The sequence below is a fragment of the Onychostruthus taczanowskii genome, unplaced genomic scaffold, assembly GCF_017590055.1.
Source record: "Onychostruthus taczanowskii isolate IOZ18803 unplaced genomic scaffold, ASM1759005v1 scaffold36, whole genome shotgun sequence".
NCBI classification, from domain to species: domain Eukaryota; kingdom Metazoa; phylum Chordata; class Aves; order Passeriformes; family Passeridae; genus Onychostruthus; species Onychostruthus taczanowskii.
Window position 1 is genome coordinate 1,912,816 of NW_024501015.1, and position 63,698 is coordinate 1,976,513.

Consider the following 63,698-nt stretch of genomic DNA (forward strand, 5'->3'; position numbering starts at 1 on the left):
GCGCCCCCGCCGCGGCACCGCCCCCACGCGGGAAAATCACCCAGTAATAATAACAACAACAGGAACAGCGATAATTCCCGGCAGCGCGGGCGGTGCGAGAGCGGGCAGCGGGGACACCCCCCGGCCGCCGGAGGTGTGGGTAGGGGGGCGCCCTTAAAAGTTGGAGGCCCCACGGCCAGGGAGTCGCGCAACCCCGTGGGAAGGGTGGGCGAACCGCCCCCGGCTCTCCGGAGGAGGGAAGGAGGAGGGAGGGAAGGAGACGGCGGCGGAGGATGCTGCGAAGGGAAACTTTGGAGCGGAGGGAGCACGTGAAACGGGGAGAGAAGCGCCGCGCAGCGTGGGGGGCGAAGGGGAGGGCTCGGCCTCTCTCCATTTTGCCGTCGCGATGCCACAACTGCATCCAAGAATTTTTAAGCTATTCTAAAACGTATTTATTTATCCATTCAGTCGAAAATTGTCCCTCCACTAAGGTTTCCCTCGGAGCTCAGGGAGCCCGCCCCAGCGCCGAATCCAGCTTTTATGAGAGAGGCTAACGCGTCCTGCAATGGAAGAGGTCTCGTATCTTAATGAACATCCCCCATAATTAGGAGGTTGGGGCGGTGGCCTTCTGGGGAGTGGGATTTTTGATTTGCACCAAGTGTCCGAGGAGGCCTCGGGAAGCGCCGCGTGGGCTCCCGGCGCCCCCCGGCAACCCAGATGAAGTTCCATGTGTCTCTTCTCCCCAAGTCCACCCTCCTCCCGCCAGAGTAGAGCCGAGGATATCAAACATTCAAATTCAAAAACGAGCCAGTAGGAATATTCCTAATTAATACGACCCCACTAATGAGTCAGCAGAAGCCAATCGGTTTCATTGTTGCTCCGAATAATTTGATTAAACGTGGATTTGTGTCTTTAAGAGGGGAAGAACAATACCCGAAACAAACATTTCCACCTTCATTTTTCAATATGGCAGTTACCCCATAGCGGAAATATAATTCTTGGCCCAGGGCTCGGACAGTAACTGTTCTGATGAAATTCGCTGATGCGGGTTTAATTCAGCCGCAACCCTGCAGTTCCTGCAGATAACATGAGGTTGCTCATTCCAATATGTGTTTACTCATAATTCGTGCCCATTACAACAGATTGAATAGACTAATTTTAAACGCGCTCTGTCACGTAAAGTGACATTCGTACGAGCAGCGTTTCCTAAAGCAGCTTTCAAAGGAGAGTTTTGTTGTTGTTGGGAGACTATTTGTCTCATTTCCGGGGGCAGATTACGATACCTATAAAACAGTAGTGAGTTAAAACTTCGCTCCACAATAGTTTGTATTGTTTGCAGTCTCAGCTGGACTTTCACATTCAGATGTTGATTGCCTTCGGGTTTTTTTTCAACTTCCTTAACCTCTTCAGCCCAGCTAATCAACAAACACACCTGGCAGAATTACAGCTCACTAGCTGCATGCTTTTAGAGGTCATTTCAGAAACATGTATTTCCTGAAAAGCAGATTTCTCCGGAAAAATAAGGGGTTTTTTACTCTGTGAGAATAGAGTTTTAAAAGGAGGAAACACCAGCAAGCAAACACTCATACACAGCATGCTAAACGCGAAAAGTCTTTTAAAAGAGCGTAATTTTTTGCCAGTTTAAGTCAAAACGAAAACGCACCATGAAAAAAAGAATACTCGGGACAAACAAACCCCACCGGCCTTACTTCCAAAAAGTTGTGGGCAGACGATCTTTTGTTTGAATCCATCACACAAAGACCAAAACAAAATTTAAAATAAAATTCGCTTCAGGCTTAGTCATATTTACATTTTGTAGCATGGGTTACAGGCTGATTTTTCCCCCCTCCATTTCTTTTTGTTTCTTTCCCGTTTTTCAAGTGACTGTTTGCGTCCAAACCAAGTTGTGAAAGCCCGACGGCAGGCAGCGAAAATATTTATTCGCCGATCCCATAACACGAAAAGGAATGAAATCTGCACGTTTGCCTGACTGGGTCGTGTTCGAGTAGTTACAGTGACAGCCAAGCAATCTGCATCGCAATCTCTGCTTCAGTCACATTCAGGCGTCCTTTCCGCTCCTCCCCCTACCCCAGAAAAACCCGAATCACAATAATCTGCTGCCCCCCAAGTCTGCCGAAGAAATGTCCGGCCTGAACACATTTCACAGCAATTTTCCTTTACCATTCCCGCCCCCACTCTGGAAAGCAGAAAGAAAGCCAGTCGCTGCATTTTGCCACCGCAACAAAGTCACACTTCGCGATACCTGTGTATTTCATACCCTGTTTATTTGTTTTCGTAATTTCACGCACCCCCAGCACCTCCTCCACAGAACAATTCTCCTTCCTCCTCCCGCCGCAAACGCGTCCGCGACCCCAGCCACTTTCGGATACAGGTGCGGGAGTAGTTACCCTCTTAAGCTTAAAAGCCTCCTTCTCTTCGTATATAAAACCACTTTCAAATCATTCTCGTGCTCGCCAGCGTCATCAAAACCAACCTGTAACTAATAGCTCCTAATCCAAACAGTTTGGGCAAGGCGGACCGTTGTTTAGACTGGCGGGGTACAGAGAGCCTGGCCGGGGGGACGCGGGCGGCTCCTCCCCAGCCGGCTCCCACCGCGGTAACTTGCAGTTGACACACACCGAGGTAGAATCGGAGGGCAAGGGGAGTGGGCAGAGCCGGTCCTGCCGGAATATTTTGCCCGGGGGCGAGCTCCGATACTCCCACAGAAAAAGATAGGCTGCTTTTTTTTTTTTTTTTTTTCCTCTTGGTCTTTTATTTGGGCTCCCCCGAGCAGCGCAGGCTGCCAGCGCTGCTGTTCCAGGGACTGCGGGGGCCGCTCCACTCCGCGCCCGCCTCCGCCATCCCGCCACGCCGTGGCAGCACTGAGCACCCGCGACCCGCAATAAATAATCGGCGCTCACTGCAGCTCCAGTCCGGCGGATACCGCAATGCAATGCAAATGCAGCGCTTTATCAGCCCGGCGGCACAGCCGAGGCCGCCGTTTAAAGCCTTCCGAGCCGTTCTTTCGCCGTGAGGAGGCGGGAGCGGAGCCGGGCGGCGGCGGCGGGGGGTCCCGGGGGCGCCGTCCGCGGGTCCTCGCTGCCCCCCGCCGGCGCACACCGCGGGGCACCGGCCCGCCGGCCGCCGCTCCCCCGCCCCAGCGCCGCACCGTAACAGTCACAACAAGGAGAGAAGGGGGGGGGAAGCTCCGTCTCCGGCGCTGAAATGGGTTCAGCAGCCGCGAAGCCCGCTCCGCGCACCCGAGGCGCGCAAGCCGCGAACCGCCGGCAACGGACCCACGGCGGGGCAAGGGATTTATGCAGGCAGCGCTTGATCTGATAGAGAAAACCTAAGACACATTCAGCCGTTTCCCCCGTCTAGAAATAACCTCCCGGACACGGCAGAAAAGCTAGGAGACATTGTGCTGTTTGGTTGTTGTTTGGTTTGGTTTTTTTTTTTTTTTTTTTTTTTTTAGTGAAATAGTAAAAAAATAAATCACATCTAAATTTCATCAACCGCAAATGAAATTTAAGCTAATGAGCTAATGCTGCGAATCAGTATTAAAAAAATGTTTGGGGATATCACTTTTTTTTTTTCCCCTGGTGCTGGGGAAAAAAAAAAAAAATCCCCTCCACTGATGCTGTAAAACTGAATTATTAGAAAATAACCTGAACGTCACAACATACCCCTGCCAAATGCAAAAAGAAATCAACTTCGAGAAAAAAAAAATCCACCGTTTCTTTGCTAAATCACAGAAAATAAACATTTTATTTAGGCATATTTTTGCATGCACTGCCTAAGTTAAAATCAACTGAGCTGCAGCCATCTCTATTTTTGGCCGGTAACATTTCCATTTGGTTTAATTGCACATGTCTAATATTTAAACGTATTAAACCATTTTTCCCTGCTTACAGTAGTGTCATATACATTTCTCACCTTTTAGGTTCTGGCTCACAGGAGCCCCTGCGACTTTGACAGCTGTCGCTTTGGCTGCACAGGAGACGAATCGCCCTCCTTTTGGTGCCAGAAGAAGCAGGAAATTAGCCAGGTTGCAAGTTGAAAATCTGCCACGCCAGTGCTTTGAATCCAATATGCCACACCTTCCAGCGGGGGAACTGGAAATTGCCATCCCGGATCTGTGTTCTAGGCGGCTGCTTATGCCGAACCTCAGCACACTTTGTTCACTATTGCCTTACAAAGAACAAATGAAATGGGGATTGAAAGCCAGAGAGATCCGAAGCAGGACAGAGCTCAGCAAAAGAATGCGGCTCTATTCTCGCAAGGGAAATTATAAAAAAGTTCATGTTCACGGTTACCATCCACATGACCGACAACGACCAATGGAAAAACCGAACAACTCATAAAGTTGTATTGCAAAGTTGTAAATTTTCATAAACAACAACGGATTTATGGCCTTTTCCTCATCACTAAGAAGAGGCAGGTCTTAGAGAGGCGCCATCTTACCACAGAGGCAGCCCTGGAGTTTTTTAAAAGACCTGGACTTTGTACTAATTTTATTAAAATTACAATTAGTGCGTTGAACAGGAATGGAGTGTAATAGAAAAAAGGGAACTTCAGCGCAAATAACGCTCCAGGTCTTAACTGTATTTATGCGGCCGAATAAAAGGACTTTTCAGGTTCGATTTTTTTTTCTTTTAATTATTATTAAAAAGAAAAAAAAAGGGGGGGGGGGGATATTGATATTACGTGGTGCCTGGCAAAAATAAGACGTTTTCTAAAGCGGGGCAGTTTCCCCCCATTTTCGTGCTACCGTGATGCCCCCTGGCCCCCGAAAGCCGCACACACAAACCACACATGTACCCGATCAGATCATTTACACTTGGAAGTTTCGTTTTTCACTTTCTGTTCATTACAAAATATTCTTTCACTGCGTGCGATTTCGACTTAATCGCCGAGCGTCTGGACTGGGGTAATGACTGCAAGAGGACACGGGAACACGGTGGAAGGAAGCTCTCCCAATAAAGAAGGCTTTCCGCTTTATTAATCAACAACGCTAGGGAAAAAATCACGAAGTCGAGATAGAGATATTGACTGATTCCTATCAATTCATCACCTTGGGGTTCCCCCCCCCACCCCTTTCTGATTACCGAAAGAAAAAATGTTTAGATAGTCTAATTTCTTTATTAGTCTACGTAATATATTTTTTGTTGCTTCCCTCGAACTGGTTCCTCAATAAAGAAACACAATTCATTGTCAACAAGCATATTTATTTTCTGTGTAACATAAAACACATTTATCGTGGGAGATAGTTGAACACGGTATCACTTCCAAAGAGAGTTCACAGACATTTTTTTTCCCACTTCCAATACTTACACGGCATATCCAAATGTTCACAACGAACACACCGAAACACATTGTAACATACAATTTGTGAATAAACTTTAGCCAAACCTTCAAGACGGATTTATACAGAGTTCTTAACAATACATCATGCTACAAAGTTTCCAAATTAATTACATACTTCCCAATTTATGATATGATCTTACAAATGAGGTTCAAGACGAATATAAATAAAAAAAAAAAAATACAATATCTGCTATTGTAGGAAAATTCATGGTATTACATATTAACACGTTCAGATAATTAGGACAAACAGTTTGTGGATTTTTTTTAAGGTGGTTACATGATCATTTAAATTCACTTTTCAAAGAACACTTTCCGCTATATTAAGTAAGATCAACGTAGAATAAGAAAACGGCCTTTAGCAGAAGCAGCTGAAGGTAGAAGCCAACGGGAGATATTAAACCGCTTTGTACAATATTGGCGTGTGTTTGCTTCCTCTCTCGAAATAGCAAAGAATCGAGAACAAAGATACATTGCAGCATATGGTTTTCATTTATAATTGCTTTGGAATAAATATATTATTTTAAATTTAAATATATTCAGACTTTTCGGTACCAAATTCTATACCAAAGCTTTTGATGCGTGCTTTTCGAACGACTACACTTACATGTCTAAAAGCATTTTGCGATTCACATTAGTAACCTTGTAACATCCTTTTGACTACTAAAATACAGTATACTTTCGAAGATAGGTAGGCAGAGCAAGATATATAGGTAGGTAGTCTGGAAAATAGGTAGTACAAATAATTGCTGTAGATTGTAGTGGTTTGTGGAACATTTCCCCCCCCCCTTACTTGCTGTTTAACCTTTTGTTAGTGTAGCTGTTACTTAAGATACTTTTCTAACAAAAATTAAAAAAAAAAAAAAAAGAAAACAAAAAGAGAAGTGCAGAGCTACTTATTCAAAATTAGGTAGTTTTTCTTAATGTGAGCCTAATGCACTTTTCCCCTTACACATGATTGGGACTATGGAGTCAGGTAGTTACTTCGGAAGGTCACGGTTTACTATCTGTGCAAGCAGCAGTTCTCCCACTGAAATGTCCCCTGAAGAAGCCCACCCAGGTTTGGGTTAATGAAGATTAAAAAAACCCAAGCTGATTGCAAGATGCTCTTAGGAGATATTACCGAAAGGTTCGGCATAGGGCAGGTTTGGGGAGTATGGGAGAGTGGAGAGAAGGCTGGAAAACCAACCCAAGAAATGTTTTCATGTTTGCAAACGCTTGCTTTCAAGATGATCATTAAAGGGAACTGATTTCATTTTTAATAAAAAGTCTCTTTTTTTTTTTTTTTTCCTTTCTCCTTTAAAGGGAGATTTTCCAACTGTCATGTGCACACACTATTCTAAGAGATCACTTCCTCGAGTGGGACTCCTTAGTCCTCCTCCTCTTCGTCTTCCTCCACTTTCTCGACAGAGGCTGCTGCTGACGTGGGCTCGTTGGGAGCCGGGGTGCTGGAGCTCTCCTCCTTGTGCTCCTTCTTCCACTTCATCCTCCGGTTTTGGAACCAGATTTTGATCTGCCTCTCCGTCAGGCAGAGGGCATGGGCGATCTCTATCCTTCGCCGCCGAGTCAGATAACGATTGAAGTGGAATTCCTTCTCCAGCTCCAGAGTCTGGTAGCGGGTGTAGGTCTGGCGCCCTCGCTTCCTATCTGGACCTGAAAACAGGCACACACACACACACGGTCAGGAGTTAGACAAGAAGAGAAGTGGAAAGTTTTCTATTTTTATTTTTCTTGTTGGTATTTAAATAAAAAAAAAAAAAGTGGCCGAGCCAGAGTGAACGATCCCCTTCTTCGACTTCCACCCGCCCCCCCACTTTGCCCTAACAAAGACATTTCAGCCACACGACCTGCCCTGCTCAGGCAGGGCAAAAATTAAGTTGCTCGAGACCTAGAAAAAGTGAAGAGAAAGCGTTCAGGAGAGGAGGTGGGGGAGGAAATTGCTTTTGGGAGGAGGAACTTTTCCCCCAGGCGATGTATTTCCCTAAAACCTTCCAGACTTTCACGTTTCGCAAGGGGAAATAAAAAGCTGGAAGGCCGGGCTGTATTTATTTTATTTTAATGTCGTGGGCTCCCCCCACCCATCCCGCCTGGATCGTAAACAATACATAGCATTTAGCTCCAGAAGAGAGCTCTCCTTTTTCACACACGCTCTCGTGCCCCCGTGCCCCCCTCCCCCCCTTCGTTTTCCTGTTTAGTACATTTCTATAGATTCTTATCTCCGTGGAAAGGGCAGGGGGGACGAGAGTGGCAACGCGAGCTGGCAAAGTCCTCAACACGCCGTCCCTCGCTCCTAAACGCCTCTGTCCCCTCCGCCTCACCCGGCGAGCGGGATTGGTTTTTTTCCCCCCAACTTCGACAAGAGGGCAGGGGAGACGCTTTATCCGTGGGGGCTCTGGGAGCCCGCAGCCAACTCTCCGCTTTTTCACAGCAAACAGCGCAAATCAACTCAATGCTAAAATTCCATAGCAAATGGAGTTAAATAAATTTACGAGGCTAGAACCCATTAATTGGGCAATAAAAAGTTTTATGATACTCATTTACATACAATGCCACGGGCTTTCTACGCAATGGCGCCTCGGCTATAATTAAAACCATAAAGGCTGTGCTGACAGTAATCCTGGCGACACGCTTTGCCTGGCTGCCACGGCTCCGAGCCCTCTCCGCTCGCCCCTACCTGAAGACCTCATCCAGGGGTATATCCGGAAATTAGGCTCAGCCTGGTTGTGCAGGTTGCTTTCCTCCGCTTTCTCACAGCTGGGTTTGGTTAGCTCATTGCAGAGGACGGGAATGTTCTGATCAAAAGAGGAACAATGCAGGTTGTAGGCATCAGAGCCCAGGCTGTATCCGGAAGAGAACGGGCTTTGATATATGGTACTGTTCACATTGTACAAGCCGGGCATGGAGGAGGCGAAGGCACCCGCGCCTGGTCCATAGCCGCTTCTCTGGGAGTTGCTTGCAAAGGAGCAAGAAGTAGGCTCCGCATTTTGGAAAAGAGAAGCCCCCGCCGTATATTTGCTAAAAAGCGCATTCACATAATACGAAGAGCTCATAATTTTGACCTGTGATTTGTTGTCCGGCAGGCTTCAGTGTCGGTTTTACGAGGTAGCGTGATATATGATAACATTACACCCCCAGATTTACACCAAACCCCATTTTCTTTTGGACCGAGCTGCCCGCAGCACGTGACCGGTCATGTGACGCCGCCCGCCAATCCCCGCCCGCCTCACAGGTGGTGCCGGCCGGGGCCCGACGGTGCCCGGCCATGGACGGGCGGGGCCCGCGGCCGCCGCCGCGCCCGGCAGCGCCCTCCAGCCGCCCTCCAGGCACCGCCACCGCCGCCCGCCCGGCCCCCGGGGACACCGCACCCCGCCTGCTCGCCGCCGGGCCGGGGGGCGCCGGGAGAAATCAAATTTTAACGCTCTAAATGTGTACGTGTGTGGTTGTCCGCACGCGTCAGGTCTGAAGGAGGTGGCTCCTCGCCCCCCCCGCCCCGCGTTGTTTCAGGGTTACAAGAAGCGGGCGGTAACCCTGCAGCAGGGCTTGCCCGGCACCCCGCTCCGCTCCCGAGCCTTGGGAATCAAGGCACTTCCCAGCAGCCAGCCCCCAAGGGGGGGCAAAAATCAAAGTCGCCCTCTCCGGGAAAGGAAAGGAGGAAAAAACCCGAAAACCACCCCAAAAAAACCCCAAACCCCCAAACAAACAACGACATCCAACTAAACAAAAATCTCCCACCCAACAACAGAACGCACAAAAAACCCCTACCACCCACCGCAAATAATGAAAAAAAAAAAAAAAAAAAAACCACCCCCAACCCTAAAGAAACTTATCAGCTTTTTTGCACCCCCCCCCAAAAAAAAAAAAAAAAAAAAAAAAAAAAAAATTGAAGACTCAACTTTCTGAATGTCTCAAAAAATAAAAGCAGAATAAATCGAAAGTCCAGAGTTGAAGAAATCGCCTGCAAATGGCTTCAAATCGCCGCCGCCTGTTTACTGCCCGAGTTACCTTTCCGCCCTACATACCTTGCCGTCCGGAGCGTTAGGCGGCCGCGGCACGCTCGGATGCCGGGGAGAGCTGCTGCTTTTCTAAACACTGGGCTCCCCAACAATGCGAATGGCTCTCCATTGAGGATGCTGCTCCGTGCCCTTCCTTTAAACGGATCGTAAAATGAGTTTCCTTCCCTCAGACAGGGAGTCCTGGTAAAGACAGCTTTTACTGCCTGCCTGTATTGCACATCATAAACTGGAAGAAGCACAATGGAATTGCCCCGGAAATTCTCCTTTCAATTATAGTTTGGTGCCCCGTGTACAAAGACTTTCTCACCAGTTAAAATTGTTCTTGCCGATATTTCGCACGGACCCTAAACTTTGTGTTTTGTAAACGTGGAGCACCCTCTCCCCCCTGCACACCTCAAACACACACCCGCGCACCCTTTGGCACCCTTTATGCGTGGTTATTGCGGCCCCATGAACACAGGTTACTGACAGAAGCAAGTCAATTCTTGAAAGCCAGATCCCTGAGATACTGGTGCTTCAGAGCGTGCAGATGTGGTGGACGTGTGTAAATGTTTGCCAAGTGTTAAGCGCGTGAAAACGCACTTATTATTCGCAGGCATAAGGGAGAAGCCGCCGAAAGAGCCCCTTCGGTTATTTCTTCCAATTCACCAATATTAGACAATATCCCTGCGGTTGCAATCGCGGTGCGGGAACTTGCCGGCAGAAGAGGCTGCTGGAAGGGAATAGAGGCCCAAGAACTTTAACGAATGCGATGCAAACAAAACGACGACCAAGAGGATCAAAGAGGCTGAAGTAGATGGCATTAGACCAATAAATTGCTCCTCTGGTGACAACATACCAAGATGCAAGGAAAAAGAAATAGCAAATATAACCAATGTCTGGACTTAAATATGGATAGCGTAGGACCAAATAGATTGTCTGGGTGGTTGCATTTCGACCTCTCCGATTCTCTACAATTTGCACATTTATGTGTTTTTCTTTGCATATATGTATTTATTGCTGCCACGTTTTTTTTAAATGTATTTTGCTTTCAGCTTATTTTTCCTTGCCAGCCGTTTAGATCAAAAAACCTTCACTGAATAAATGCTAGAAGGACCCCTAGACAAGGGTCCCCGCCACCTTGTTGACTCCCCCCACCCTCTGCGACTTAGGCATAACGCTGCTTCTGAAACGCCCTCTGAAATTTCTCGTTTTGTCGCTTACAGGATCAGGCTAGATTACCGCGCCTGTAAATTTTCATTTAAATTTATTTTTTTTCCAATTGAGACAGGGTGAACAGGCGCAGATTTCAAGGTTTTGGTCATGGTAACATTCTCACACGCTTTTAAAAAGTAATCCTCTAGGACGGATTAATTGTATTTTTTTTCCTTGTAAGCTCTGGACTACTCCTCTTTGGCACTGAGCTTTTCCGGGAAGTAAAATGTAGTGATAAAACGGTGCTCGTAAGTTATAAGCGACCTGGGAGCACTACATGATTATGGCTTGTGTACTAAGCAGTATCTTGATGTGGTTCATAGTAGAGAAGATTTTGTTGGTTTGGAATCTGTTCTCGCCATAATTTATCCACGATTATAATGGAACATGCTGTGCCAAGTTATTACTTAGTATGACGATGCATAAACACTTTTTAATTTCAATATAATTTTACTGCCCAAGGAAAAAAATAATTACTCATAATAAGTTTAGCAATGCCATTGTAGACTAACATTTGATAGGAAGGCTCTTGTTAGAAAGCAGGGAGTGGCTGTTGATCCTTATCCCTAGAAAGTATTAAATCTTTGAATCAGTGCGGGAAAAAACTAGCTCAGTACATTCCCGTTGCTGAATTTCGATAAAAAGAGAATGGCTTTGATTTAAGGAAATGGAAGTAAGATGCAGAGAAAATAGTTCTGTTACAGAGTACTATGCTGGGATTTGTTTAGTTGTCTGGCTTAAACTTACGAAATACAACGTTTATCCTTCAGCCCATATTTTATGCTTCCTTTCCTCCTGCATTTATTTTCCTTCCAATTACTTTTTTCCCCGTCTCTTGGCAATTGCCATCTGAAAATATTCCACAACTCCACACTAAGCCTCATTCTCAAGACGCGGCAGCCAACAAAAGCAAAGCGGCAAAAAGAAAAAAAGAAAAAAAGAAAAAAGAAAAAAAAAAAAAAGGAAAAAAAGGGGGAAAAAAAGACAAAAAGGAAAACGATTCGAGAAAACAAAATAGACGGCGAGAACAAGTTAGGAATGACTTTGAGAGACACGTCAAGTTTGCAGAGCATCAGCCTTCTCACATCTGTGTAATATAACCACAACGGGTCCCACAGAGCTGAAATTGCTTCGGACACAAGCAGGGCTTTTTATTTGTATCAAAGACAGCTGTTGAATAATTTCACCCGCCGGTAAATAATTTTCAAACTAGATTTTTGCAGCACTGCCGGTTCCCCGCACGGCTGTGTCAGCCACGCGGAGCGGACAAGGGCATTGGAAAAATCCATCGGTTGGCCCCAGATCTCCAAGGGTGAAGCTCTTCGGGCGCACTCCTCCCAGGCTGAGCCGGGGACACCCTCTTACATCCTGCCTGGACCCTTCAATTCCCCCTTTATCCCAATATTTCATTTCACAGCAGCCCTTCGGGAGATCAGGATACCCTGTTTTCAGGATCAGAGCTTAAGCAGAGAAGAGCAAAGGTCTGGGGCAAAGGAGAAAAAGAGGAGCTGGCAGTTGGGTGCCAGGGCTCAATCCGTCTCTATCACATAATAGGAAATGTCTCGGTATTTTGAGAATAATAAATGCACGGTGTGTCCTTGGTGCAGATCAAGCTTTACTTTCTCCACGAGTGCACTGAGCGTGGCCAGGCGGTAAACGCCGCCCTGACGGCGCCCGGCCGGCGGGATAAGGCGGGGAAAAAAATCGGGGATAAGCGGGGGGGCAAAAAGAACCCTCAGACCTATGGCCCTTTGTTAAAACCATCTCAGCTCTTCCAAGCCCAGTTATGCTCCCATAAAGTCGACATTTTAGGCGCTGTCGGGGAGGCGGGCGAGCGCTTGATGGCGGAGGGCGGCCGGGCGCTGTTCCGCGGGCTCACAGCGCCACCTGCCGCCGCCCGGCCGCCACTGCGGCGCCGCCGCCGCCCGCCCGAGCCCGCGGCCCGGCCCGCCAGCCCGCGGCAAGATAAATGTGCACCTCCCAGCCTGGATTTAAGCACGGGAAGGCCAATAAAAGGTTGTTATTTCCGCTCTCCCGCTTTATCTAAAACAGCCAGACAAAACAAATGAAAAGGCTTTTGTAGAAAATCTTAATTGTGGCTGGACAGTTGTAAACTCATTAAGAGCCGAATTCCAGACAGTTTGCAGACCCGTCATTTATTACACACTCTTAATGCTGATTCTTTGAAGTTGCCTCTGTCTGCAACAACAGAGGGCGTCCCAGCATCCCCAAATACTGGCTCGGGGATCAATTAGGGGGTTTTTTGTGTGTGTGCACGCCAGAACGAGCTCCCTTTTGCTAATTAGAACTCATCAAATCTTACCTCGGATTTATTTCCTTTTTTTTTTTTTTTTTAAAGATGAAGTCAAAAGCATTTTTTTTTTCCTCCCGCAGTTCTGCACATCTGTAAACTTCTTGCCGGCTCCCTAAGTTTTGTCTTCAGCCCTGCAGCGTTTTACACCCCATAAATGGTTACAGCAGTCATTTTCTTTTATTGCACTGTAGTATGGCTCTGAATTTTCCGAACAACAACTTCTGCCAAGACCATAAGCGTGTTCCGTCCTATTTTGCTTTCAGTAAATATACGTGTATATATATATATATATATATGTATATATGTGTAAAGGTACCTTCATAAAACAAGAAGGATTTTATTGTTATTCGCCATATTTGCAAACAAGGGTCGGTGTGGTGTAGAGCTGTGCTGCGATTCATGTTATGGAGGATATCCACTGTGAGCAGTAAGATGTCCGCCCAAAACAAGGGTAAATTTCAGCAAGCTCATAGACTTTGCTATTTTCTTTTGTTGCTGAGCTTGGTTTGGCTTGGGGCGGCGGGGGAGGGGTAGGTGCAATGGGGAGGGGATGTATGGAAATATTCCACTCCAAAGAAACCGTCCTTCTCTTTTTAAAAATGAATAACAATTTCGTGTTCTCTGCTGTAGACTGTTGCCGGCCCGCCGCTTTCCTTCGGCTAAATCAGCCACTAAAATTGACACCATAAATTCTAGCATAATTGTCAGTAAAATTTTATCTGATTCTATATCTACCTATAAATACATATATGATCTGAGGCGCTAGTAAAACGCGACGGGTTGTATTTATTTTGCCACGGGACATTTAAAAGGGGAAAAAATTGCAAAAGTGAAGGCAAGGGAAGGAAAAAAATGGATGACGTTTGAAATAACATATTTTGCATGGGCAATTATCTCTAGCAGGGAATTTGAAATGAACGCCTTGGTAAGGCGAGCCTTCTCACAGGGGTTGTGGAAGCACACTTAGTGCTGGACATTTTCTGGTGGAGGCTAATTAACAGTCTCAGTTTAAATGTCGCTGTCTGAGCAGATTTACATTATTGTCCGCGCTAAAGAACGTCGGACATTTTGGTTTCGTCCCAGTTCCCCCAGCCCCGGCGGCGAATTTTATTAAAACGGCGTTAGCTCGGCACCGTGCCCCGCTGCCATCCAAGGGGCTCCCTCCGCGCACTGCTAAGCACCAGCTTACCAAATCGCACCAAAGGGGGGAAGAAATCCCTACCCTCAGAGAAGCTATGGCATTTAGGACCTGAATCTGTCCATTTCGTATAAAAATAAGACCAAATTTCCATCACCTGGGGGCTGCGTTTATAAAACTGTGGGTTTGCCTTGGCTTGAAAATAATACCACTCCTCGCCTCGCCTCTGCAGCTGCCCTAGCCCCGCCACATCTGCTGGCGAGATTCGGTGTGCCGGGGAAAAATCTCTCCTCAATAATCTTAAAACATCACAAAATATAAAAGAATCAATATATTTTATTTGGCAAAAAGTTAAATATCATTTCAACACAACGATTTGGTCAGTAGGCCATGAGGTAACTGTTTCAAAATAGACAGTGTATGTTCTGCATCAACATAACTTCCCAGATTTTTTTAATCGATACAAATTTACAATAACCAAATGTAGGTTTTTATAATGTATAATTTATTATCAATAAAATTAACCTTCATTACAGTAACCATCAAATCATTCGATTAAAATTCAAACATAAACCATAGGTAGTTACCCTTTCACATATACGTATAGCTCCGAAATCTGCTAACTGCTCACTGGTGCAAAAACAATATTTAAGCTAGTTTGTTTATTTACTTTTTTTAATATATAGATTATATATACAACCGACAAAGACAGTACTATATATGTATCAACTGTGCATACTAAAATGACTTGCTTCATATTTTGAGAACCGTAATTCCCAGACATCCCGAACGAACGTTTTTTTCTACCTTTTTTTTTTTTTTTAATTTTGCATTGGGATATATATAATATATATATTTTACAATCAAAGGTTAACTGTCTAATTATACAGAAAAGACTTAATACACTACAGAGCTATACTCTATGCAATTTTTATAATAAACAACCTGAGTTCAAATTGAATTCTAGCTTACACCATTACATCCGGTACAGCACCCAAGCACATAAATTGAGTCACAAACATAATTACCACAATAAAACACAGTGTTCAAGTATTAGAGCAGAGATCTCTCTGCCACGCAAAAAGCAAATAAAATTAACTACGTAGACTAAACTATACAGTCCGTAAATAGTTGTGCATTATGAAAAGGTAGTTTTTTCTTTTTTTTTTCTTTCCATAAGTGAAGAAACAGGTAGATTTATACAAGCCAGTTAAACAGCCTTTTCGTGCTAATGCCCCCTTTTTCTTTCCTATTAGAAAATTAAAAGTCTTACTGTACCTCTCCTGGCAATCTGGCCTCTGTGACTATCATTGTACAATCATAATCAGAATTTGCCAAGGGAAAAATGAGGCCTGGACCCAGACGCATTGCATGGCAGGGCTCGAGGGGATGATTTTTTGTTTGTCTGTTTTTACTTTTTTCTTTTTTTCTTTTTTTTTTTTCTTTTACTTTACGCATTTTCATTTTAACCCACGTGTCGCCATCATTCGTCCTTCGCTCGATCTTTGTTGATTTTCTTCATTTTCATCCTCCTGTTCTGAAACCAGATTTTCACTTGTCTCTCTGTTAAATTGAGGAGCCTGGCCACCTCGTATCTACGGTCCCTAGTGAGATACATATTGAACAGAAACTCCTTCTCCAGTTCCAGCGTCTGATGCTTGGTGTAAGGGCACCGCTTTTTCCTGGTGGACCTTGCATGGAGCCAGTTTGCAGCTGGATTATCTACAACGAAAACAACAGAAGTTCAGGCTGAGGGGGAAGGTGGGAGGTGGAGGGAGGGGGCTGGGAGGGAAATCCACGCAGAAACAGCCCATCAGGTGTTCCGGTATTCGTGTTTAGGACGTGGCTCTCATTTCCCCAGGCACAGAGGCTCGTGAGGCACAATGGACTCCAAAATACAGACACATGGGGAGGTCACACGCAATCGCACGCGGCAAAGCCCCGTTGCCCCCGCCTCCCCTTGCCTTTTTTATTGTTTGGGGATAATACAATTTTTAAATACTTTCTCCTCCTCTCTCTTCCTCACTCTCTAACTCACTCCCTCCTTCCTGGCCTCCCCACACCTCAAACTGCCAGCCCGGGGAGTAACCAGCCAGATCAACATGTCATCGAAATTGTTTGTCTTTTTAATCTCTACCTTCTCCTGTGTCATCCCTGGCAAAACCCGGGGAGCTGGCGAGTTAATCTACAGCTGGCATAATTAAACCCTCGCCCTCTTAGGACCCTTATTCGCACGGCGTTAATCGCGATAGTAATCCCGAGGCGCTCTGCCACCAGTCTCGTAGTCCTGGGAGCATCCAGCCCGGGGTTTTCCACCGAGAAGACGAAAGGGGGAGGGGAGGAACCAAGTCAACGGCGAGGTTTCTGTTCTCAGGCCAGCAATAGCCGCCCTGTCCTGAGAGCCGTCTCAAAAAAGATCTGATTCACATCCAGTGCTTTCTAGGCACCCCTCTCCCCGGCGTCTGCCCACGCCTGGGAGCGCGGCGAGGCAGGAGGATGTGACACGTCCTGCTGAGTTTGCTGGGGTGGCAGGAGTGGGGATGGGCGGCTATTGCATTTCTCTCTCTCCTTTTTTTTTTTTTTTAATGTGTTTTTAAGTTGCAGTCGTAGGGTGGGTTTTTGTTTTCCTTTCACCCTGGAAAGCCAGAGCCGTCCTAGATCCCGTTCGAGCCTGAGAAAGGCAGCGCTGGCTCCTGCAGATGGCAGACCCCGGCGGGCTGGCGCAGCGGCGGCGGCAGCGGCCGGTGCTCGGCCGCGTAATTAGCCCCAGCGCCTCGACACCTCCCCGCGGCCGGCGCAGAGCCCTGAAGTCCATTACCCTCGCCGTCCCACTTACTTGGATCGATCTGCGGTTTCTCTCCGTTTGCCTCACTTTCTCCATTGCTTTCAGAGAATGCGCCTTCGTGGCTTTGCTTATCCCTATCAACTGGAGGAGAACCACAAGCATAATCAGAGAGAGACAAAGTGTGAGTGTCAAACGTGGTACAGTCAGCCCTCCTGGCCGCCAGCGGTTCAGGTTTAATGCCGTAATGCCTGCTGGTAGGTAACCCGGGGAAAGACAAGGAGCCCGGCACAGGCTCAAGCCACGAACGCATGTACCTGCCGTCGGGCGGTGCCACGGGCGCCTGGTGGTGCGCGTAGGGGTGGTACACGGCGGGGACGCCGCTGGCGCCGGCGGGGTGCGCGGGGCTCCAGGGGGGGCCGAAGACGGGCGCCTTGGGCTGGAAGCTGCAGGGGGCCAGCTCGGGGTGCTCGGCCAGAGCCGCCGGCCGCGGCGGCGGCCCCAGCGGGGCGGGGGCGTAGCGGGGCGCCGCCAGCTCGTCCCCCTCCGGCACCAGGAAGGAGTCCACGTAGTAATTGCTGAGGGTCCCGGGAGCCGACATGGCGGGCGGGCGGCGGCGGCGGACCCGCCGCGGTTCGGGGCTGCGGGTTTCACGTAACAACTTGGTGCTGGCGGAGAAGTAGAGTCAGTAATAAGTTGAGGGCAGCGCAGGCGCCCATTGGCTGCGCCTGTCACGTGGCGGGGGAGCAGAACAATAAAGTATAAATCAGTCCGCGGGCTATTAATGGGTCAGTGTTTTCCAGCCATAATTTTTATAGCGAGGCCATATGTTTTTATGCAAAGGGATATTTGAGTTATACGGCGGGGTTTGTTTTAATTGCGGCCAACTGAGATTAAAAGATCAGATTCCGTATTACAGCCCCCCTCCCCTCTTTCTCTCTCTCTTCCTCTCTCTCTCCCCCCTCTCTCTTTTTCTTTTTCTTTTTTTTTTTCGTTTAAGCGGACTATTTTATATCAAAATTAATCATCCCATCAGTGGGTCGTGTTCTCCGCGAAAAAAAAAAACCCGCCACCCTTGTGATCGGAGACCTTCACATAAAATGATACAATAACTGAAGCAATAAAAAGAGCAAAATAGTAGTTGCGGTATACTGTATTTAAATATACATTTATTATATTTCATAAGGAGTTATTGTTTCGGGAGCCACGGGGTTGTTATTAAGTCAGTAACTATGAGCGCTCTCATTTGCATCGCTGTGTTTCACAGCAGTAAAAATTTACGAGTGCTTGGAAAGGTTAAATTATACTATTGTGTTTAGTTTGGGAACCCACTGTAAATAATACCGTTCCGTTCGGCTCAGAGCTGGCAGCGGAAAGTCAAATTCAACGTATCCCCTTTCCGAAACCCCGCCGCAGAGCCGGCCCTCCCCGCCCGGCCGGAGAAGGACAGGGGCAGGCGCTGGCTCGGTATTTAGCCTGGCCCGCACCAAACTGCACTTCACCACCCCACCCCGCCGGGCACGGCGCGGCAGTGACCGAAACACCCTCCTCGTCCTCCCCGCTGCCCCTGCCCTTGGACCGGGGGCCCCTTGGCCAGGCCGGGCAGAGGAGCCGGGCTGGGCGGCGGTGCGGCGGCGGCCGGAGGGGAGCCGCCGTCCGGGCCGGGAGGGAAGGAGTGCGGGCAGAGCCGGGCGGCGGTATTTATCACCACAATTAATTCTTCAACTATGCAGGGAAGCAGCGGGGGGAAAGGGGAGAAAATGCCCCGTCTCCCCTCTGCCGAAAGGCACCCTGCTTCTCCAGGCGGCTATCAAAGGGGCGTTCGCAGTCGGCCGTCCGGCATTCTGGTGAATCAAATTTATGTGCAAATATAGTTATTTATTTGCTGGCACCTCCTGTGACTGCAGGACACACGCTAGCGGCATCGGAAGCCGAGCGGAGGGTTACAATCCTCCGCAGAAGGAGGGGAGGGTGCGCGGGGGAAAGTAAGAGGCGGCCAGATCCAAGTCCAGTGTTAGGAATTAAAGTAGTGGCTGAGCTCTTGGCAAACATGCCTGCAACTCCCCGGTTTCTCCCTGGCGGACATTCATGCTGTTTATCCCCGTGGCTGGCGAAAGAGCGCGGTCACTAAGATGCAGGGGGCACCAAAAAAATCGCCGTGAGAGGCTCAATTTACTCGAAATATCTTGTATTGAAAATAGAGCCCAGCAAATGGCAGGGACGACTGAGTAATGATTAAAATCGCGTGTAAATATTGTGCATGCGAAAGTGTGGTTCTAATTAGTTTTACATCGCTATGTGGGCTGTCTCTCTCCCTCTCTCTCTCGCTCTCCTTCTTTCTTTTTCTTTTCATGTCTTCTCAACAGTTTAATCCGAAATCTTACAGAGGGCCTATTTTAACACCGCTCTCTCCCACATTCAAAATTACAAAGGCTCATAATGAAACTATTATCCCCCATTAGAGTTCAAAAATCGTGGAACAGTTGCAAGATCTCAATAAACAAGGGGCCCGTTATTTTCTAACAATTTAAAAAATGCAAATAAAGCTCTCTCCTTTTTTTTTTTTTTTCGCCCATTGTATAGACACTCCGTAATAGAAAAAAAAAAAAAAATTGTATTTCTTTCCTGGAAAGACGGAACTCCACGTCATTTGTATTTATTATTAAGAGTCAGCTGTGGTGAAATGTGATTGTAGAACTTCCTTTTTCCATTCAGAAAAAATAATCTTAGCTGCAGGAGTCCTGGATGTTTATATGCGAATTTGGGTTCTCAATTTCAGCAGCGGGTTTTATTTTTTTGGTTCCTCACCAAAACTAATAGCAAATGAATAACAATAACAATAGCGCTTAAAAGAACGTGACTGCATTTTTATTTCCCCTGTAAAATTCCGCATTTGTTCGCTGCCAGCATCCATGAGGCAGAAGAGGTTGTACAGAAAGTAAGAGGAGAAATACAGCAAATAATTAGGTATTTTTTCACGCGGTCACGTTGCTGATAATTACGCTGGGATATTTGACTCTTTTATCGCCGTTTTAGATCCATTTTCACCCAAAGTACATTTTTTCATACGAGCCACGTAGGCGATTTATCTTCATCAATTTACTTTGCAATTTCTTAAGGTTTTGGTGACTTACACTTTCGGGGGCAAAAGACCCCAAACAGGGCAGAAACAACATTGATATAAAAATGCTATATGAAACTAGAATTCCCAGGAACGAAGCACTGCTGGAGCGATCGTGTCCCAATAAAAGTACTCCCTGTCCTCCATCCCAACAGAACCGAATTAGCAGGGCTCCTATTCCGCTAGCTCCAGCACCCAGCTGCATCAGGAAGGATCCTGTCGGTTTTTAAGCGGGGGGGAATCTGCAAGGGCTGTTTCATTAGCCACGCACCACGGAGGCATACGCGGGCGCGGGGCAGGAATTCGCGGGCGTTGGCGATCTCTCCTGAACGGGAAGTTCAGGATCGCCTTTCCCAGGGTTTCCTGCCACTGCAGACCTCTCTCACGGAACCAGTGGTGGTACGAAGCCACGAAGGGGTTTTGGCACAGTGAAGAGAAAAAATGATTCAGAATTTAGAGGAAGCAGTCCAAAATCAGGATGAGGCCGTTCAACTGGGAATCAAAAGGGCAGAGGCAAAAGACGCCATACAGGCACACACAGACACGGGACTGTAAATACACTCCCCGAAATGTACACAGACACTGCAGATAGCCCGTCAGACCTTGTGTGGAGAGGCAAACACAAGCACTTAAATTTGACTGCAATGCAGAGCTCTGCTCCTGCCCCGGCCGGGGACGACTGCTTTTCTGAGTACGGCTGAAATCCGCTATCCAAACTCATCTGAGCTCCTGCAGCCCAGCCTGAAGTTTCGAAAAAGTTCTTAGGTTTCACTATTGTTATTTTTTTTAAGGCAAACATAATCGCGACCGCTAAAAAAATAAATAGAAATAAATGAGCAACGAGTGAGTTTTCTGTCCCTTTCCCCGCCCTCCTTTCCTCCGCGGACGGTGCCCGCTCCGCGGCCGCGGCGGCGCTGGCTGCTGGCGGAGGGCCCGGCGGGAGCCCGCCCATTGCCCGCGGTCGCGCTGCGAACACAAAAGGCGGCGGTGGCGGCGACGGCAGCGGGCCCGGAGAGGTCGCTGTTGCCCGTTCCGCCGCCGCGGAGAGCCCGCACTGCAATCGTGATCGTAACCGAGGCCTTGCGGGCCGCGGGGCAGCCGGCGCCGCCGGGCAGCCCCGGGGTAGCGGGCCCGACGGCGGAGGCACGGAGGCGGCGGAGCCGTGCGCCCGGCTCCGGCAGCGCCAGCCAGAATCGGCCACCCCGCCACGGGGGCCGAGAGCCGCCGGCCGGGCCGGGCACCCCCGCCGCCGCCTGGTCCGCCCGGCCGCGGGCGCTGCGCTCCGGGCCCCAGTTTTTGATGACGCCTGGAGTGGGGCAGGTAGATTTGATCTCTCCCCACCCCCTCCCCCAGGCACTCTTTCAGGTCTCTCGGTTTTTAATAAATCCAGATTGAAAAATACAACAGTCACCCACCTCCCCCCGGCCCCCCGAGCTCGACCCACACCGAGCGGAATGCAAAAACGCACCTGACCTTGAATGCAGCCAACGAGATATATTAAAAACCCGCAAGCAGGCAGGGACTCGCTTAGGAGCTAGCTAACCTTGAAGAACTTGTCAAGCTTCCCCCCTCGGCTGCCGTGTTTATCTGAGGAATCAAAGGAGGCTCCGCTGCAGATGGGAAACAATGGCATTGGGACTTGACGCCTACAGTTCACTTCAGCGCTAAGATTTCTTCGGGTAGAAAGGACCCTCGCACCAAGCATACCTGGTGATGATATCAACTGAAGTAATTAAGGCAGTTTCGTGCTGTAGAGAGAAAGGTGGAGCCCCAACAACATGAAACTACCTAAACCACAGAGCAGTTCTCAGGCGCTAATTATTACTTTCCCCATTGCCGTGGTCCTTAACGCAAGGATCCCGCTACGAAAATAAAACCAGAAACGTGACTAAAACATGCCTCTCGCCCTCCCGCCCACCCCGCCGGCGCCCCTCCGCGCCCCCCGGCCAGCCTCGGGTGGGTTAATGAAAACAAGAGTAAAATATAATAACAACCACCCACACACACACACGCGCGGGCAGCTTTCGCCTTTCCATGCAGATGTAATCGGGGAAAAAAGGGCCGTGCACGACAATGTTACATCACGAAAAGCTAGCGGCTCCCAAGAAGCCCGGGTTCAAAATCTGTCCCCCCCCTCCTCCCGGCATACGTATACCCTTGCAAGGAAGCATTAGCTGTCTCTTTTCTTCCAGCCTTCCTTTTGCGTTCCCTTTGTGCAAGACCCTATTAGCTAAACATGCAGCAAGGAGGAAAGGACGAGGTAAAAAAAAAAAAAAAAAAAAAAAAAAAAAAAAAGAAAAAAAAAAAAAAAAAAAAAGGCAGCCTGTGTGAAATAAGCTCTTCCACATGCAGCCAGGTAGGGAATAGGCTTGTCTGGAGGGGCCCGCTGGCAGGGAGGCGAGGCTGGGGTCCCCCCCCCCCCACCATGATCTCACCTTTACGGTTTCTTCTCAGCCCTGAGATAAAGCTAGAATTTTGTCAACGTCCTCTGGAGTTAAAGATCTCCGCACACTTGTAGGTGTTCGATTAACAAAAATAAAAAAAAAAAAGAAAAAAAAAAAAGAAAAGAAAAAAAGAGAAGAAATATATCGTTTCCCTACCCTCAAGAAATAGTAATTTGCTTCCTCAGTCTATGCAGTTCCTCAGTCAACTGAAACCACTCGTTCAAGACAGCAACAATCCAGATATACTAGCAAGTCATAAAACTGAACAAAAGCCGACAAACCTTAGAGCACCATCGCTATATGGCCCAGACAAATTACGACCGTCTAGGTAATATTTAAATAGATTCCTAAAGTAATTGCAGGGGGTTTAGGCAACTATTCCTGTTGTAAAAGTTCTCGAAGACATAAAGTAGAACCTGAGGATAAACAGTCACAGAAAGAGGTAAAATTAAAAGGATTCATTCCACGTTTTTTTTTTATTCTTCTATGAGAACATAAACATCGTCTTTTCACGCACAGCAGCATTACAATATTAATTTATTCCGATTTAAGGTAAGAACTAGATATAGCTAGAACTAACATTTATAATAACGATAGAATGCATTTGCTTAAAACAGTATCGGCATTTTAATAATAATAGACATTTATCCATATCTGTATTTATAGCTTTTCCCCTTCTTTCTATTTTTTTAAATCTTTTTAATTTTTTTCACCTATATGTTTGACCCTTTAATGAATGTTAACTTCACAGTATAAAGGAAGACGAACATATTCTCCCTCGCAATCTCAGACTCTGGCTCAGAAAGTCCATCTGATGTTCAGGATATATACTTTCAGTGAAATTAGTGAGGAAAAAAGTGACTATTTTCTTTTCAAGGGGGAATTTCTGTGTGCTTGTCATGCGTTACCAATGGTAACGTTATATATAGACACAAAAGAAAATCACCAAATTCACATATTTAAGCAAAACTACATGAAGTAAATATCTACAACCAGCGAGAGAAATTCAGAGGTAAGTGTAATAATTTAGTCCATGAGTAAAACGAAATCTTTTATACCTTTAAAGAGAAGATATTTCATTTTCCTGGCCAAATTTAAAGCTGTAATGTTGGCTTTTAAGGTAAAGTGTAAAAAGAAAAATCATTCCTAACACCCGTTCCCGTGAAACCCTTTTAAAGGATGCCTGCATTTCATTATTTTAAGTCCCGCTTTTCGAAGGAAAAAAGGGGGAGGGGGAGACAAGGCAAACAGAGAAGGGGAAAGCTCCCAGTATATAGAAATATGGCAACGCTTAAATTCTTCATTGTGCAGCTACGTACAGTCCAAGTTACAGCACTTATATTTTAAAAGAATGCACCTTTAACTAGGATTGTTTACTTTTCAGAAAGACAGATAGGGAGAAATATATTTGCAGCTCCTGAAATGGTATTTCTGTATTTCAAAGCTTAGAGGAACAAATTGGCCCCGGGAAAGGCTGAAGGAAGAGGGGAGGTTCACACACGGCATTTTGTGCTTTAGCGTGACTTTAGTCCGCCCACCCCCCAAAGTAGCTCTTAAGAGGTTAAGGACATATTGAGAGCGCCTAAAATCGTTAATCCATACAGGTGCGGATGAATACAGCCTAGGAAAATGATACTGGCTCTTTAAACCATAAAGATGTGTTTATAGGTTCATCAAGAGAAATTAAAGTTGGCTGTGAGCTCCCGAATCCTATTCTCTCTGTTCATTTTCTTCAGTTTCATTCTGCGGTTCTGAAACCAGATTTTAACTTGTCTGTCTGTGAGGTGGACTGTGCGGCTGATCTCTAGGCGACGCTCACGAGTCAGGTACATATTGAATAGAAACTCCTTTTCCAGCTCGAGAGTTTGATGCTTGGTATAGGGGCATCGTTTCTTTCTGCCACTTTTTGCCGTGAGCCAGTTTGCTGCATTTTCTCCTTTTGAATTGCCTAGTTTTGAGAAAGTAAAAAATGGACGTTACCATCGGGTAGGAGGCAAAGAGCTCTGGGGGAGAAGGTTGAAGGAGCATCTGTGTCTGTGTCTGTGTGTGCGATAGGCTCACTCCGCCAGCTGCGGAGAATTGGAATGTGGGGTGTCCTTGAAGGAACCGGGAGCTTCAAAACGGCTTCCCAAAGGTTTTGGATATGTCCGGGTAAGAACTGCCACTGCTCAAAAGCTTCCGGACAGCCTCTGGTGGGGCTGCATGCCCCAGATTGTAGTTTATCTCCGACCCTCCAAAACGAGCTCCTACCCTCTCCCTGTCGGCCATTCCGAGCCCTTTGGTACTGGGGGCAGTTGGTGAAGGGCCTGCAGTCTTATTTCCTTCCCCCCAGGCACCTGCTTCCAAAAAAACAAAGCCTCCGGATCCGGATTTTGTATGTGTGCTATGGAGGTGGAAAACAAGGTGAGCTGGGGAGCCGGAGCCTCCCTGCCTTCAGCCCCTGCCTTTCCGGAGGGCTTAGCCATGGCCTTCTCATTTCCAACCATTTCGGGGAAGAAAAAATACCGTCAGAACAATAATAAAAACGTTTTGAGGTGCTTTCTAACAGTGGAACTGACTGGGAAAGAGGTAACACCAATCCCTTGGTGGCTCAGAGTGGTTAGTGGTTTGGGGCTGGCTCTCTAACAGTTTTTTGCTGACCCTTCTTTCTTTCTTTTTTTTTTTTTTCCTTTTCTTTAAATGCTACTTCCAACGGGTCGCCTGAAAGGAATATAAGGGCGTCCAAAAGGCGGACGGAGAGAAGCTCCTGCTAAGTCTGCCGTCCGGGGAAGGGGAGTTATTTTTTGCCACGGGGACACGAAAGGGAAATAAATAAGGAAAAGTATAAATAGCAGCTCTGTTATCTAGTGTAGATGCTGAAGGATATTCGCCGTGCATTCATCAGTCTAATTTGATAGCAGCTCATAGATGGCACATTTCAGCGCGGTTGTTATTCTGAAAAGCATTCTGGATCGTAAAATATAACTTACCGCGTTAATAGGTTTATTTATTGGCACTGCCTATTGCTTATTTTGGATGCTTTACAAACATCTCTGTTATCTGGTAGGCACCTTCACATCACGGGGGAGAGATTGATCTTGTTTTTCTATATGTTTTAGCAGCATGCAGGCTAAAGTTGCCCATAGCGGAGGCTCTAAGGGTTTTAAACTATAGGATGGACATTAATTTTTACTGCAACCCCATGCCCGAATATTACAAAGTTCAGAAGGTCAGTCTGAGCAGCGCTTCTTGGCAGCCCCGCGGGGCAGCTGGGATCCTCCTTTCGCATTTCAATGCCACTACGATCCTCAACGACTATTTTTTTTTCTTTGTTTCTTTTTTTTTTTTTTTTTTCCTTTCTCTTTAATCATCACTACCACCATCACCATCATCATTCGCTTACCTACAGGCTCTTTCTCTGGAGAAGCTTTGCTGCTCTCTGACGGAGCTGGAGAGAGCTCCTCTGCGGTGGAAGATGAAGCCTGAGTCTCGTCCTCCCTCTGGGAGACGCACGCCAAGGGGCTTGGGGAGCGTTCCTCATCCTCCTTCCTCCCCGGGTCCGGGACGGGAGGCAAAGATGGAGGCGTCTGGAAGCGGCCGGGGGGCTGCGGAGGGAAAGGGGCAGCCCCGGCTGGCCCCGCGCCGTAGTTCTTGGAAGTGCCATAAGCCTGGGAGAGGCGGAAGTAGCCCGGGACGGGGACCCCGCCGCCGCTGCTGGCCGGGCTGACCTCGGCACTCAGCCGCGGGAAGGGAGCGAGGTCTGTGGCGGCCGAGCCCTTGGGGCATTTCTCTGAGTCATAGAGGCAGTAGGAGCTCTCCTCCTTAATGCTTGTAGCGAAGGAGCACGAGGTGGCCTGCTGGCTCTCCGGCTCTTCCATGCGACAGGACCGGGGAGGATCTAGCCACACTTCCATCCCTGACACGTAGGAGTGCGAGTTGGGGACCATGCTTTGAGAAGTACCTTCATTGCGTTTGCCCAGAACGGGGAAAAGTCCGCAGCTTTGCAGCCCGTAGGACAGATCGGACGCCTGTGGCAGGTAGATACCACTGTTGGGATAGTAGCCGCCTCCTCCTCCGCCTCCGCCTCCTGCTCCCGCCGCTTCCCCTCTGCCCGAGCTGATCAGGGAGTCTACCAAAAAAGAGTTTGCAGCCGGACTCTCGGAGCATGACATTGTTGTGGAATAATTTGGCGAAGGGAGCAGATAGCCCTTTCTGGCTGACATTTCTTGTGCAAAACATGCTGAATATGATGAGAGATACCCCCGCACCACGGCAGGCGCCCGCAGCCAATGGAAGCCCGTGCCTCCCCAGCAACCCCTCCCCGTCTGGTTTCGTATGCACAGAGCTGCTCTCAGGTCGACCTCTGAATTTGGAAGGTAGATGTATATTAATGTGTAATATGGATTTCCATGCACAGAGGCACGCGCATTTCCACCATATGGGCGAGCGCCTGCGCCCAGGCGGGAGCCGAGCTCCCGGGAAGGGGAAGGGGAAGGGGAAGGGGAAGGGGAAGGGGAAAGAGAGGGCTGTGCTGGTACTGGCTCCAAGTTTTGCTCCCCTCTTATCACACACACAGCTATAAAATAGCCCGGCGGTCCTGATGTTTATTATACCTAGGCTGAAGCCGTGTCCAGATGAAGCTTTTACTATCGCTCCTCTCTCCCCGCGGTTGGGCTTTCCAGCAGCAATGCCTGCTCACCTCCCTCCGCAGCCTATGTGTCACACGAAATTAATAAAGCCGCGGCTAGCCCGGTGTTTTATGCTCAGCCTCTGCTCATTTTATTTGATTGTCTCGTTTTTTTAAGAAATAAAAGACGTGTTATTGTTTATCACGGATCATTGGAAACCGTAAAGGGGCCTGGTGCCTCCCGCTTTAAACTACCGAGGAAGGGGGCTGCTTGCAGCCTAACATCACCGCCACGACGCCAGGCTGGGCTTAATTTTCCTGGAGATAAAATGCTCGCCGCTGCGCTGAGGAATCTCTTAGGGAGCAATGCCACTCTGGGAGGATTGATTGTGCGGTTGCAGCTTCTAATGCTTTAGTTAACGCTGGATTCTTCCTGAGGTCTGATTACCATTTAAAATATAAAACCAGACATATGTCACAGAAAGAATCCAGACGCGAGCAGTTCAAATGGATCCTCTCAGGATGCTGCGCACCGTGTTTATTGATGTGTTTATATTTGGACGATCATTTTTATATCTCCCCTCCCTCCCGCTCCATTTGGGTCTTTTCACTTTTCGCCTCTTCAAAAACATCGTCTCCGTTAAGCAATGTACTAAATAATGGAAATAAGAGTAGCTAGATAAATACCGAGATACCAGACAGCCCAGTCCAGTCAATATGTAATTGTGGCGGAGGTAGCAGACAGATAGCAGACAGGCAGGGACGCAGGCAGAGAGACAGATAGATTTCGTAATGAAAAGCTTAATGATGACTTGCTTTCACTTCCATCATCTCTCGCTTATGCCATTTTGAAGTCGCCTCACTGCCTGGCCCGGGAAACTGAGGGCACTTTAGTTCAAGGGGAGCCTGAGGCTGCCCAGTTCCCGCTGCCCATCCCTGAGGAGCATCACTCGCTCCTCTCTCCCGCACGCCTCCGGAGGAACAGCCTTCGGCCGGTTTCCGCTTCCAGCAGGTCGGGCGGGCGAGAGCGGCCTCCGACCGGGCGTCATCACCGCCCGGGACGAGAGCCGCCGCCGGGCACCCGGCTGCCGTGTCCGGGAGGGCACCGGCGGCGGTGCTGGGGCCGCTGCCTGCGGGGAGGGGTGGCGCCGGAGCTGGCGCGGCGCCCCGAATTCCCCGGGCCCTACCCTCGGCCTTCGAAAGCCCCAGGGAGCATTTCTTCCCCCTCGCCCCACGGATCTGTCAAGCTCCACGTGGTCTTGTCCCGCAATATTTGCCTGCCACGGGGAAAAGCTTTTTTTCCACAGCGTGACATTCCCCTGGAGGAATCCCTCCTTGCGGCAGGAGGGCACTGTCCCTTCCCGCGGGGGCCTCTCCAGCGTCCCTCCTCGCCCCCAGGAAGCACCAGAGCAGGCAGGGGATGCTACAACTTTGAGACACCCATAAAATATCTGTGGAAAGGCACCCTGATTTTTCCAGCGTAGTGGGGCGATCATCACAGCGCGATTTCCTTCTCACCGGCCCGTGGGACGCGGTGACAGGGGTAGATCTCCCAGCCTGTAGAAACCCTTCGGGTTTTTTTCCTTCCCGCATTTCCTCCTGTAACATTGTTTGTGATTTCCCAATCCGACTAACTTCGGATGTGTTAATGTGCGATCGACGAACCCTTATCAGATTCCTATGAGGGCCATATCATTACTAACAAAATTAATACCACATAAGGAACTGGTTTATTGGCTGGTATACAGGAAGGCTATTATCAATAGGCTTAGCTTCATAAATACAGATCTAAATAAAAAGTAACGTGAGCCCCAGCGCCGCCTTCCAAATACATTTCTCTACACAAGTCAGGTATAAAAATTACTCTGGGGAAGTCCGCTCTTGCGGTATGTTTATTTTGCATTTGCCAAATTAAATAGAAACGGATTGCAAATCTAAAAGCCATACGGAACCGAGGAGAAACGCTTGAAATCCTTCCAAAGCTGTTTTTAAAATAAGCAGCTCCCTTTTAAAAATTGGATTAAAGTGAAGGAAAGTACTGTAAAAAGTGCGCTGCAATCCTCGTCAGCCGGAACCACTGGAAGTGCATCGACGAGACGCGAGTTGGCTTCTCCTCCCTCTGCGATCCAGTGCAAGGGAATCAGACAAAAGACACAGAGGCCGGTGAGAATTTTTTGGAGGTGTTCTTTAGCCTCCCCGCTCAGGTTCTGCAGCAGTGGGTTACCCCACCCCCGTGTCAGGTCCCGCGGGAGCTGCCGTGGGGCGTTGTGCTGGCCGCAGTAAACCGTGCCGGTTTGATGGTCAAGGCACCGACCCCGTCTAGATCATGAACTCAGCTCGGCGCTGCATTATCTCCGCTTTCTTTAATCGCTAACAAGGCCAAGGCAAATAGTAACCAGCATCATCAAACCCAGCGAAGTAAAACTAATAATGTTCACTTGATTCGTAACTATAAAAGATAATGGTCAATTCTGACTAAACTGAGCTAATTTGGCATGCGCTGAGTGCAGCTACTGCATTACCAGCGCTTAACAATGTGTCCCTTGGAACTTAACCCCTATTTAAAAGAAATTTTAAAGAATATTGTGGACGCCAGGGGACGAGAATTACTTTCTTTTTAATTCTACTTCTGTAAGTAAAGCTATCCGAGGGTCTATAAAACGGAGCAAATAAAATTCTGATAAATATCAAAGCCAGCGAGAAGGTGTTTTCGTGAAGAATCTAAATTCATGGCGTACATAGACAATACTATCAAAATAAAATTTTATTGATCTAAGAAAAATATAATAGATGCATTAATAGCGTCGTTAAGCCGTTTTATTGGTTGAACTAAAATTAAAAACAAAAAGGGAATAAATAAAAACCGACAGCTCAGCCTAAGCAAACTCTGACTGGAAATCTCAAAACGTATCGTGTTAAACCATGATTTATCTTTTTATTATTGGCCCGTATAACCCAAAAGATCAGCGCTGTTAATCCAGAGACGCATTTTGCGAGCTAATTAAAATATGCTTTTATTTGTAGACACGGGCAAGCTGCAATTTGTGAAAACGTAAACGGCCTTGCAGTGTGTGCGGGAGTGCATGCGCCGCCTATCTGAGAATACAGCCGTGGACTACACTTTATACTGCTCCAAAAATTAATGCGATCAGACTATAGTTATTTAATATTGGAACTGTCAGCTCCCTGGAACGTGTGTGTGTGCCAGATTCCTCTTTTTTTTTATTTTTTTCCTTTTTTTTTTTTTTTTTTTTTTTTTTTTTCTTTTCCCTTCTGGATTTGCTCCAAAGAAGGCGGATTTCAGACAGGAGGCTTAGGAACAGCTTCTGTGCCAAGTTAGGTGACAAATGACGGCCCCACTAATTTTATCTTTACTAGAAATTCTTTCACGCTGGTGGTGGTGCTGGGGAGGTTGGCTTGTTTTGGCGGATTATCTTGTTAAAAATTAGGCTGCGATTTAATTTTATTCCAGCCATCCGGAGGCTCGCTCGCCTAACTATGTTTTATATTATACATGTATCGTTTTACTTATTTGGATTAGGAACATATTTTGCAAGTAATTCTGACGAGTTTCAAATGCTAGTGTGCGGCAGGACAAAATACACCCAAACCAATTAATTAGGGGTTTATTTCCTCGCTATTTTCCGGCACTGACGAGAACAACGGGGCTTTCTATTGTCCAGAGAGCCCCAAACACCATGCAGAAGCAACAACGGTATCGGGTTATATATGTGTGGGGAAAATATTGCATGCCCAAGTCTGTCTTTTAAGTGTGCCCCTTCTATTGCGAGAGATGAGCCGCACAGCTCTATGAAACATTTGAAACTGTAGCCTTTCTCCCTTTTTGTAGCTGTCTTCCCTTTAAAAAAGATCTGAATGCATATACCTTTTTTTTTTTTTTTTTTTTTTTTTTTTTTTTTTGTGGTATTGCTTGGCTGTCAGACACACGCTGGCCAGAAGTTTCGATTTTTCGATTTCAGAGAGTGTAATGAAAAGATTGTGACCAAAAAAAAAAAAAATTTAAAAATATAGACAACAAAACACAAACCCAATGAGCTTATGAAAAAGCCTCCCAGGGGTTTGGATGTGGTATGTGAACTGAAGTTGAGTACACGATTAATTAAACACAGTGTAGACACTGAGCTGGCTTCCCCTCTTCCCTCCAAAACATGCAAACCCAAATAATGTGAAATAATAAACAGTTATTGTAAGAAACAAGCTTGGTTTTTTTAAATATTATCCTATGACCGCGGCCGTCAGTAAACAATTCGTAACCAGAGGGCGCTTTAACTGTTGCTGGGGTCTCTTTGATTTATTCAGCCAAGTATTGAATGGGACAGGGAAACAACAAGGGCAAAAATAAATATTTGATCAAATATGCGGAGTTTAACTTGACTGGTGTAAAATGAAATGTTGCAAAGGGACCCTCAAATCTCCCTGCTTCTCACGTGGCTTCTTGCGTCCTGGCATTGCTGAGGGAAGTCAAAAGGGATCAACATCCCTGAGCTTTTAATGGAGCATCTTTGATGAAATCGATAGGTTCCAATAATCATCTGAAACTGCTCTCTGTCGACTGAGCATGTGCTTTTAACTACACTTGTAACAGTTCCCTGGAAGCACAATTTAAAAAATACTGCAGTCAACAGGCGCTATATACATAGAAGAGAAATGATAAAATAATATTTTTCATTTTTTTTCCGGACAGATATTTTAAACTCTGCCTTAAGAAACACGTGTATTAAAGTATGTAGCCAGACCAGTATCTTCTCCATACAATACCACCTTCCCGCCCACCCTTCTCAAATGGAGACATAAGAAAAACATGTGAAAATTTTATGGGCATGAAAAGTAACCTGGAGTTAGGGGTACTCGTAGAGAGGATAGAGTTTCAAAGCTACAATCCAGAGCAGCCCTGAGCACATGAGAATGAGTGACTATTGTTTGTTTACAGCACATGTGCTGATAAAGAAAGAAAGAAAGAAAGAAAGAAAGAAAGAAAGAAAGAAAGAAAGAAAGAAGAAAGAAAGAAAAAATCGAAATCTAAATCTGGTCTTGCAAGAACATTGAGTCAATATGCAATCACATAAACAGTTTTTAGCATAAGTATGTCAAAAGTTGTTTACCACAATCTGTGTCCAGCTGCAAGGAAGCAGACTACCCTTTAAAGTTACCAAACGACCCTAACTAAACTATGGTTCAAGACTAATAAGATCGTCAGAATTGTCTGTCATTTGCAGACTGTGTTGCCATAGATCTATTTGATTGAAGACACCTACTGTTCCACACATAAATGTCAAGTTTCATAATATTTCCAATGCTACACTCTTTTTTTTTATTCTTTTTTTTTTTTTTCTCTTCTTTTTAATAAGTGGAAGAAAGCTACAAGTTACTCTGAAAAAATATTTCCAGATAACGTGGATTTTCCACGCGGCTGGCCAAAGCTAAGAGAAAATAAAAGGTCAACTGCAATTTAGAAAGTCCTTCTATATTATTTCACATCCTCATCACCAACTTCTTGCATCCTTTCCCCTTCCTACAGTTCTTTTCCGCGGTGCTCAGCGGTCAGGGCAAGGGCCACCCCACATCGCAGGGTACCATTCCGGTCACCGCACACTCCTCGCCGTTCTCCATGCCGGATAGATGTATAAAACACTTACCTTCGCGCATTTCTTAACCCAAAGCCCAGAGGCTTTAACTCCACGGAGAAGCCCCAGCGTCTCCCCCCTCCCCTGGCATCCCGAGCGGCTTTTTGTACAGCGGAGCTCGGTAAGTGCAATAATTACCCGTGTGGCTCCAGGGATGCAAAGTGAACAAAGGCCAAGATTTTCCTTTTTTTTTTTTTTTTTTTTTTTCCTCTTCCCTCCGCAGGGCTGCTCCCCTTGCCCCGGGCGGCTTTGACATTGATCTGAAGATCGCCATCTTGTGGCAAAGCAGCCCCTAAACCGCTGCCGACGTCCGTCCGTCCGTCCGTCTGCCCGCCCGCCCGCCGGGGCCCCGCGGCAGGACGGCGGGCGGGCGGGGGGACGGACAGACGGCGGCGGAGAGCAATGGTCGCTCACCTCCCGGTGTAAAAGCCTCTGGGCGAACCTCCGCTGCCTTTGGAGTGATGCATTTGGTACAGGCGAGCGGACAAGTCACGGACAGTTTTTATGGCCGCAATGTCACAGCAACACAGAGGATGCGATTTTATTGGGCTAGGAAATCCAAACCCCGACCACAGAAACTCCATGTTTTTACTGTCTCTAGGATTGGCTCTGAATACCAGTTAATTTTTAACCAGGAAAGGAAGCTTGCAGGCTTAATTTTCATTGCCATTCAGCTCTCCATCCGTCCCTCTGTCCCTCTCTCACCGTCTGTCCATCCATCTGTCTGTCTCCTTTTAACTGGCATTTCCCCTTGCATACTAGACAAACAAACAAACAAAGTCCTCTCTTTTCCCCCTCACTTTTCCACATTCCCTTTGGGTAAACGTTGTCTGGCTGGGTGGCGGTGGTCAACAAAGGCCCAAAGTCAGTAAGTCCTTCACCTCAAGGTTATGGGTGATGTCCAAGCAATACAGAAGTTCAAAGCCAGTAAACAATGCAAAAACAGAATCCACTTTCTTCTGCTGATTAGGATTAGGGTCAACATTAAAGACTCAAATACTCTCCTCAAAACACATTCCTATCTCAGCTATTGTTTGGTGTTTGTGGCTTTCTCCCCCCCTGCCCTCTCCAACTTTCTCCCTTCAGCCCTCCTCCCCCCCGCTGCCCGCCTCAGTCCACCCCCTCCCTGCCTTGGAGATCAAGGACAATTTCAAACAGTCCATTTCCACCACATTGCCATGCGGATTCCTTTCCCCAAAGACAACAATTTTCTTAAGGCTCTCAGATTCTGGCCGCATCCATCAGCTGCCTTGAAACTTCCCTTTGGTGCCAGCTTATAAAATGCTTCCCAAATGCTACTGACAAGCATTTCTCCTGGACACATGTGGCGGGGAGCAAGCAGCAATGGCACATCCAGCCCTCGAGCATAGGACCTTGCCCCGCCGGTGCTGGCAGGAGAACGAGAAGGCCTAACACGTAGCGAGCTATGAGCACACTTAATTTTCCTTTTCCTGTGACCCGCTGAAAGTATGCTCAAACAAGCCTAGGTTCACTTGTTAACTCCAGAGTAGAAGATTTAACGATGAAGTTCACAAAAGAAGAGTAATTCGCCCCAAATGACTGAAGAAGGTCATGAGGAATTTCGGGTCCCAGAGTTACATCGGGTAAAAGAACATGCAGTAACGTAACACCAGAGTAAAAATATAAAGTTTCCCTTTTTTTTAAATTTATTTTATTTTCCTTGTGCGCTGTTCCACTGTATACATGCAACCAAATACTTGCGCATATTAAAAGAAAACTGTATATACATATAGATGATACATATTGAAAACAGTGACATCATATAAAGATATTGCATTTTGTGAATTGTGACAAAGAAATTACATCCATTTGGTAAAATTTATTAGTCAAAAACATTCTTATCACCACTTTGCTGCACATGTAAAGAAATTCCACACCCTTTAGCCCCAAAGGAACAATAAACAAAACAAAACAAAAAAACCCCCCCCCAAATAAAAAAAATAAAAAAAAAAAAAAACGGGGGCAAAAAAAAAGGGTATTTGAACAAAATAGGTCATGGGTTCTTATTTTTTTTATTATTTACAAGTCTTGTAAAACACCGTTCCTGTATGAAATATACATTCAGATATTCTCGACAGCAAATTACCTCAATGATAGAACACGGTATCCTTTGTAAACTGATATAGAATTTTAAATATTTTCCTTTTTTTTCCTCTTTTTTTTAATTGCATTTTTTCACACTTTGGTTCCTGCAGGGAAATATATATATATTTATAGATATTTAAAATAAGTTCAAACAACTCTCCATTCTTTGCATACGTCGACTGGGCGACAAAGTAGAGCTCATGACATTTAAAGTAGACAACAACAAAATTACCATATTTACATTGTTTGGCTTCTGTTTAAACTCCTCACTAGTCACCTTTAAACGAACATGCAATAGTTATTTTAATCATCCAATGTTAGTGCATTGCACAACTCCAAGTTTCAATTAAGCGTTGTGTGGTATTTGCTAAACTGTCGTTCTCCACAGGTATTTCCTGAAGAAAGTTTGTGAGCCAGAAGCCAGAAGGTTAGTTTCCTTTAAGGAGTTGTTTCTCTTAAAATGCTGAAATTCACACTTTTTTGCCGATTTATTTTTAGTATTTGTATATGATTTGTCTCCAAAAAGATGGCAACGCATAGTCTGTTGTCATAAATAAAACAAGAGCTAATTAAATTTTTCTAATTTTATTTTTAGTGATTGTTTCTTTACGACATATGGCGAATTTATACCTGATTTTTAAAAGTAAATAATTAATTTTTTCATTTCGGTCTTTTTTCCCTCGCCCCCATCCCACCCCACACCCCCAAAGGAAACTCTACTATAACCATCACTACATCCATATTACAACTACTCGCGGTTTGGCCCCAGGAAGGTGTGGACATGACTCCCCCCCTTTCTTTAGTTCTGTATGTGTGTGTGTCCTTGTGTGTGTGTGTGCCCGTCCTTCAATTCTTATTCATTCACGAGCAATGAAACCCTGCCTGTAACCCAGATATTTTCCTAAGGAAGAACAAAAGATTAGTTCTCAGAGTTTATGTTCTGCAGTGGTCCTGGTTGGGTGAGCCCGACCTGGCAATCTCCAGACAGCTGTTCCACAGCAGCACAGGGGCGAGGAAGGGCCGAGGATGGGCGAGTCCGGGGATGGAGAAGGACCGTCCCCGCCCGTGCCTGCCGAAAGCGGTGGCAGGGTGAGCCGCAGTGCCTGGAAAGGTAAGAGGTATGGATTTTGCACTCAGAGGTGACGTGCACGTTTAGAAATGGATCCCATGTGGGTCAAAATCAAATCGATTCCAGTTGATATGTAAATATATATATAAAAAAATCATCATCGCAGTTCCAGAGTAGGTTTACATGTGTGTAAAACCTTAGATTCTTCTAGTCCCGTCAGATACACACCTCCTTCCTCCACGTAACCCCGTGGCTTGACCTTGTCAAGGGCGAAATCTGAATTTAATCTCGTCTTGAAAAACGCTATGAGTTTTAAAGTAGTGGATTAGCTGAGTAATATTGTAATCGGTCCCTGTTAATTTTTTTTTCTTTCATTCTTCTGTTCTGAAACCATATTTTGACTTGACGGTCGGTCAGATTGAGCATTCGGGAGAGCTGGAGGCGTTTCTCTTTGTTTATGTAGACACTGAAGAAGAATTCCCTTTCTAACTCTCTAATCTGGTATTTGGTGTATGGGCATCTCTTTTTACGCGTACGTTGTCCACCTGTGGAGCGAAAAAAGGCAGAAACATTTGAGACCCGGCGGTCGCCGGCGGCGGGGGCTGAGAAGGGACTGGGGTACTCTCAGGGAAAGCAGTTAATGTGGAAAAGACGCGTTTTGCCCGCTCCGGGGCCGGACTTGGTGGGTCTGGAGCTTGGCGCCAGCCCTCCTCCCTGGCGGGTGCGCGCAGCCGGGCCCGGGACCCGCCGGCACACCCCGGCTCCTGCAGCGCCGCGGCCCCGGGCAGCGTGCAGGGCGAAACCCCCGCCGAGACGCGGGGATCCGGCCTCGCTTCCTCCGCGGGGAGGGCAGCTGGAGGAAAGAGCGGTGGCGGGGGGTTCTTGCGGATTTCACGAGCCGGAGGAAAGCCTTTGTAGGCTGCTCCGCCGGGAGCCGCCACGCACGCCGAGCCGCCCAGGGAGCAGCCATCACCTGGCTGCCTGCAGCGGGAGGGGGGCCCGAGCCCAGCCCTGCCCGAGCCCCTGCCCGCCTGGATCTCGCCCTCCTTCCCTGGCCTAATCCCGTCTCTACGTCCCGAGCAGAGGAAAAACCCCAGAGCCCGAGGCTGAGGCGTCTCCTTCTCCCCCTAGCCGGCTATTTTCAAGCACGTTCTCCACAGCATCGAGGTATTCTCCTCTCGATTAGCCATTACGGTTTTAAAGTTCATTAAGCAGAATATAAAAGGTTTCAAGGTTCAGGAGCTCTTTACATTAAACGTAGCTGCTATCCCTTTAAAAACTTCCTTTTCTGGTACAGTTCATTGTCGAGGTATTTTTTTCCCCCCGGCCGTATACTAGCTTTGCCTTTTAAAAAGCCCACATAAAAAAATCAGACTTTGACAGATTGAATAACAATTGTAAGTAACAAACTGTTGGACAGAAGGCAACACGTAATTGCCACAGTGCCTTAGTAAAATGGCTTCCTTTAGACAAAAAGGCCAGCTTTAGGTTAATTTGCTTCTTTTAATATATTGCTACAGTTCAGGCGGCTACTTTATCTGTTAAACGCTATTCTAGCGCAATCGTTAAAACGGCGAAGGCTTTGAATTCAGCTCCTAACTAGACTTCTGGTGCAACACATGGCTTTTATAAAATCACTGGATTACATTGATATCAAAGGAGTCAGGATCTCCTTTTTTTGCCGAATTTACAGGCACAGATCTAACATTATTATATTTTTCAAGAGCTGGCCACGGAACTGTTTTTTTTTTATTATTATTATTAAAAAAAAAAAAAAAAAGAAAAAAAAAAGGAGAAGAAAAAGAAAAAAAAATTAGGCATCCATTGCCCGGTGGGTATTTCACGGCCAATTTCAGCACTAAACACGTGATCTCGCCTTTTATAACAAAGTTTTGTTGGGGGAAATCTAAAGGCCCTTCATAAACCTTATATGCTTATAAAACAGCATATAAAAATTTAACAGCGGCGGTGCGCTAGATTTCAAGCTGCCTTTCCTAAAAGCGCTCCGGCGCTGCCTTTATACGTACTGGAACTGCCGGATTTCTCCTCATTGTTGCCGGAAGATGACTCGGGGCTGCTGCTGCTCTCCGGCCGCCTCCTCCTCTCCTTCTCCGCCGCCGTCGCCGCCGCCCTGCCGCAGCCGCCCTCCGAACTTGAAGTTGCCGCCGCCGCCGCCCCGGCGGCCGCGGGCGCCTTCTCGCCACTCTTGTCTACCGGGTAGTCCGCCGAGGCCAGGTTTTCCGCCGTGCCATAAGCCGTCTCGAAAAATTGGTCGAAAGCCTGGGGCAGGACCCCGTTCCTGCCCACCGTGCTATAGAAATTGGAGGAGACGTTGGTGCTGGGGTGGTAGACGTTAGCTGTGTTTTTGCCGAACATCTCGCCCATGCTAGCAGTGTTGGTGGCAGGCAGGCAGTCTCTGTGCATGATCTCCTCTGCGGAGTAGCAGTGGGGCAGATTGTTCCTGGGGTGCCATTTACTGGAGGGATCAATGGCATATTCCCTGAAGGTAACTTCTCTCACAGGTTGGACCTGGGGTAGGTTGGAGGAGTAGGAGTATGTCATAGGGCGAGAAGACGGGGTTTGGGGCAAAAAAGAAGGGAGGCTGGAAAAATCAGGACCCGAGACGTAGTAAGTACAACTTGGCAAATACATGTTAGAGGAACAAGGAACACGCTCATCAAAATCCATCATTAGGGCTACCTCGGCTTCTCCGCATTAGCTGAGCTTAACATGATTCTCTAACGCAGCTGCCCCTTTGAAGCGGATCCGTGAAGTAAGAGATGGGGAGACGTAGGCTGACGTGGAGAGCTCTCCCGGCGGCGGCAGGGAGGTGCGGTCACGTGGCCCGACGTTGACATTGACGAGCGGCGGGCCCGGGCCCCGCTCCCTTTGTGGCCGTCGCAAAGGGGGAAAGCAACAGCTCGTCGCCAGCGCCCGGGGGCGAGCCGAGCGCAGGTTGGCCGGGGGGGAGCCCAGGGGGACACACAGCCGCCCTGCCACTGCCCCAGACTTAGCCGCCCGGGCCCTGGCACCCTCTGGCTCTGGAGCAGAGAGGCTTATCAATCCCCCCCAGGGTTAGGTGAGACCTTTCTGTTTGTTTGTGGGCTTGCTGGGGCGTTCGGCGGCTCGCTGGCAGGCTCCGAGGAGGAGGGCACCGTAGAGATGCACGCACGCTTTCTTGAGGAAAGCTGCTTACGAGGAGGAGGAAAACGCTCCTGAAGAAAACGTCCTTCCCCCCCTCCCCTTTTTTTAAAATTATTTCTCTCTTTTTTCCCCCCTTTTTTATTTTTGCGATCGCTTTGAGCTTTCGGTCCTCCCCCCTAAAAAAAAAAAAAAAAAAAAAAAAAAAAAGCCCCCACTCTTCAGGGTTTTTCTGGAAACCTTACTAGGAAGAATGTGCCAGGGTCAAGTCTTTACTGATTTTCATGGTGAATAGATTACATGCTTGCATTCATGTTCACTTCCGAAGCGCTTAGTGTCTTCCTTCCCTTACTTACATATTAACCTCAAATACCCCGCGCGGCTTCAGCCAAGCTTTACTGGAGGTAGTTAACAATGTCGGGTCCCCAGGATGCAGGTTTCCCCTCCTCACCCTCTCCAAACCATCCCTTGCCTCAGTCGCAACGCCAGAAACCCAGCAAGCCCTTTAAAGTGCAGACCACGGAGCTAAAGACTGTTTGCTGATCTCTCCGCCTCAACTCTGCAACTAAATGCTTGGAAAACCAGTGGATATTGGGCTACCCCAGCTTGACAAATACTCCGAGTTTAATTGCCAGAAGCCCAGTTAAAATTATTTGACATACTGTTAACCCGTAGAAGCAAACTCGCCGTACCGAGATACTTTCCTTTTAGCTTTGTGTCGTCGCTGAAGGCTGACACCCAAGGAGACCAATTTCAAAAACCTGGTTAAACTTTTACTATTGTTGCATGAAAGGGATGATATAGAAAGCGGATTGTACAGGGCAGAGACGAAAAAGTACTTTTCTGCCAATAAAAATGCACACCCCTCCGAACAAGCAGAGCCAAAGAAAACACAGGAATACGCCAAAGAATACAGCACCTTTTGAGGCACGGACATCCCTAAGCTCTCGGAAAAAGTATTTTTTTTGTTCTTCTGATGCTCGATTTCAGAAAAGAAATATCTGAGTTCCGGCTGGATTTTATCAAAATAGAAAAACAGAGTGGCAAACGGCTATTGTGAAGTCGGTACTCTTAGGAAATCAGACGTAGTTCAAGATCCATGCCCCCGTGGACTTGGGAGGCTAGTGGAAGGGAAACGAAAATGTTAGGGAAATAATATTTGGATTTCCCCCCCCTCTTCCTCTGCAGTGCTGTGGAAGTATTTATATATCCGGAGAAAGTTCTCCAGTAAATTGTGGAGATCCTCGGTATTTAAATGTCAACATCGATTTGTTTATTTATTGCTTAGCTTATCGTAACCGACACAATAACAAATCTAATCATGTTATGCAGAGAGAAAATATTCTCATTATGTATTTCCCCTACATTATAGTTAACTATTGCGTTTGAATTCAAGCTGTAAATTCAAGATTATCAAGTAATTACTTTGTAGTGGAGTAAACTAATTTATTAGCATTAATGTTTATATGCCTTTTTCTTATTTTACAAGGGTTACCGTTCACAAATCAAATGCTCTGGACGTATCCCTGTAATGAACTCTTTATTTTGGTTTGCTGCAAGAACTTCTTATGCTTACTGCACGTCTGTGAGCTGAACTTGAAATTAATGAATTAATCTTCCAGCTTGACATATTTGCTAGAAAGTGGATGGAAAGAGATTGCATGTCGTCAAAACCGCTAGCAGAAGACTGCAATGTCGTTTAGGGATTGTAAAAAGGTTTGGGGGCTTTCCCTCTCTCTCCCTTTTAATTTTTTTTTTTTTTTAACTTGAGGTGGGGAGGGATGTGCCAGAGCTCTGCTTGGCTTTTTCCTTAAGGCTGTAATTTTCCTCGCATTCACTTTCCCCCTAGTTTTTTGCGGGGGGTGGTCGTGGTGGGGTGGTGGGTGGAGTGGACTGGGGGGTCGGAAGCCCTCTTTTGGTGTCCGAACATTGGTTATTTTCCCTGTATACCCGCACCGTTCAATTCCGTCGATGAAAACCTCTCCCCACACCCTGCACACACGCAGACACTCCTCCCTTCGAACAAAAAGGAATGTATAAGGATTTCAGTGACTTTGAGATAACAAAGGCGCCACCATTGCCGAGCCTCGCCCCGCCTCTGTGTGATGGCAAACAAATTCTTGCACTTGTATTAGGGCTTTTAAGGCTATAATTGAACACGGCGCGTCTAGGGGAACCGAAAACAGTTCTAGACTGACCTGCGGTTTTATAGCACTTTGGCAGTCAACTTCAGCTTGTGTCAGAGCAGACATGACAGAGCTGCCCAACACTTAGTCGCGGGACGCCACCTCCTCGGACTCACTGCAGCCGCCCTCTAGCATTTCAATAAATTTCAAACCTTGGGGCTAGAAATGGGGAGCAGAGCTGGCACAGGTTTGTATGGGGCTCTTTGCCGCTCCTCTCTGCAGCGGGGGCTGCGGCGCCGTGCGAGGCTCCGCCGTGCCAGAGGTCGGTGCTGCCTCTGGGAAACAAAGGGAAATTAAGGCAAGAAGGGCGAGAAGGCAACTGGAAACAGGAGTGTGTGTGCGTGGGTGTGCGTGTGTCTGGGCATATATGTGCTTGCACAGCATGCACACGTGCAGCCCCGATGCCTGCTTTTGAATCGCTGGAGCTCTCTCCCCCACCTCTCCAAACCAAGCAGCCTATTTCTCTTCAAGCGGGTTTGTAAGGCAGGGGGACCCCAAAACGCCTCCGGGTGCCGCCTGCACAACAAGCGGGAAGGGTGATGGGGAAAACCGAGGGGGGCTCAGCTCGTCTGGGAGCGAGTAGACACCCAAGGCACAGGCTGTTCTTTGCTTTATTTGCTGTTAAGTGAAACAAGAGATAATGTACGCTAAAAGTCCCGGAATGTGTGGGTAATTGCAGGGAGCCTGCTGTTAAGTTGCTGTGTTCAGCACAATTATCAATGTTGATTATTTGGTCTAATGTTGAATTGCTCTTTTAATACAGTAATTGGGACTTCCGCGTTGAGGAAGGGGGAAAACCGAGCCTTCCCCTCGCTAACCTCACTGAGAACAACATAAACAAAGGCAGGCATTTCGTTTGGAGAAGCAAAATGCATTCGTTACGCCTTCCCATGTATTTCGACCGGATTAGAGAGGGTAAAACCGCTCTGAATTTGGAACCTCTGCTGCAGGACGATTTTGCAAAGGAGAAGCGTGGCCAAGAGGTGGGGAGACTGTTACCCATAGCTAAGCTAAACAAAGGGAGGAGAAAAAAAGCTACATCTCTTCTTCTTTGGAGGAATATAAACAGAACTAGGACGCCTCGATAGTCTAGCTTTTACATATACAGATGGTGTGCAAGGGGAACTGTTTAACTCACTACTGCTTCTCCAAAAGGTCAAGTTCTATTGTATCTAAATTGTTGTCTTTTTGCACCGGACTTTGCTTGGAAAATATTTCAAGCCGACCATTTACCTTGCCAGTAGGGTGGGTGCCTCTAATTAACAGGAGGAACATGTGCTAGAAGGAATTTGAGTCAAGACGAGCTAATTAAAATATTACAGGATCGCTGGCTTCAATCTCTGCTGCTTCTCTCGCACAGGGAGGGTGAGGGATATTACGACTCGAGGAGGAGAAAATATCTAAGGAGTTAGGACAGTGTTTCGTAAAACTGAGGGTTGATTACTGTCTACAAAGGCTTATTAGTAAAGCATAGCATTAGGAAATTTGAAATGTTGCTAAAAAAAAAAAAAAAAAAAAAAAAAAAAAAAAAAAAAAAAAAAAAAGCAAAAAAACCCCACCAAAAACCGCACCATCTTTCCACCTTTACCAATGCAAATAGGGGCACAAGGCGATAATTCGTCACAAAATTTGCCAGGAATTCAGCTTCAGAAAAACCTGCTGATTATTGGATTTTAAATAGCTCGGGCTCAGAAGTTCTTAAAAGGCATTTTTTTTCTGTTTGCCGTTTTGTCTGTTATGGAAAGAAGCTATAGGTATACGGCTTTGTTTTGTTTGTTTGTCTGTTTGTTTTTAAACTAAATACATTTCCGTAAGATTGCAATAGAATGAAGTGCTACAATAGCTAGCTAAATAATTTAAATAATAGGTGAATTCTTGTATGTATACGTGTATATATTGATGAGATGGAAGCCCCGTTCTGTGACATGGCTATTTATTTTCCAAAACGTGAGGCGGCGTGGTTGTGATTTTGCTAGGAAACTGCAGAATACGTGTAAAGAGAACGAACAGATGTAAACAGGATTCAAAGTAATTTTGACTTTTTTTTTTTTTTTTAAACCATATTACATTATTTCAGAGGCTTGAACCCCTCAAAAGGCTGCAGTCATCTGGGCTAGAATACTTCAGATTAATTTTTAATATCAATTAGCAAAATCCTTTCTTTTCCTTTGTCATCCTCTGTCTTTTTAAGTTGCTGAAATGAAAAGGGCGATTTTTTCTTTCCCCAACCAAGCCTCCAGTCTAGTTTTAATTTTAGGATTAAACGACTACGGACCTACAGAGTATACTCGTTGTTGGCCACCTATCATGATATTTTGCATCCCTGATGAACATCTGAGGGCTCTCTGCCTCTGATAACTACAAGTAACTGAAATATTGCGGGTTTGGTGTGTGGGTTTTTTTTTTTTGGTTTTTGGTTTTTTTTTTTTTTTTTTTCCAGGAGAGGAAACTACTTCTATATAGAAAACTTCATGTTTCGGCAGCTATTCTCTTGCTCACCAGCAGACAAACGATTTGCTGTTCTGACAGCCTCCCGGCGCCTTCCCAACGCGCGGGGAGTCTCTCACAATGTCGTGTCTCCTCAACCCCCGGTTTCCCAGCCCAGAGCTCCAGGGTCTCGGGGCTCTGAACACCTCTAAAATGTTCACATTTACTACTCGGAGCCTAGTTCTGAAAGAAAATGCTGGAGGGTTTGGCAGTAAGACGAACGCAAGAAAGGTTTTCTCACACCAACTAGTATATCAGAAATTGATTGACTGACGATGCTTCTATAAATGTCCCTTTTTCTCCCCTTGAACCCTCTCGGAGGCTTTTCCAGCACAGGAAAACACAAACAATAACTTATTTTCCTCCCCCGTCTATCCAGATACAGGTGCAAGAGACTTCTAGCAAACTTAGTCTGCGGGAGAGGGGTGTCTAGGGCCAGCGGAGGGCTCTAAACTGCTGCGAAAGCAAATTTTCTTGGTTATAATGCGCCGGTACAGAAGAGCAGGCACTTTCCACTCACTCCGACCCAGACCCACAAAGCGCTGTGTCGTTAGCACCGTTTGTAGTAAGCAGGTACCAGTCCCCTTTCGTGTCAATGTATTTTATGAAGAATTCAGCAAAGCGGTTTAGGGAAACATCCCCAGTGATCCCTTGAAAGTGAGGTGTTAGTAGTCGACAGTTATCCCTGCGGACAGCCATATCCCAGGCGATGTTCCCATGCAAAGTTCACCCGCAAAAAGAGAGTGCCGCTTTACTCTATCATTAAAAAAAAAAAAAAAAAAAAAAAAAAAAGTCCGCCAAAACATTCCCGTGTCGACTTACATTTAAAAGTATTGCTAGAATCGATGCCTTGAACTTGACCTTAGATTTGTTAATCCAGGAAATATATTCACTGAGAGGAAAAAAATAATCCTATCGCTTTGCCTCTGGCAAAAGAGCATTTTCTGCATACCAATTCAGGATATAAACAAAGCACAAGAGCTATGAGATATATAATGTGCCCTCTAGATTAAGTCCAGAAAGCTGCAGAAAGTGAAATGCCTCAACGCCGGGACCAGCCTGTGGTAGTTAGACTGTTCCTGAGATGCCGAGATCCACACTATGCCGCAGAAATTCACGTCAAGGTAATTGACTGGGATTCTAAGCTAAATTGAATTTTATAGGATATAAGGTTCTCTCTAATGCGCATTAAATTTTAACAATGATTTATAAAGGTATTTCAAATTTTTATTTAATTATTTTGCCCAACTCGCCAAGAAACACATCAGATTTTACTGTACCACTGCTAACTTTATAGAAGAGCCTTATTCACATATCGTGAAACCCACCGAACTAAAGACATTTCTTCATCAATGCTTGCTTTAGGGGGCTGGTACAGGAAGTATCGCTATACTGGGACTGTCAAATCAACGACTTCAAAGCTCCAACTTCATATTTTGATGGACTCTGAGAATTGTATTATAATTAAGGTACCTGTACTTGTGCAACTTTTATAGGAAGCTATTTGTATAACAAGAGCTTAAAGTACGCGCTGCAATTTAGGATGCGATCATATGCCCATGTACAACTCAGCCAGCTCGTAAGGATCCTTGCTTGTCTCTTCTCTCATATGTAAAGCAAAGATACCCATAAAAACAGCTCTTCCTCTAAGCCTAATATGGCTGCTCTTGCCTATGCCCGGGTGGAAGCCCACTCACTGTCCCGCTTGTTTCCCTTTCCCGACTTTTCAACAAATGATGATTCTAATATCAGTCATTTCAGAAATCGGGTCTCATAAACTTGGCGGACCCACATTGCAGAGCCCAACTAAATTTGGGCAGAACATCCAGAATGGGACCAGGCGAAGGGTGGGTGCTAATCGTTCTTTCTCTTTCGGTTTTATTTTTCCCATCAAATGTTCATACAGCACAGTATTTAGAAATCCTCACATATCTAAATGTAAACCAGACACTATCTGTAGACGAAGTCCATGCAAGATTGCTTTGTATCAAAAACCACATTTTTTCCTTTTTTTTTTTTTTTTTTTTTTTTTTTTTTTTTTTTTTTTTTTCCTACCCGAAGGCATTTCGAAGCCAGGATGGAAATAACCCTCTTTTCCATTACTCTTCACCCAAGCCGACCATATAGGTCGTTTTATACCATCAGGAATAAATGAAAGCAATTTGCTTAGTGCGTTCAAATCAAGGCGATTACGAAGAAATTCAGATTAATTAAAACTGACAGGTTACAATGCCCGGCTGGCATTTTTCTCTCTAGATACACACAAACAATGGCGAAAAGCAGAGCGGTTAAACATCCTTCCCCATATTTCTTCCACACACAGCCGTCCACCCTCCTCCCCGGCACTTGAATGATTAAAATAATTTCAGAGGCAAGTACACGGGAATAAAACAACCGGGGATAAAAACCAGGAGACGCTTTTCCTTGCAGCCTGACCCAGCTCTGCAGTACAGCACGGCGCTGCACAAAGCCAAACAACCAGCAGCTCTATCTGCGAGTCTGCTCTCGTCGGGCTCTGACCCCGGCGTCTCCTGGCGCACTTTCCTGCCAAGAGACCTCTTTGCTTCCCACCTATGCTAGAGAGGAAAGCAGCATCCCTGGGGAAGGTGGAGCCGGCACCCAAGCTAGGAGAAACAGTCTTACTTTTCTCAACTGGCTCTTCGGCTCTATTAGCATCAGCTCAGGCAGCCGCCTGTCCCCAGGTCCCCGCAGGAGAAGCGGCACTTCGGCCTCAAACACCGTGGGAGAAAAGGAGTGGGGCGGGTGGGTGGGCTGGGGGGAGAGCAGGGGCCTGGGAAACTCTCCACAAAGGCCTCCCGAATGACTTTGCTCCAGTCATGCAGGGGGCTCTTTGCGAGGGGACCGGGTGGGTGTTTGCTGTTGGCTTGTTTGCTTAGTTCACCACCGAGCAAGGAGAGAGGAGAAACATTGAGCCGCCTCCAGGAAGAGCAGGAAAATCTTACCCCAGCATCCAGAAGTCTCTCGCCTGTGCAAAAATATATCCCCACGGAGATTGACAGTTAGGATTCCGCGCTGGGCTGTAGATCTCCAGTTCAGTGAGGATGGATTGCATATTTTTTGTTTCCTCTCTTACAGATTAAATATACACGGTCCACCAAACATTCCTTCTCGATTTTTCAGTGTCTTGGGTTGTTGTTGATGTAGGGGTTTATAATTTTTTTTTGTTCTAGTTGTTGTTGGTTTGCCTTTAGATGGAGAGAAATCTAGCCACTGGGGCACACCGTCCTTCCTGCCAGCTTCAGGCAAAATGCAGCGATATCACAGGCTAATGACGATTATTGCTATTATTATTACTACTACTATTATAGCTATTTTCCCCCCTCTCTCTCTCTTCCCCCCAGCCCTCTTTCTCTCTCCCCCTCTCTCTGTTTCTCTCCTGGTCCCTTAGGATTTCCGATGGCGATTTGCACACAAGGTGGTTGCAGGAGCCTAAAATGCTGTCTAATTCCACGGATTCCCATCGCACGAGTAGGAGAAATAAAATAAAAAAAAAATTAAAAAAGAAAAAAAAGAAAAAAGAAAAAGAAAAAGCAAAAGTCCCAGTGTTTTTGATCACGAGACACCCGGCCGTTCCTCCCCAGTACACCCCGGGTCACAGTACAGTAATGACCGTGGGTTGTGCGTTGTAGGACTTGACCTTTCCTACGTAGAAGAGGGCGCTTTACGCTAAGGGGAGGGAAGGGAGGGGGAAGCGGCGGGAGGAAGAGAGATGCTCTCTTTGGGGATGTTTAATCACAGTTCAGATCTAGGAACGGGCAAAGCTTCTGCCTTGCAGTACGCCATGTTGAAGCTATTCACTGGAGAAAAAAAAAAAATTCTTTTTGGGGGTGCGGGGGCGGGAAGGAGGCCGAAGGGAGGAGGATCGACTTAATGAACACTAGCATTTCGTACCCTAGTTCATGAATCAACTGCATTCAAGGGGGAGGGGGCCCAGGGAAAGGCTCACGGCGTGGCCAGAACACCCGCAGCCGGACCCCCGCAGACGCAGTCTCGTCCCGGCACCCACCGCCCCACATTCCCCCGGCCCCCGTGGAAAAACCACCCCCTGGTTCCCTCCCCCTCTTCTTTTTGGACTCCTTTAAGGGCCGAGAGTGCGCAAGGACATCTCTTCAGATCCTCATGATAGTGCATTGAAACGCATCTAAATGTTATGAATGGCGACAAACGGCCTCTTAGCGCCTGCCAATATTTTTTTTGTATTAAACGCTGTCTTGATTTTATTACTAATGCTGCCCACGGAGAATGCTGAAATGCACTAGGAATGGGATTTTATTTACGCCGTAGATATTTTTAATGTATAGACTAGAGGCCGAGATTCTTACCCTTTCTCTCAGGCATATATATATATATATATATTCTTATATATATAAAAACTCTTTTTTTTTCTGGAAGTAACAGGCAATGTTCCTAACATTTCAATATTGAGGACAACATTCCCGGGTGTTTAAACTGGAATCTTTCTGAGCAAAAGGCAGCCGAAAAAAATAGATTTAGAGTTATTATTTTTCGGAAATATGCTCCTGTCAAGGTTTATTTCCCATAGCAAACCACCTTTGCTACTGCCAAGTGCTCTAGGCGGAGATAGATTAAATACCAGATTATTTGCTGGTTGGGAAAAAAGTGTAGCATTTGTTATACCTGTCTGTCCGCGTCAAAGACATAAGGACATTTTCTGCCCATGGGAAAACTGAGGGACCCACGACGCCAAGAATCAGGCGATTATAAACTAACATTTCCAGACACTGGGAATTAAAATGTATGTCTCTGAATCCAAGACTGAAAGTGAACTACGTGGAGATTGAAGTGAAACTGATTTTTTTTTTTTTTGTCTTCAATTATATTGCGTGTTTTGTGCTAGGAATGAAATGGTGCTCTGATACTAGTGCTCCCATAAATACACTAAATATACAGTAATAGCAACAGCTTGCCCCCTCTGTCCTTTGCATCTCTCTCCACATCTGCTAAAATATTATACCTAACATTCTTGATTCAAGGGGAGCTGAGAAAATAAAGATTGTACGATGTTTACATACGTTTTGGTTTTCAATTTTGTGTTTCTTTTCCTTCCAAATCCTTCTTCCGGCATATTTTCATAACGTTTGCAAATAAAACTCCTTGCACACGTAACTGTACACAGCAATCCAGGCACACTAAGTTCCCTACCACCATTTTAAAACATTCTCTGTAACGCGGGGAGTATAAATAATAATTCTCTTTGAAACGTGTGCAAGGACGGACTTCGTGAATTAATGTATCACGTTGCTTAATTATTGTCGTTGGTGATAATATTCACTTGTAAAACGTATTAGGGATGTGTTTTAGGACTCTGGCGGCAGATTGGTGAGAGGGGAATATGTAGTACAACAGCAATTTGTACTTGAAAATGTATGTGCCAACAGCTTTTGGACGGTAAATGAAGGTAATAAATAACACGAACACACACACACACCTACATGTCCGCTCTCCCCCACGCTCCGAGGCCGCAATTACCCGGCAAAGGGACGGAGGGAGATGGAGGGATGGAGGCGCGGGGGACTGCGTGGGTACAGCCGTGGATAGGCAGACACGCGGGACGACCGAAGCGAGGGCAGGAGTGCTCGCTAGGCCCGCGGAGAGTGAATCTTTCGTGACTCGGAAAGCCGCAGACCCCGCCGTCTTGGTGCCCCGAGTCGCGGCACGGCCGCGGAGTGCTCCCTCGGCCACCTCCGCTCCCTCAGATCCCTCTTCTCGGTGCCCCGGACAGCAAGGCACGGAGCTCCCTGTCTTTGCTCACCTGATCCAGCCCCTCGCACAGTGGGATATTTCTCCAGAGGAGCCTCGAGCCGAGCCCGGAGGAGCAGGCAGCGGCTCGGCTCGGAGCGGCCTCCCCGCGGAGCCTCCGCCGAGGCCGCCGCACGCCCGAGGTTTTGGGGGAGACACCCCGGTGGGGTGGGGGGCTCCGTGGCTGGCCTGGGGTCCTGCTTCCCTGACGGGGACTCCCCGCTGCGGGGCCGGGAAACATGACCTGCTCGTCGTGCTAAAGCCTACGGGAGGCTCGAGCCTCGATGCTGACTTACATGGTAGCAGGGGTCGGATCCAAAATGTTACCTTACTCCTGCCAGCGATCGCGAGGAAAACGCTCCCCTTTTTACCCTGTGAAATATATACGCGGCTGAGCTATTTGAACAGTAGTGGGAATTTAAATTCGCTAATCCACAGTCAGTCTTGAAATGCTTAGCAAATTTGAACGGTAGGTAGTTCAGTGCGAAAACATAATCTTCAAACGCTAGCTCCGATTTAAAGTTACCTTAAAAAAAAAAAAAACCAAAAAAACCAAACCAAACAAAAAACCCAAAACAAAATTTAAAAAGACCCCCACAAACAAACAAAACCCGAAAACCTGCAATTATACTAATGTCGGCCGTGTTCCCATTGCGGGCTTCTTTCAAGGCGTCCCTGAATTGTATCCCTCCGGTGCAAGGTCTGAAAATAGAAGATCCTGACTAAGGTAAGCAGGATTCAGTCCTCTGTATCACCCCCTACTCGGACCTGAAGTAAATATAATTTGTGGCGTCTCATGCAATAATTACACAGGCTGTGAAATGGCACAGGTTAGGAAATATAACGAAATAAACAAAATTATTCACTCGGAGGAAGAACAAGTGTAATTCACTAGTGGCCTTCTGCAGGCAATTTCTCTCCTTCAGCAGCAAACGTCGCAAGTAGACGGTGGGAAGGCGGCTGTCCGGTGCCTGCAGCCGAGGCAGACAGCCCGTGGGCAGCAGGTACAGCCGGTGGGAGACAGGTTCCCGGCGCCAGTCCACAGCCCCAGATCTTCGAGCAGGGTATCAAGGCTTCCCGCAGCTAGAACAGCTCCAGCGCGGACTTTTCTGCCTGCTCCAGCTCCACTGAAAATCCCAGGCCGTGGGGCTACCGCGGTGGTCCTGGAGACTACCGGCTCCCCACCGGTTCCCCACGCCCGTGGGCAGCCCAAGGCCCTGCCCGCCGTGGACGGGTGTGGCTGAGCCCGTGGATCTTTACCCGTGGTCCCTCGCACGGTGTCGCAGGCCACTGGAAGGCCGGGTGCTTGTCACAGGGGGCCGACACCCTGTCGCCCCGAAGCGCAACCGAACCGCATGGTCTGGGAACCGCCTGCCAATAATGTGACACTCCTAGGCTATTTTCGCAGCAGGATGGGATTTCTCGCTCAGAAATTCCCTGACCGGCCTCAGAAGGGATGCATCCAAAATTCCCACGCTCCGCGGCCGCGGGTTTCCCGCGGCCTGAGAAACCACAGGGCTTTGCAGCTCGAGAAACCACAGCGGTTCACAGCCCTGCGCGGCCGCACACGGCGGGAAGGGTAAAATCCCAAAAGCAGGGCAAAGCACCCGACACGAAAGACTCCTGGAAAATAAATCCCGCTCCTACAGGTAGTTTTCATGTTAGTTATTGCACGAATGTGTTACAGTCAGATCTGAGGGACGGAAATCGCTCTGCGCTGATCCCTGCAGAGGTGGGTCCTTTTGAATTTCAGAAATGTAAGGCTAGAAGCGCACAGCGAGCGCGGTATATGATACCCTCTAAATGTACCGTAAAGGTTCCCCAATAGCTCTAATTAGAGCTACAGACCACCGCAGGAGACAGGCGGCTAAAGCAAACTTCTCTTTGTGCCCGACCAAAGTCGCCCTCCACTCACGATCCCGGCCGGCCTGCTACTCCTCGCACGGCACCAGGCATCCCTCAGCCGGGCACCGGCTGGGCACCGCGTCAGCGCCGCCGCTGCCCTGTCACCGCCAGAGACAGAGAGAGCACGGGAAGCACAGCCTGCTCGGCGCTGCGCCGCGCACGTCCAGAGGTGCTGCATGGAGCCGTGCGCGGCCGGGATGCGGCGCGGCGGGGCCGGGATGCGGCGGGGCCGGGATGCGGCGGGGCCGGGATGCGGCGGGGCCGGGATGCGGCGGGGCCGGGATGCGGCGGGGCCGGGATGCGGCGCGGGCGCGGCCAGGTGCGGACGCCACCCCTTGCTGGCCACGAGGTGGCGCTGTCGGCCCGCGGATGCTGCCGGCGCCGGGAGCTGTCAAAAGTCAAGGTCACAAATCGGCTTTTTTCCCCTCAAGGTCAAGGTTTCGGGCCTTGCCCGGCCTGTCATCGCCGCGCAGCCCCCCCACCTCCCCGCGGAGGCATCTGCAGGCTGAGCAGCGCGCCCCCAGCCCAGGGGTCGGCCGCCGGCCTCCATTTCCCGGCGAGGGCTGCGGCGCTGTGCTCGTATCATCCTGGTCTTCCACCCCCCGTCCCCCAGCGCGGCTGCAAAACCACTGTTTAACATTACCGAAACATTTATAGTTTAGGAACGTCGGTTATCAGGCGTGCCTACCCGCAGATAAACACCGCCAAGAAAAATAAAACAAATTCCACCATCTATACACAAGATACATACTGAAAGACAGCAGTATTGTAATTATAAGACAGATGCATTATATTTTTCTATTAAATGCGCATAGAAATGGAAAAAATAGAGTATTTCTTTCAGGTTTTATTACAGTGACTATTTTATTAACAGTATTAATACTACTATACTTCTACACGTCATGGGTTTTCATTTTTTCAGTAGAAATATATAAAAAAAAGGGTGCATAAGTACATTTTCACAGTGCGCTGATTTTTTTTTTTATTTACAAGATAGCTTCTTATAGTGAATAAAAACAAAATAATGTGCTGGTTGAAATAACTGATTGGATTAAAAGGTGCTGTAAAAAGAATCCCTAAACATTCTACTGCGGCCTCATAACAGACAGTAAACAAGGAGAAACGACTAATTACTTATAGATCAAATATAGATTACATAAATCAAAATATTTCTGGGAAAAAAAATGTATTTCAGTTCAAAGTTCTTGGGTATTTTTTCCCAGGCCATTTTTTTTCTACTGTAAAGAAATGCCAATATTCAAATATCAAAAATTTCCGGGGACTTAGAATATTAATTATTGAAGATTATTTCAGGTTTAAAATAGGCAGAGTCCTTTAAAATGTATCTATTGTATAGTCTGCAGGAGAAAAAAAATAAAATTAAAACCCCCAAACAGACAAAAACCCCCAGTTTAGATGACAAGAATTCATCTGTGGAAAACAAAAAATAAAACCGAAAGACATCTCCAAGCAAATATTTTCCTTTCTATCCTCACTAATTTGCGATGTTTAAATTTACTATCAAGATAGATCCTCCACAGAACTTCCTTCATTACTGATGTCTCTGAAATCCTTATTCAGTACCTTCGAGGTTTATTATTACTTTTTGACAATAAATGCATTGCTTAAAAACATACAGTAATTGTAATTGTTTCACTATGGTTTACCTGAGCAGTCATTCAACATACAGTTTGGATTGCAATGGAAGAAAACCAGATCATGTGTCCACATCGACCTCCTCACATTAACCAGCTCTCGCATCGTGGCCACGAAGAGTCTTCTTTCCAATAGTAGGGTCTTAGAAGTATTTACAAGTTTCTCAGAAAATCCTGTCTAATTGAAAGTGTATCTCTCGGAGCTGGCCTTGTGGGCTGTACAGTCTGTCAGTGATACTGGCTGGCTGTTTGGGATTTCAGGAGAACTGTCAGTTTTCACCATTTTGCTACAGCAATATTAAAAAAAAAAAAAAAAAAAAAAAAAAAAAAAAAAAAAAAAAAAGAAAAAAAAAAAAAAAAGGAAGAAGAATAAGAAAGAAAGGCTATAATTCCAAAGATACAGATCTCTTGTTCTGAAAGAAGAGGTTCATTGTCTTTTCTCTTTTTAATTATTATTAATAATTACTTTAATCTGAACACACACACAAAAAAAAGTTCTGAAACTCTTGAATTGCTGCTTCTCCATTTTTAATCCATTAACTGGTAGTCTTCAATTTGTTGATCACTTTTTTCTCTTTGACCCTTCTGTTCTGGAACCAGATTGTGACCTGTCTCTCTGATAGATTTGTAGTCGCCGATATCCTCCTCCTCTTGTCTTTGGTTATGAATTTATTTGTAGCATATTCCCTTTCGAGTTCTTTTAACTGGACCTTTGTGTAAGGCACTCGTTTCTTTCTTCCACGTCTGTACGAGTTCGCATCCGATGGATGAGAAACGACGTCTGCAACAGAAAAACCATGCAGGGAAGCGTTAGAAAATCGCTCGAACCGGCTAGGACATCTTCAAGAGGTAAAAGGACTAGGGTTAGAGCACACTCCTCCGCCTGCCCCGCTCCGATTTAGCTAGTAAAGCCCGGCTCAGCACTGGGGACTCCTCTTTCCCGGCCGCCGCAGACAGCTTTTAGGCAGGGAAAGGTTCATTTCTGTCAGACAGACAAATAATAACAAACCCCACGTAGCCCGGCCAGGGACTCTGGGAAGGACCGAGAGGGGCTACAGAGATTTACACAGCTCGCTTACTTCGTGGTCTATGGAAAATAATATCACAGACCTTCCCGCGGCCCTTTTCAGCTGTTTCCTCTCCCGGGGCCGGCGCCGGGGCCGGCCAGGCGAGGCGGGATGTGCCGTGCGCCGGCGGGGGGCAGGGGGCGGCACCGGTGCCGTTCCAGCGGCGCTGGGGCATGTGTGGACCGGGGCGGGATGGGACCGGGGACGGCCGGCGGGACGGCGAAGGGTCGGCCCGGGGCGGGTTATCAGGGAGCCCTGCCGGCGGGATACCCGGGAGAGGCGAGCGGGGCAGGATGAAAAGAAGAGACAGGGGGAGCCATGCAGGTGTATTACCCGGGAGAGTGGATTTCCAGAGGTGAGGCGGCTGGCTCTGCTCCTTGGGGCAGTACACTTGCCCGTTCCACCCGTTCGTGATGGCCCAAGGCTGGTAGCTGTCCATGGGGAGAAGGGGGTCGTGGCGCGGCTCGCCGGGGCCGCCGATGGCGGGCACCACGGGCATATCCAGATAACCGGGCACCGGCTGGTAGGGCCCGGCGGCGTAGCCCTGGTAGAAGGCGAACTCCTTGGCCCGCGACGTGAACTCCTCGCCGGAGACCGAGGTGTCCATGTACTTGTCGGCGAAAGTGGAGGCGGGCTGGGCGCAGGACTTGATGGCGTTGTGGTGGGTCATGCGACAGGGGTAGTAGCCGCTGCCGAAGTAGCCGTAGGGCAGCGCGGCGCCGGAGGAGCTCTGCACGGCGGCGGAGCAGGGGCTGCACTGCTTGACAGTGGGCTCGGCCATGCCGGCGGCGGGGGCCTCGCTGGAGGAGTAGGCGGCGGCGCTGGGGGCGGCCAGGGGCGCGGGGTGAGCCATCAGGTTGCGGCAGGGGTTGGCCGCCGCCGCCGCCGCCGCGAAGTTGCTGCCGGCGTGAAACCCGTCCATGTTCTTATTGATCTCATCCAGGCTGTTGTCGTAGAGAAACATGACGGGCTCGATCCAGCGGGGGTGGAGGAGCACGGAGGCTGTCATAGCCCGCTCCGCATTGAGACTAGTGGCTCTTTTTTAAAAGCCCCAAAGACTGAAAAAAGAGATACTCAATCTCCGGGACTTGACCAGGGCTGACGCGCCAGCGTCGCGCCAGGCCGATCCTCATTGGCCCGCCCGCCCCCACGTGATATGCAAAGCAGCTGATAAACATCTGAGGGAATAAAGTGGAGATAATTAAATAACGCAATCAGCGCGCGGGGCCGGGTCCCGGCCCGGGGCGCGGGCACGGGTGCGGGCGCGGTCCCGCCCTCCCTTCCTCCCTCCGGCCCTCCCTCGCCACCAAGGCGTGAGCTTTTTGGCCCCGTTGTTGCCGCGGCGCACCCCCCGAGGTGCGGGGCTCCCCTTGGCACCCCGCCTGATTTCTCCTTGCGCCGCTTTCTTTGAGCCCTCCCCGCCCCGAGCGCCGCGGAAACCCCGGAGGCCTCCCCTCGTCCCGGGGGGAAGATGAGCCGCACCCCTTCTACCCCCTTCCTCCGCCGGTCTGAGCCGCCGCCTCTCCCCGGGGAGCGTTGGCGGGGCCCGGTCCGGGTGACGCGGAGAGCCCACCGCAAGCTGAGGGAGGAGAATCGTTCCTCGGGCGCAACGCTGGGACACATAAGGCTGTCGAAACGGAGCCTCCCGGGGTCTTTTCTGGGTGTTTTCCTCCTTCCTTCCCGCCCGTCGAAAGCCCAAGACCCATCTCGCTCCTCTCGCCACAAAGTCTCAGAAGTCAGATAAGAGGAACTGACGGGGAAATCCCCATTTTATTTATTATTATGTTTTAGGAAGGTCTTGGGAAGCGGGAGAGTTAACTGGATATTCATCGTGATACAGCTGTATTATTTGTTGCCGTAATAATAAAACCTTGGGCCTACGATTCGACTTGAATCTTTTTCGGCTGTAAAATATCACGTCGGCTTGCACGGCGTGTGCACGGACTCTCGGCGTTTTCTCTGTGTGTGTGTGCTGGGAAAACAAAATGGATTATCGGCTGAAAAATAGGGGTTTTTTTGGAAGGCCGTACCACTTTGCAAGTGAATGCTAGAAAAAAATCCCCCAACAATTCCTTTCTCTTTTCGGGACGAATTTTTCATAGGGTGAAATAATTTCAATTTTAATATCCTCCCACCTCCCATCGGAGCGGATGCTGTTCTCCCCCAAGCTTTTTGCTCACAGCCTTGAACCCAGAACCCTCCATCACTGAGCTATCAATAAACTTGACCTAAAGCAGCGTTCGTCTCATCGTTAACAGCTCTCAGCCCTCACGCGTGTGCACAAAACAGCCACAAATACTCCCCTCCTGAAAACTAATTTTTTCCCCACAATTGCGTGTTGCTTTGTTTTGAGTCTGACAGCTCGGCGTATTTATTATCCTATTGTGCTTTCCATTGACGTTGTAGCATTGTTTTACCCTCATGGCTACAAGCGCAGAGCAATCCCGGGACGTACATTGTTACCGAGCAGGCTTTTCCTTGCCTAGCGCAGAGCTGCCAGCCATGAGAAATAGCTCTTTGGCGCCCAAGGATATTTTTTCAAGGTGCTTTTTCCGTGCCCTGAGTTGGGATACCTGAAGTCTCTGTCATCCCCCTACTAATTTAGCAGCATTTAGCCGCTTTTTTCCTTCATTGTAGCCAGTAAAATGTTCCCACTTTAACTTCGCGCACTCTTTTCCGCATTTTTCCCCATGGCCAAAAGCAAATATTTATTCCACGCATATTTTCCCTTTTCTTTCAGGCTCCAGTTTTGAAACCTGTGGATTTACCCGGCCAAACATTGCTTGACTGCCATGAGTTGGTTCAGTTTGTTTCCCTCGGTTTTCTCGAGGCTGCTTCTGAAAACCGCTTTGCAGGACGAGGGAGGAGAAGTGGGAAGGGGAGGCAGCTCTATGGGGCAGCGCTGTTTTACATACGGGTTAGACACGGCTAGAGGCCAAGGTCAAGTTGAAAGTTGCAGTCTAGCCAATGTGAGAACTGTCATTCACAGCCCGAAGATTTGTCCGATTTGTTAAAAAGCGGGTAGCCATGAGAACACTAATCTCTCCAGCTCCCCTCTACCCCCCTCCCCAGCCCGCCCCCACTCTCCAAACTCCCCTCAACCTCAGCCGCAGAGAGTTTCTCGCTTATCTGCCTCTACTTTCCAAGCTCCTTTCCATCAGGAGGGAGAAGTCTTGTGAAACCGTAGCTTTCAGCCCCGGTGCAAACTGTACGAGTAGTGCGTGTGGGGTGTCCGGGAGGGGGGCAAGGGGGAGCATCCGGTCCGCTGACTTTTGGTGGTTGTTATTTTGTTTTGTTTACCCTCCTGGGGCTGTTCCAGCCCTGTGTGCTAGAAGAAGGGAGATTAGATTAGAGAGCTTGCTTTTCTCCCTTCTCCGCATCTCGTACTCACTCTAGAGGTCCACTTAATAATTATGGAAGAAGGCCATGCTTGTCACTGATGATAAGAGCAGTAATACAACAGTTCTCTTTCCCTGTTTGCCATGATGTGAGGAGGATTTCGGGAAGGGGACTGTTTCCTCAAAATAGGCAAAAATGTCATCTGCAGGGTGCGTATGCACCATCAGAAAAAGTGTTGTCAGACACGGGACTCCACGCTTTGTTTTGCCTTCCTCATTTAGATGACTTTTAATAAATTACTGACACCGAGAGAACAGAAAAACCTCGCCAGATGTTTTTGATGACCCCGATACCAAATTTTAATTCCTCAGCTATAATTTCTTCCTACCTTAATGGGTGTCTGCCATTAAATATTAGAAAGGAACCGTGAGGACTGAAGGCATCCGTCAGAACAGATGTTCTTCGAAAATCGTGGACCTTGTAATGAACACCAAGGATAAAAACACTCCCGAGGCTACCCCCTTGCCTTGAACACATACCATTCCCTAATACTTGTGGAAGAGCTTTTGCTTTTCACAATGTAAATCTTGGGATGAGCTGGATAAATTAACCAAAACTAAGGAGCCACTGATTTGAGCGTCTTTGGAAAAGTTAATTGATAATTAAATGCTTCCATACATGCAACAGACAGAACAATCGAAGCTTCTTCCAATTATTTTTTTGTCTTTTTTCTTGTGAAATAACGTTAGAATACAGCACATACAAGCGCATGGTAGAACCATAGCGATTTCCAGGAGAACTAATGCAAAACCCCGAACTGCTTTGCATTTATATAGAGTGTGAAACAACTTGGAGAGAAATGCATCTGTTGAATCGTTTCCTCTAAAACGAGTATTAATTCCTTGGGGAGCCGGACTATGAACAACCATGATCAGTAGGAAGATTTTAAAAGGTCCTGAATCTTTTCATAGGCAGGAAATTTCTAACTGATGATAGTCACTCATCGCGGTACACGGCCATGCTCATCTCACCAGGTATTATAAAATGCTGAAGTGGCATTTTTTAACCTCGTTGCTTCGAGAGTGGTCAGAAGCATTTCACCCACTTCGCAGGTGTAAGCAAGAGTGGAATTTGTCCCTTACAAGTGCTTTAGAACAGGTCACTGTGTGTGTTCCTGACGCCATGAAGCTGAGAATAGTCTTGCCAGTGAGGACTGCAGCAATATGGCCTTAAACGTGAAAATATAAACTACTTTTAAACCTCTTTAAGTCATAGGAATATGGCCTCTCATTCACTTCTAAAGAGACCTTAAGATTTCTCTTAAAGAAACCAGGAGTCCTTTCAGCTGAAAGACAAATTTTGAAAATATGGCGTTTGTCAGCTCAGTATCTAAAAAGCTTTTCTCCCCCCCCCCCCCCCCAGACCCGTCTTTGTATGATAACACACGCACCCTCCGCAGCCCTGCCGCGGGAATGCCCGGCTGAGGAGAACGCTGATTTCTTGTAGGTTAATCACAATCTACTAATACAGAAAGAAAGAAAGAAAAAAAAAAAAAAAAAAAAAAAAAAAAAACAAAAAAAAAAAAAAAACCCAAAAAACCACACAAACCAACAAAACCCAAAAATCCAAAAATCTAACCCAATCCCAAACTGTTGCCCAAAGAAATCCACTCTTACTTTTTTATGCACTGCTTAGAGCTAATTAATAAGCATGAAGGGAAAAAAATCGTGTCTGATTGCTGAAAATATATGTTTGTCACGGAGTTAAATCCCTCTAAACCCGCTAAAATATCTTAGCTGATAATGGAGGAGCTGGAGGGTGATCTTAGTCACTAATAATAATCGTCGTGCAGAGTTCAGGATTCTTGGAAGAAGCGGGAGTAAAGTCATAGCAGGACCAAGAGCCTTAATCGAATTTGATTTTCATGAGCAAATGAAATTTACCTGCCAGAAGGGTAATTTGGAGCAGTACTGTCGCGGCTGTTTTCTTCCACAATTTCTAAAGTATCAGGGATTGAGATAAACATTCCTGAGTCCGTTTTAAATACACTGTGTCTTTCAGGATATTCATGTGTTTCTAATGGAAGTAAGCAGCTTTACGAGCGGGTTTCGCAGGACATCTTAACTCTCTCCCTCCCACTGCGTGCTAAGGGGGGTGCTGTGATAATTACAAAATAAGAAGAATTTGTAACAGCAAATGCAAAAGGGGAAGAGCTCGGGAAAATTTGTGAAGGAGTCCTAAAAATCCTCAGGCGCGCACTAGATACGAACCTATCTCTTTCAGTCGACCCAAACACCCAAACGGCACCTCCTATGAAAAAGGTGTACTGGAAAACAATATCACCGCTTTCACCCGAAATGGGGAACTCGGTCTAATCTTAATGCAGCCAGGTCTCAGAAGATCGTTTCCCTCAGTGGGTTTTTTTTGGGTTTGGTGTTCTGTTTTGGATTTTTTTTCCCCCGTATTTCAACTTCAGAAAACACTCTGGAGGTATTTAATGTGATTAGAAATTAAAATGGGAATTATCCTGAAATCTGTCTCGCAGGAGAGGTCTCTTTTCTGATTTGTTTTTCTTTTCTTTACATTTTTTTTCCTGTAGTATTTTCGGGGAGAGAAGGGGTGTGCGGTAGCTTTCTGCTTGTATGTGGGGGTGAAAGCAGCTGAAATCTGGCATTAGATGTTAGTAGCCCACAGAAAATATTTTACTTAAAGTGCCGTGTAAATGTAGTGATGAGGAGAATCTTTTGCCGGTTCTCTGTCAGCCGCAGGCTGTTTGAACAGAGTGATAAAGCCCCCCTCTTATAATTTCAGTTAATTTTGTCATGCAAACTGAGACGGATTTATTTGCCATCAGGTCTGCTCTTTCGCACCAAGGGTGCCGAGAAAATTTTTATTTTTCCCTTAGCGAATTCTGATAAGGAGAAGGCCTGGCTGGCCGTGCAGTAGTTTATCTGGTCGATTCCATCATCTAGTTGAAATGTTCTGAACGTGTGATAGCAACAGACGACAAAATTATACTCAAGTTACTCCTCCTTGATATTCTTTGGCTTACCCTCCGATTTTTGAGATTTAGCATTTTGAGGGTAAATTTATTTCTCACCTTATCTACCAGTAGGTCACATAAAGAAAAGAAAAGAAAAGAAAAGAAAGTACAGTAAGCTACAATAACATATCCTCTCTATTTCTGCTGTGAGTTTGTAATAATTGCTACCACATGATCACATGGTGTATTGTTGCAGCCTGATTACAATTAAACTTATCCCTCCACCTTTTTCATTAGAGGAAGGAAAAAAAAAGTTCTTCCTGAGCTTCAGGCCCACTTTGTGCTGTTTTATTTCCCTTTGAAAAGCTGTCGGAAAGAAGCCGAAGTCTCTTTCCTTTACAGTGCGAGAGAAAGCGTTTCCAAAAACCCTTTCTCACCATAACTTTCTTGTAATAGCGTGACATTTACACATTACGTCCGACCAGGGGGGCTCAGGGGCAGAAGTGGACTCTGCTGCTCTCTGAAAGAAGTTGGACAGTCTTTATTTTATTTTATTTTATTCTTTTCACACTGAGCCCAAAGTCGTATCTTCACCTAGGGAGGGAAACAATGAGGCTTTCAGTGTTAAAGACGTCCGTGCGCGGTATCTAGAGAGAAGAGAAGAAAAAAAAAAAAAAAAAAGAGTGAGAGAGAGAAAAAAAATCATACAGGAAACATTGGACATGTTTGCCTTTACTGGAAGACAGCTGTTTGAGTACATTCTTCAAGAGGGTTTTTGGTTCCCTTTTCAGAAGTGGTTTGAGTGATTAAAACATTGACTTGATGGAGGCAGTTTATCTCTAATGTCTAGCTCTGTCAAACAACTCTTTTTCCTCTCTTTTTCAGCCCTTAGCTTCGTTGAGACTGTGCATACTAGGGGTTGTATTCGCGCCTGTCTTAAGAAATATCTTAGGAGGTACAGGGACTCACAGCACTGGCGGGAGGGGAGGATGGCTCTGGCTGGAAGGTACCTGAGCCACGAGTTGAAATCTTGCCTGCAGAGAGGGAAAAAAAACCTCCGAACAACACCAACAACCAAAGCCAAAACACACTGGATCTGGCAAACCCCTGCAACTCTTGTCAAATGTGGTGGAGAGGGGCGGGCGCGGGCGCTGGAAGAGCGCCGTGGCTTCCATCCCGTTTCCCTCTGGCTCCTCCAGCAGGCCGGGCGCTTGCAGGGCGGCCTCGGGGCTCCCTGCGCTCAGCCCGTGGCCGGCAGGGAAGGCCGGTGCCCGGCAGGGAAGGCCCGTGGCCGGCAGGGAAGGCCGGTGCCCGGCAGGGAAGGCCGGTGCCGGCCCTGAGCCCCCGCCCGGCGCCGGGCCCAGGGGCACGCTCGCACCTGTGCGAGCAGGCGGGAGCTCCGCGGTCCCGCCTCGGCACCTCTTCACGGCTCCTTCCACCGCCTCCAGCACGGACGGGGATGGTTTTGGCAATTGTTATTTCTCTGCTCTGTGGGCGCTTGGAGCGGCTTCTGCCGGCCGTGGGTGAGGAGGGCGGTGCGTGGCCGCCGGCGCCCTGCGGAGTCGCGCACCCACGGGCGGCAGGAGCGCACACCTGGAGCGAGCGCTGTGTCCCCTCGCCATGGCTGGTGTGTCTGTGTGACCGCACGCGTGACTCTCGCCTTGGCACACCCTATGTTCATCCCTCTGCTGGAGCAAGGAGGGGAGCGGGGCGTCCTCTCCCAGCCCTAAGCGCATCCCACCTCTGGCTTGGCTAGAGCCGCCTTCTTGCGTGGGTGGGACCCCGCAGGGACAGCCCTGGGGACAAGTTTCGCAAAAAGCAACGCACCATCTGCACGGATCTGTGATCACTTTCGAGCAGGAAGAGGCAGCTGGATTCGGCTGAGTCCTCAGCATGCCAAAATGACCTTCGTCCATGTCGTGGGTGCTCCCAGTACGAACCAACCACCTACCAGCAGAGCGCTACTCGATACCGCGATGTGATCCCGTCTTCCTTGATTAGCTTTACATTTCACCAAGCACACGCATTTTTGCTAAAAGTTTATTTGGTAAAATCCCAGTAAACCCGGGGTCTAGAGAATGCGTTCTAGTGCCTAGAATACATTTCTCAGGTATATATAATACGTGCTGTCCTTCATGAGGAGAGACATTTGCTACTCTTCATGTTAGATGGAACTAATGTCTTTCTATCCATGCCGTGAACACATTTTCTAAGTAGGAATTATACAGTGTTTTCCTTTAAACATAACACCAGCCAAATGCAGACTAGTTGATAACTTGCATCTCTGGGTAAGCATATTACTCCCTTTTTGCTGAATCATGAATTTTTTCCAAAGCTTATTGTATTTTATGTCTTCTTTAGATAAGCAGTTACATATGTGACTCTGCTGAAGGCTAAATCCCATTCTTACATTCGCGACAGCTGACTGTACTTCCATGATGTTATTTACTCTGGAATCAGCTAAAAACTGAGAGTCGTGGCTCACCAGGAAAGGCGGGAGTGGAGTCAGACCCTAATTAACCCGCACACAGCGGACTCCAGCGGTTCACATCTGCCCACGCCTGGACTTAGATCTTCTCATCTGGGGCTCGAACTTCATCTGCGCCGGCTTGGAGCCCTTGAGGATGGCCGCTGGCCAGACCACCGGCACCGTCTGGCATTGCCACCCTGTGCCCCCACATCCACCCCCACGCGTGGATGTGCGGGTATCAACTCTTCTACCCTAGCCATGGACAGAAGATGGGGGAAGAGCAAGTATTGTTTCAACCCAGGGAAAGCAACCCTATTGCAGTCTTGGGAGCCTTTGCAGAGATACCCGGGGAGAAGGAGCCAGGCTGGTGCCAAGGGACTGGAGGGGAGCTGAGGGCACACGCCAAGATTCCCACGCTCCTAAGACAATTCCCAAAGTCCCGGGAGCCAAAGTATATTTAGTCCAATAATGGCACAGAGAAAAGGGAGTGGTTTCATAGCAACTCCTCTGACATGCAAAATAACGAGCGGCCGAACAATAAAGGTTCGTCTCTAGCCAAGCATGCCCCCTGGCCTTCTAGGGCAGATACCTAAAGGAAGAAATGCCCCCGTCCCCTCGCACGCAACCCGAGGCCATTTTCCTGCAGATGTAGCTGCCCTGGTGCCAGCGAGCCAACATCCTCGCTCGGAGCCGCTTCCTTCCTATTGTGGAGAAGATACTCGCTGCCTGCCAGCAATTACAAATTGTCATCCACTTTCACAAGACCGTATGTCTTTGCAATTTCTATTGATGCGTGTGGGGGCTATGTCAAATCCTCTGTCATCTCCCGGTGCGGCCCGCTGCCACACCGCCCTCCTAACAAGAAAAAGAAAAAAGAAAAGAAAAAGAGAAAAGAAGACCCCCGACCCC

The 63,698-nt window shown here is 47.4% G+C and overlaps 5 protein-coding genes across 6 annotated transcripts; all 5 read right to left on the reverse strand.

Moving 5' to 3' along the window:
- Positions 1-5,186: 5,186 nt before the first annotated feature.
- Positions 5,187-8,521, reverse strand: HOXA7 (homeobox A7). Its single transcript, XM_041411568.1, has 2 exons — positions 8,018-8,521; positions 5,187-6,996 (listed from the first exon to the last, which is right to left on the reverse strand). The coding sequence occupies exons 1-2, from the start codon at positions 8,391-8,393 to the stop codon at positions 6,713-6,715; spliced, it is 660 nt and encodes a 219-aa protein (XP_041267502.1). The 5' UTR covers positions 8,394-8,521; the 3' UTR covers positions 5,187-6,712.
- Positions 8,522-14,322: 5,801 nt separating this feature from the next.
- On the reverse strand, positions 14,323-17,452 carry HOXA9 (homeobox A9). Its single transcript, XM_041411546.1, has 2 exons — positions 16,839-17,452; positions 14,323-15,724 (listed from the first exon to the last, which is right to left on the reverse strand). Exons 1-2 carry the CDS (start codon positions 17,383-17,385, stop codon positions 15,486-15,488), a joined length of 786 nt encoding a protein of 261 aa, XP_041267480.1. The 5' UTR covers positions 17,386-17,452; the 3' UTR covers positions 14,323-15,485.
- A 6,025-nt stretch (positions 17,453-23,477) lies between these two features.
- HOXA10 (homeobox A10) lies at positions 23,478-26,775 on the reverse strand. Its single transcript, XM_041411574.1, has 2 exons — positions 25,732-26,775; positions 23,478-24,297 (listed from the first exon to the last, which is right to left on the reverse strand). The coding sequence occupies exons 1-2, from the start codon at positions 26,549-26,551 to the stop codon at positions 24,023-24,025; spliced, it is 1,095 nt and encodes a 364-aa protein (XP_041267508.1). The 5' UTR covers positions 26,552-26,775; the 3' UTR covers positions 23,478-24,022.
- An 8,756-nt stretch (positions 26,776-35,531) lies between these two features.
- Positions 35,532-39,079, reverse strand: HOXA11 (homeobox A11). Of its 2 annotated transcripts, XR_005953202.1 has the most exons (3): positions 37,803-39,079; positions 36,004-36,320; positions 35,532-35,809 (listed from the first exon to the last, which is right to left on the reverse strand). XR_005953202.1 is itself a non-coding variant. In XM_041411581.1 (2 exons), the coding sequence occupies exons 1-2, from the start codon at positions 38,464-38,466 to the stop codon at positions 36,088-36,090; spliced, it is 897 nt and encodes a 298-aa protein (XP_041267515.1). In that variant the 5' UTR covers positions 38,467-39,079; the 3' UTR covers positions 35,532-36,087. The 2 variants fall into 2 exon arrangements, 1 of the variants encoding a protein (XP_041267515.1); XM_041411581.1 differs by having other exon boundaries at positions 35,532-36,320.
- A 14,339-nt stretch (positions 39,080-53,418) lies between these two features.
- HOXA13 (homeobox A13) lies at positions 53,419-55,059 on the reverse strand. The gene is made up of 2 exons (XM_041411542.1): positions 54,331-55,059; positions 53,419-53,711 (listed from the first exon to the last, which is right to left on the reverse strand). Exons 1-2 carry the CDS (start codon positions 55,004-55,006, stop codon positions 53,467-53,469), a joined length of 921 nt encoding a protein of 306 aa, XP_041267476.1. The 5' UTR covers positions 55,007-55,059; the 3' UTR covers positions 53,419-53,466.
- Positions 55,060-63,698: the final 8,639 nt, after the last annotated feature.

Coding starts and splice junctions, on each gene's coding strand:
- HOXA7 (XM_041411568.1), bottom strand. CDS start 8,393: ATGAGCTCTTCGTATTATGTGAATGCGCTTTTTAGCAAATATACGGCG. Junction 6,997..8,017: donor CCCCTGGATGAGGTCTTCAG/GTAGGGGCGAGC, acceptor GCCTGTTTTCAG/GTCCAGATAGGAAGCGAGGG.
- HOXA9 (XM_041411546.1), bottom strand. CDS start 17,385: ATGTCGGCTCCCGGGACCCTCAGCAATTACTACGTGGACTCCTTCCTG. Junction 15,725..16,838: donor GAAACCGCAGATCGATCCAA/GTAAGTGGGACG, acceptor TTTTCGTTGTAG/ATAATCCAGCTGCAAACTGG.
- HOXA10 (XM_041411574.1), bottom strand. CDS start 26,551: ATGTCAGCCAGAAAGGGCTATCTGCTCCCTTCGCCAAATTATTCCACA. Junction 24,298..25,731: donor TCCAGAGAAAGAGCCTGTAG/GTAAGCGAATGA, acceptor TCTCAAAACTAG/GCAATTCAAAAGGAGAAAAT.
- HOXA11 (XM_041411581.1), bottom strand. CDS start 38,466: ATGATGGATTTTGATGAGCGTGTTCCTTGTTCCTCTAACATGTATTTG. Junction 36,321..37,802: donor GGAGAAATCCGGCAGTTCCA/GTACGTATAAAG, acceptor TTCGCTCCACAG/GTGGACAACGTACGCGTAAA.
- HOXA13 (XM_041411542.1), bottom strand. CDS start 55,006: ATGACAGCCTCCGTGCTCCTCCACCCCCGCTGGATCGAGCCCGTCATG. Junction 53,712..54,330: donor CTGGAAATCCACTCTCCCGG/GTAATACACCTG, acceptor TTTCTGTTGCAG/ACGTCGTTTCTCATCCATCG.